Below are 72089 nucleotides of genomic sequence, written 5' to 3' on the forward strand. Positions count from 1 at the left end.
GATCCTGTACTATGAAGACTTGTTCATATGCGCTATGCAACACTTGTTTGAATTTAAAATATTACCTTCTGTGCGGCTGTTTATTAAATCCAAGAGATGGCCAGTCGTCAGCTTCTTCCCCCATGCCACGAGTGTTGGGGTGTTCGGGATAAATCTGAGCATTCTTTTTCCCATTGTTGGGTCCTTCGAGGGAGGTGCTCAGCACAATGAACAAGGCAATCGGACTATAATGCTTTATCACTCTCACTTAGCCATAGAAGTCTACAATTTTAAATTTTGGCGAAGCCCCTAGTATTCAGAAGGCCGAATTCGGGGCGCTATACATGCCTTAAGCCGGACAAAGCCGACTCCTCGCTCTAAGCGGCATAAGTCTTTAGGGACTCGAGACCTCTCGAACAGGGACCAACTCTCGCCTTATCATGACAGTCAGTTTTAGCTTTCTCTACTGAGGTGCTTGCCTAGATGAACCGGGGCACAATCGCAGTAGTTCTCCTAGTGCTACTGATGAAGCTATGTACCTAGGGTAGGGTCATGGACCTGTCCCAACTGCCCTACTCAAGGACATCTCTAGAAGAAATCACCTTTCAATCGACTTGGAGGTGTTCCACTCGACAGACTCGAAGACACTCGACCAAGATCCAACCACTCGACGGCCAGGAGACCTAAAGGCACTCCGCACGCTAACAGTCGGTTATTAAGTAGCTTTTATGGTCATCATAGCACTTTATTAGGGGCGTTACCAGTAAGGCCCGACCTTAATGTATTTAAAACCCTGCACAACTGAGGGCCGGAGGGGTCCAACGAACTCTATATAAGCCACCCCCTCCTCAGTGTAAAGGGTTCGTACCCCTGTAATTCATACACGCATAATCCAGTCGACCGCCTCCGGGCTCCGAGACGTAGGGCTATTACTTCCTCCGAGAAGGGCCTGAACTCGTAAACCTCGTGTGCTTACAACTACTCCATAGCTAAGACCTTGCCTCTACATACCTACCCCTCTACATTACTGTCAGACTTAGAACCACGACAGTTGGCGCCCACCTTGGGGCAGGTGTTTTAGCGATTTGTTGGAGGAGTTGCGATCTTTTCCGATCCAAATCACCATGGTTTCTGCCAGAGTTTTGGTGGAGGGCCGCGAGATCCGTCTCGGCGCACTCACGTTCATCGCCGACGACTCCGCTTGGCTTCAGGAGGCTCCGCTCGACGTGGACGCACTCCCTGTCCGCGGGGCAACGCACTTTCGCGCGTGCGTCCGCGGCGTCCTCTTGCGACAACCGTCGACCCATTATCGGTCGGTTCCTGTGTTGTCCTCCCTCCCTGTTTCCCGCCGGCGCAAGCGCTCCGGTCAGTTGAGACTTCAACGATGGGTGAGACACGCGGTGGCACACCAGTCGGCCACCCCTCAAGTCGCGGCGATCGAGCCCGACGAATCCCTCTACGGCCTGTTTGACCTGTCGACTGGCTCCGCAGAGACCGCATCCGAGTGCGACAGCAGTGATCCGACGGCGGAGGTTCTGATGGTCGATGGACCGCCTAGTCCTCCCGGTTTTCCCCGCACCAACGGAGGCGCGGGTGGAGGCGACCCGTTGCGTCCCCATGAGGAATATCTCCCCGAGCCTCTCACGTCGCTACAGAGAGAAGAACTTCGTCGCCGAAACATGGATGCACTGCACACTCCTATCATTGGAGAAACCCCCGAGGCTCGTGCCATGGAGGATGCGCGCCTGGCAAACTTGGCCGAGCGCACTCGACTGGAGAACCTCCAGCGAGCACTCGACGAGCGTGCGCGACAACGGGTTCCAGAATCCAGTCGACGTCAGCTCTTTCCGCCCCCGCAGGTATATCGAACTCCGATTCAGAATTTAGAAGCTGCAGCCCGTATAGCAGAGTCGATTCAGCCTTCCCAGTCGGAGGCCGGCAGAGGCTTGTTGCAGATTAGAGCGTTACTCCGGGCAGCAGGAGACCAGAACTCCGCTGTTTCTCAGTCACGAAACATGATTCATAGCAGATCCATTGCCGCAGACACAGTCCAGTCGGCTCATAGCCCAATATCGCCCCCGAGGCGTGAGGGACATGGGGACTGGCGTAATCAGTACGGGAACCGTGAGCAGTATGATCACCAATTCGATCGTGACGATCGATGTCGAGTGCCCACCCCTCCCCCGAGGAGCGGGTCGTATGTGCCTCGACAGCATGATGACAGGCGCCCTCATAGTGTTGGGCGAAGGATTCTGGTCGACCCCAGGGAACCAGGCTTTGATGCGAGATCCATTCTCATTCAAGGTTTGGTCGACAAGAACAGAGCTCACCGAGAAGGTCACGACAGAGATGCACCTTCCAGCAGTAGAGTACATGTTTCGGGGCCATAGTGCTTTAGTAGAGCCATCAGGGCCGCTGTGATTCCTCCCAACTTCAGGTTGGCGACTGGAGTCAGTAAGTTCACTGGTGAGTCCAAGCCCGATACTTGGCTTGAAGACTACTGAGTGGCCGTCCAGATTGGCGGTGGCAATGATGAAGTGGCCATGAAGCACCTGCCTCTAATGTTGGAGGGCTCGGCCAAAGCGTGGCTGAATCAGTTAGCACCCAGCAGTATTTACACTTGGGAAGATCTTGCCCGAGTGTTTGTCACCACATTTGAAGGAACATGCAAGCGACCGGCAGGGTTGACGAAACTGCGGTCTTGCGTGCAGAAGCCGAATGAAACTTTGAGGGATTACATCCAGAGATGGATCATGTTACATCACACAGTAGAGAATGTGCCTGACCACCAAGCAGTCTGTGCCTTCAAAGAAGGCGTCAAGTACAGAGAACTGAATCTGAAATTCGGTCGAACCGGAGATATGTCTCTGAATCGGATGATGGAGATTGCCACCAAGTACGCTAATGGTGAAGATGAGGATCAACTCAGGAGTGGCAAGCTCAAGTCAGTCTCTCAAGAAACCGGAGGGGGGAATTCCAATCGGAAACAGAAGCGGAAAGCCGAGCCAGCTGCTCCTGGGGAAGCCTTGGCTATAACTCAAGGAAAGTTTAAGGGGAAACCCAAAGGACCTTGGAACCCCAAGAAAGTTAAAGACCAAGACGGAAATGATGTGTTGGATTTGCCATGTCACATCCACACCAAGAAAGATGAAGAGGGTAAGTTCATTTACCCGAAACATACCACTCGACAGTGTCGGCTCTTGATCCAGCAGTTCCAGGGCAAGCAGCCCAAAGATAAGGAAAATGAGACGGACAAAGTTGAGGACCAGGAAGACAGTGATGATGGATACCCCCAGGTCAATTCCACCTTGATGATTTTTGCTGATGTTGAAAGCAAAAGTCGACTGAAAGTTATCAACCGTGAGGTGAATATGGTTGCTCCGGCAACACCCAGTTATCTGAAGTGGTCTTAGACTGCCATCACATTCGACCACTCCGATCACCCAACGCACATTGCCACCCCTGGGAGGCAAGCTGTGGTGGTCGACCCAGTTGTTGAAGGCACTCGACTGACCAAAGTCTTGATGGATGGTGGCAGTGGTTTGAACATACTATATGCTGAGACGTTGAAAGGGATGGGCATTCTGATGTCCAGACTCAGTACCAGCAACATGAGTTTCCATGGAGTCATTCCTGGAAAGAAGGCTGAGTCACTCGGCCAGATTGCTCTTGATGTGGTTTTCGGTGATTCCAAGAATTACCGCAAAGAAAAGTTGACATTCGAAGTTGTAGATTTCTAGAGTGCTTATCACGCTATTTTGGGCAGGCCGGCTTATGCACGCTTCATGGCTTGACCATGTTATGTGTATCTCAAATTGAAGATGCCTGGTCCCAAAGGTGTGATCACTATTACGGGCAATCGAAAGAAAGCAGAAGAGTGTTTTCAGAAAGGTTCAAAGATCGCTGATGCTCAGATGGCTGTGGTGGAGCTGCAGGAATACCAGAAGACTGCAGACCCGAGTGATTTGTTGCGAGCCAAGAAGCCCGCTACAGAATCAGCTTTTCAGTCGTCTGGCAAAACGAAGCTGGCTCACATTCACCCGACCGATCCCAGTGCTGCTCCGACTCATATCTCAACAACACTCGACTCCAAATAGGAAGAAGCGCTCATCCAGTTCCTCCGTGAGAACTGGGACATTTTCGCATGGAAGCCTTCTGACATGCCGGGTGTTCCTAGGGGGCTGGCTGAGCACCGCCTACGAGTCGACTCAAAAGTAAAACCTGTCAAAGAACATCTCTGACGGTCCGCCGTCCAGAAGAGAAAGGCTATTGGTGAGGAGGTGGCTCGGCTCTTAGCAGCAGAGTTCATCCGAGAGATCTACCACTCCGAGTGGCTCGCCAACGTTGTCATGGTCCCGAAGAAGGACAAGTCACTTCGCATGTGCATTGACTTTAAACATATCAATCGGGCCTGCCGGAAAGATCATTTTCCTCTCCCCCGCATCGACCAGATAGTCGACTCGACTGCGGGATGTGAGCGACTGTCTTTTTTAGACGCCTATTCCGGGTACCATCAGATCCGTCTGTATGGACCTGATGAGATCAAAACAACTTTCATCACTCCATTCGGGTGCTTCTGTTATGTTACCATGCCGTTCGGCCTCAAGAATGCCGGAGCCACATTCATGAGGATGATTCAGAAGTGTTGGCTCACTCAAATCAGTTGGAATGTGGAAGCATACATGGATGATATTGTGGTCAAGTCACGGAAGGGTTCCGACCTGCTGATTGACCTTGCTGAAACCTTTGTCAACCTCAGGAGGTATGATATCAAGCTTAATCCATCAAAGTGCACATTCGGAGTTCCTGGCGGAAAGCTACTCGGTTTTCTCGTTTCCGAACGGGGAATCGACGCCAATCCAGAAAAAGTCGGTACTATACTCCGAATGTAAAGTCCTGTGCGAGTGCACGACGTCCAGAAGCTTACTGGTTGCTTGGCCGCTTTAAGTCGATTCATCTCTCGTCTCGGTGAAAAGGCATTGCCTCTTTACCGATTGATGAAGAAGTCCGACAAGTTCGAGTGGACTCCTGAAGCTGATGCAGCGTTTGCAGAGCTCAAAGCTCTGCTCTCCACCCAGCCGGTGCTTGCTGCCCCAATCAGCAAAGAGCCTTTGCTGCTTTACATCGCAGCCACGGGACAAGTCGTCAGTACGGTACTTATGGTCGAGCGGGAAGAAGAAGGAAAAGCCTTCAAAGTTCAGCGCCCAGTGTATTATATTTCTGAAGTTTTGACCCCATCGAAGCAAAGATATCCTCATTATCAGAAGCTTGTATATGGGATTTATATGACCACAAAGAAGGTTGCTCACTACTTCTCTGATCATTCCATTACAGTCGTCAGCGACGCTCCATTGTCAGAGATCCTGCATAACAGAGATGCAACTGATCGAGTGGCAAAATGGGCGATTGAACTCCTTCCTCTAGATATCAAGTTTGAGGCAAAGAAAGCTATCAAGTCCCGGGCAATAGGAGATTTCGTCGCCGAGTGGATTGAACAGCAACTGCCGACTCAGGTTCACTCGGAGCATTAGACCATGTTCTTCGACGGTTCCAAAATGCTGAATGGTTCCGGTGCCGGGGTGGTATTGGTCTCCCCCCGAGGAGATAAGCTCAGATATGTTCTTCAAATCCACTTTGATTCCTCCAATAATGAGACAGAATATGAAGCACTTTTATATGGGCTGCGCATGGCCATTTCACTCGGTGTCCGTCGCCTCATGGTCTATGGCGACTCAAATTTGGTGGTTAATCAGGTGATGAAGGAGTGGGACGTCAGAAGTCCAGCCATGACTGGTTATTGCAATGCAGTGAGAAAGCTGGAGAAGAAATTCGAGGGGTTAGAACTTCATCACATACCCCGACTGAAAAATCAAGCAGCTGATGATTTGGCAAAAATAGGTTCCAAAAGAGAAGCCATTCCCAGCAATGTGTTTTTGGAACACATCCACACACCATCAGTTCAGGAGGATCCCTTCACTGAAGAAGCCCCGCAGCCAAAAAGTGCCACGGATCCGACTGAAGTTGAAGTTCCAGCTGTGGTCTTCCTGATCATGGAAGTCTTGGTCATCACTCCTGACTGGACAATACCGTACATCGCGTACATCCTAAGGAAAGAACTCCCAGAGGACGAGGAAGAGGCTCGACCGATCGTCCGTCGATCCAAGGCCTTTACAGTCATAAAGGGACAGTTGTATAGAGAAAGCGCGACTGGAGTCAGTCAGAAGTGTATAACACGAGAAGAAGGTCAGATGATCCTTGATGATATCCACTCGGGGACCTGTGGTCATCATGCGTCCTCTCGGACCATTGTGGCTAAAGCATACCGAGCGGGATTCTACTGGCCAAGAGCGAATGAAATGGCGAAAGAGATAGTCGACAAGTGTGAAGGATGTCAGTTTTACTCCAATATGTCGCACAAGCCCGCGTCAGCCCTGAAAACCATTCCAGTCGTCTGGCCCTTCGCCGTTTGGGGACTGGACGTGGTTGGACCACTAAGAACAGGCAGGAGCGGCTTCACTCATGTGCTAGTAGCAGTTGACAAGTTCACCAAATGGATTGAAGCTAAGCCTATCAAGAATCTTGATGCTTGCACTGCTATCAGTTTCATCAGAGAGTTGATATTCAGATATGTAGTTCCGCACAACATCATCACTGACAATGGGTCAAACTTTGATTCCGACAAATTCAGAGCCATTTGCGCCTCTCAGGGCACACGAGTCGACTACGCTTCGGTCGCTCACCCCCAGTCAAATGGACAGCCGGAAAGAGCAAACGGCTTAATTCTCAAATGACCGAAACCTCGATTGATGCACGATCTCAAGCACGCAGCAGGCGCATGGGTCGACGAGCTTCCATCAGTTCTTTGGGGATTGAGGACAACCCCGAACCAATCGACCGGGAGAACCCCATTCTTTCTGGTCTACGGAGCCGAAGCAGTTTTGCCGAGTGACCTGCTTCACAACGCACCCCGAGTCGAGCTCTACTCTGAAGATGAAGCGGAACAAGCCCGGCAGGACGCAGTCGACCTCTTGGAAGAAGAAAGAGAAATGGCCATGATGCAATCGACCATCTATCAGCAAGACTTGCGTCGATTCCATGCCAGAAATGTGAAGAGTCGAGCCTTCCAAGAAGGAGACTTGGTCCTCCGAGTGGATCAACAGAAACCACACAAACTCGCTCCTACTTGGGAAGGTCCCTTCATAGTCACCAGAGTCCTCCACAATGGAGCGTATCACCTTTATAATGTTGATCGCCAGATTGATGAGCCACGAGCCTGGAATGCGGAGCTGCTCCGCCCCTTTTATACTTGAATTCTCACTCGGATGAGATGTAATAAGAAAAACTCCTGTAGTTTATTTATCAAAGACAAGAGCGTTATAATTTTCCAAGCGATTGTTGTTGTTTTTGTTTGCGGAAGAAATCCCCCAGCGGGTGGCTTAGCTGCGAATCCGTTTCGCCTAAGTTTGTAAAAATAATTTCCTACCGAGTGTTGAGCCAGCCTCCCACTCGGGGGCTTAGCTGCGAACCCGTTTCGCCTAAGTATTTGAAAATCCTACCGAGTGGTGAGCGACCCTCCCACTCAGAGGCTTAGCTGCAGTCCAGTACTCGCCTAAGTATTTGAAAATCCTACCGAGTGGTGAGCCAGCCTCCCACTCGGGGGCTTAGCTGCAATCCAGTACTCGCCTAAGTATTTGAAAATCCTACCAAGTGGTGAGCGACCCTCCCACTCGGAGGCTTAGCTGCAGTCCAGTACTCGCCTAAGTATTTGAAAATCCTACCGAGTGGTGAGCCAGCCTCCCACTCGGGGGCTTAGCTGCAGTCCAGTACTCGCCTAAGTATTTGAAAATCCTACCGAGTGGAGAGCGACCCTCCCACTCGGGGGCTTAGCTGCAGTCCAGTACTCGCCCTAAGTATTTGAAAATCCTACCGAGTGGTGAGCCACCCTCCCACTCGGGGGCTTAGCTGCAGTCCAGTACTCGCCTAAGTATTTGAAAATCCTACCGAGTGGTGAGCGACCCTCCCACTCGGGGGCTTAGCTACAGTCCAGTACTCGCCTAAGTATTTGAAAATCCTACCGAGTGGTGAGCCACCCTCCCACTCGGGGGCTTAGCTGCAGTCCAGTACTCGCCTAAGTATTTGAAAATCCTACCGAGTGATGAGCCAGCCTCCCACTCGGGGGCTTAGCTGCAGTCCAGTACTCGCCTAAGTACGAAACACATCTCAATCCACAAGGACGACGAGGTGCAGGTCGACTGCTACCTTCTCCTTGGGAGCTTCGCCACAAATACAACGTGCGCTCCATCCCACTCCGCAAGGACGAAGAGGTGCAGGTTGACTGCCACCTTCTCCTTGGGAGCTTCGCCACAAATACAACGTGCGCTCCATCCCACTCCGCAAGGACGACGAGGTGCGGGTCGACTGCCACCTTCTCCTTGGGAGCTTCGCCACAAATACAACGTGCGCTCCATCCCACTCCGCAAGGACGACGAGGTGCGGGTCGACTGCCACCTTCTCCTTGGGAGCTTCGCCACAAATACAACATGCGCTCCATCGCCGACCCGCAAGGACGACGAGGTGCAGGTCGACTGCTACCTTCTCCTTCGGAGCTGCGCCATAAATACAAAAGTTGTCTCGAGTGAAGAACGAGTTCCACTCGACGAAGGATTCATGAAGATATTCAACGATAAACCAAGTACAGATAAATTCTAAAAGTTCCGGACCACAGATCGAAGTGCTCGGGCATTCAGCCCGAAAGAGTTTAACAGTTACAAAAACCACTCGGCATTCCGAGGCAAATTTAAGGTGGGGCATAAAAGTTTGTTCACTCCGCAGGAGGAGGACTGGCAGGCTCGACGAACTCGTCCAGGTCGACGCCGTCGGCGATCCGAGTGGCTGCAGCAATGAAAGTCTCCATAAAAGATCGGAATTCATGCTTCTGGGTGTTGGCGACATTGATTGCTGCCAGCTTATCTTGTCCCACCTCCTTGCAGTGGACACGAACCAAAGAGAGAGCCACATCAGCACCACACCGGGCAGAAGATTTCTTCCACTCCTACACTCGATCAGGGATCTCGTTAAGTCGAGTCATCAGGGACTCAAGATCATTTTGGAGCGTGGCCTCTGGCCAAAGTGCCGTGTCGATCCGTGACGTGGCGACCTTCAGTCAAGCCAAGTAGTCCACAACACCGTCGATGCGGGATTCCAGTCGGAGCAAATTCATGGCAGTTTCATCTTTCACGGGAGAATTGATTGGGTCCAAACCTGGCTCAATCTGCCCAGTCTCCTCCTCGAAGTTCTGGCAAAACTCTGCATTCACGATCCAAGGATAAGTCAATTTTCGTACGCTGAGTCGACAAAAAACATCAGTCGGAACAAAATGTGTACCTTCAAGCTTGATGAACAACTTCTTGGCAAGGCTCCTCAGATAGCTCTCCAGATCGTCCCTCCTGCGAGCGATGCCTTCCATCTTCTCATACAGGTTGAGATTGTCCTTCTTCAAGCGCGTGCACTCCTTGTTGGCTTCGTTCAGAGCAGATTTCATCTTGGTGTTCTCTTCTTCCAATTGGCCGACTGAAGCCAGTTTCTGTTCAGCCAGAGCGGTTCTGTCGTCAGCTTCCTTTTGAGCAGCAGCCAAATCCTGATCCTTCTTCGCCAGAGCTTCTCTCAGTTTTTCTGCAAAGAAATGGTGCTTGATTCAGAAAGAGCAGAAGGGTACTCAAGCCTAAGACAAACCAGTCGACAAGCTCGTCTTACCATTGGCGTCGTCCTTGGCCTTTTGCAGCTCTGTCTTAGCCAATTCCAAGTCAAGGTTCAGTTGGATCTGCTGTTTCTCCAAGTCAGCAAAGCGAGCTCCAAGATCACAAGATTTCTGCAATCAGGGAGGAGAAGTTATTTTACAGCGAAAAACGACAAAGACAATAAATACTAAGACTACGGTCGACTGCCCGCAGTCCATCATAGTCTCGGGGACTACACCCAGTGGGTGCACTTTGCGTGCCCCCACCGGTTATGATCCCACTCGACCGGCCCGCCGGAGTCGAGTGCAGGGAGTAAAAAAAAGAGAGAGAAAGAAGAACTCAGACCATAGAACTCAGACCACAGTCGACTGCTAGCAGTCGACCGCGGTCTCGAGGACTACACCAGTGGGTGCACTTGGCATGCCCCCACCGGTTCTGATCCCACTCGCCCAGACCGAGTAGAAGAGACAAACTACCAGTTCGGTTTACACTCGACGCGGCCAGACCACATCGAGCGAAAGAATCAAAATACAAAGACTACAGTTGACTGCCAGCAGTCCACCGTAGTCTCGGGGACTACACCCAGTGGGTGCACTCAGCGTGCCCCCACTAGTTCAAAAATTCAATCGACGCACCGAGTGGGTGTACAGATGCAAAGATTTTCGGAAAGAGAGTCTTCAGATAGCATATCCTAACAGAACAAGCGGTGACCAACTAACCTGAACGTTACTTTGGAGAGCTGAGCTGGCGTCGTAGGCGGCCTGACTGGCGTCCCGCACCGTCTTCATCTTCTCCATCATAATGCCCGCCTGGCGTATGGCTTCCTTGGCAGCATTCACTTCGTCCTTTGGGACATGATGGGTCGCAAAAACTGAAGGTGGGTCGACAGGGGCCTGAGCAGTCGACGAAGAAGGCAAGGCACTCGACAATGGCATGGCGAAGGTAAAAGAACCCCGATTGGCATCACCAGCGTCCTGAACGACTGGTTCCGCCCTCGACGTCGACTGTGGCACCTTGCTTGCAGGAGTTTGCCTATTTTTCCTCGTCAAAGGCCTCTCGGGCTCTTCATCATCATCATCGGGGAGGTCAATAATGTTAGGAGTTGTTCAAAGTTTAATCGCCAAAATCACATCACCCAATGGTACACATTGCAGTTGAGTCGACCAAATAAAGACAGAATGGCAGAAATCATACCCAGATTGGAAGTGACCGCATCCTCCATTACCTCATCCTCATCCTTGTAAGCTGAGGTCCCGGAAGTAGCAACGCTGCCAGTTCCAAAGTTTGTCTGGTTAAATCAAGAAAAAACAAACAACACGGGGCGTCGAGTGAATACAAAGGGAGACAATCACGCAGAAGCGACGGGGATGTCAATCTTAATCTTCGGCAACGCCTTCCGAGGTTTCGGCTCTGCAACTTTGGGATGCTTTGACGCTTTTTCAGTTGGGGTTGGTGAAGAGGTCCGAGGACGCTTTGAAGACTGACCAGCCTGAGCAATCGCCTTTTCACGGGCGCTCGGTCGTTCTTGGTCAAGCTTGGATCGCCTCTCCCTGCGAGGAGGTGACTCGACTTCTTCTTCATCACTTGAGTCATCACTTTCTTCGTCCCCTTCACCGTCAGAATACCATTCACCACTGTCGCCGCCGCTCGCCTCTCCTTCCAGGTCTTGCTCTTGCTCTCCGTTGGGCATTGAATACATTTCGATAAGAGCCTGAAAGAAAGCAGGAAGAATAAAGTCAGTCGACGCAGTATAGACAGCTGCGCGAGTGAATTCAGATTACAATCAAAGCTTAGAATCGGACCTTCTCTGGTACATGGGACTGGTCGAATGGAGGAACTCTCCTAGCTCCCCTGGGGTTGTCCTTATTTCCGGTCATGCCCGACAGCCACTTCTCCGGTGTGTCGTCATCGACCTCCTCCGGGTGAATCCGAGTGGAGTCGTCAAGACCCGAATACATCCACATCGGATGGTCTCGGGCTTGAAGAGGCTGGATGCGCCGCTGAAGGAAAACCTCCAAGAGATCCATACCGGTGCCCCCGTCATGGATAAGCTGGACCACTCGTTCGACCAGCACCCTAACCTGTGCCTTCTCCTCCGGGAGCACCTTCAAAGAGGAGGGTTTCCTCACTCGGTCCATGGTAAAAGGAGGGAGGCCAGTCGACTTCCCTGGCGTCGGCTGGTCTTTGCAGTAAAACCAGGGCGACTGCCATCCGCGAACCGAGTCGGGAAGAATCATGGCTGGAAAGGAACTTTTCTCTCTCATCTGAACACCAAGACCCCCACACATCTGAATCACTTGTGTTCTCTCGTCACTCGGATTGGCCTTTTTCACTGTCTGAGAACGACAGGTGAAAATGTGCTTGAAAAGACCCCAGTGAGGCCGACAACCCAAGAAACTCTCGCACAAAGACACGAAAGCAGCGAGATACACGATTGTGTTGGGAGTGAAGTGGTGGAGTTGTGCCCCAAAGAAATTCAGAAATCCCCGAAAGAAAGGGTGAGGAGGCAAGGAAAATCCACGGTCGACGTGGGTGGCAAGGAGAACGCGCTCACCCTCCCGAGGTTGCAGCTCGGATTCCTTCCCCGGAAGCCGCGCCGATCCATGGGGGATCAGCCCTCCTTCGGCTAGGTCGTCGAGGTCTTCTTGGCGGATCGCCGAGCGGATCCAGTCGCCCTGGATCCAGCCCTTCGGCAGGCCGGCTCGCGAGGAAGATCCACCCCGACTGGTCGCCTTCCCCTTCGCCTTTGTCGTCACCTTCTTCGCCCGCTCCAGAGCCGCCGTCTTCTCCTTCCCCATCATCGCCGGCGAGACGCGTACGGAGCGGCGGCGCTGGGGAGAGAGCGAGCACGACAAAGAAGCCTGAAGAGGAGAAGAGGAAATGGGAACGCACTGTCCAAGAAACCCCGGCCCGACGCCTTATATGAGGTCGCTTCTGAGTGGCTGACTGGTAGGCCCGGGCGGTCCTGTCAAATCCCATAACAATCGCACGCGCGATACGTGGCGAAAAAGGTGGCGCGGAGATCGAGGCGGCTCTGCCCTATCCCATCCAATTACTGTGGCCTCCCCCGTCCCGCGCGCTTCCCAAAATTCGAATCCCGCTAAATCTACGGGCAGCAGAACAACTTGTCAGACGGAAGATCTCCTCCACGCCGTCACTCGGAGCCTTTCAAGTAAAGAAACTCACTCGACAAAAAACTAAGAATGGATCGAGGCGACTGAAAAGGAAGTTGCTGTCTTCACTCAGGTTCATTGATCCGAAACAAGATATGCTCATGGCATGAGAAATGAGTCGGAGAAGTTCTCAACTCCTTCCCCACTCAAACCTCGATCCATTCGGGGGCTAATGATGAAGCTATGTACCTAGGGTAGGGTCATGGACCTGTCCCAACTGCCCTACTCAAGGACATCTCTAGAAGAAATCACCTTTCAATCGACTTGGAGGTGTTCCACTCGACAGACTCGAAGACACTCGACCAAGAAGTAATCACTCGACCAAGATCCAACCACTCGACGGCCAGGAGACCTAAAGGCACTCCGCACGCTAACGGTCGGTTATTAAGTAGCTTTTATGGTCATCATAGCACTTTATTAGGGGCGTTACCAGTAACGCCCGACCTTAATGTATTTAAAACCCTGCACAACTGAGGGCCGGAGGGGTCCGGTGAACTCTATATAAGCCACCCCCCTCCTCAGTGTAAAGGGTTCGTACCCCTGTAATTCATACACGCATAATTCAGTCGACCGCCTCCGGGCTCCGAGACGTAGGGCTATTACTTCCTCCGAGAAGGGCCTGAACTCGTAAACCTCGTGTGCTTACAACTACTCCATAGCTAAGACCTTGCCTCTACATACCTACCCCTCTACATCACTGTCAGACTTAGAACCACGACAGCTACCTTAGCCGATATAGCGGAACGTAAGGTACCAAAACATGGGAGCCGGGCAAACCCAACTATTGACCCAAGACATGATTCGGAGCTAATTCATATAATGCTATAAGTTCGGGGTGCCGCACTGTCAAAAGTGTTCGGACTTCTCACGTCGTATTATGGGGTATGCTTAAGCCCCTAGCGTATTGGCCGTACCAGAGTGTACGGGTGCTAAATATCATGAATGAACATATATATAAAAAAGAATAAAGAATGCAGTAATAGTCTAGTGCTATGCATTATTTACTCAAAAAGGTGCGTCGAAGCGGAATGATACAAGTAGTGCGATAAGCAAAAAGTAGGACTATTTGACATGTCCCCTCCAAGGGCAGGCTGAGGAATTGTATTTAAAGCAGGTATTTCGCTCGTTATCAGAGACCACCTGGGAATTCCATGATGCGACGTAGCTTTCTGCCTCCTTGGTTGTTGTATCATGTGTCCGGCAATCGTACTACCGGACGGGGTTTCCAAAGAGTAAAGTCCTGAAAGAGAGAAAAAAAATAATAAGGCGGGAAGCCCCTAGTGCGGTTGAGCCGCATTTTGGGGCGTGCCGTAGTCGTGCCCCCCCATCTATGCCCATGGTATTTTCAATGCGTAATTATGTACGTGTGGCACGGATTTCGCCATTTGGTAGGGACTGCGGTGGGGGCCGCATTGCTATGTGAGCTCGGAGCGTGCCAGGCGGTCTTGTTGCAGATTACTCTGGGCGCTCTTGATGGTGTCCGGGCGTTTAATCACCGAACTGGTGGATTGCTTGAAGAGGCTGCTTTGTGCTTCTGTTGCGAGGGCTGCAGTGTGCTCCTCCGTGCGGAGAGAGCGCTCTGTGTTTCCATCGACTGTGATGACCCCCCGAGGTCCTGGCATCTTGAGCTTGAGGTATGCATAATGCGGTACCGCATTGAATCTCGCAAATGCGGTTCGCCCGAGCAGTGCACGATAGCCAATGCGGAACGATACTATATCGAAGAGTAACTCCTCACTTCGGAAGTTATCCGGGGATCCGAAGACCACTTCCAGTGTGACTGAGCCTGTGCAATGGGCCTCTACACCTGGTATGACGCCTTTGAAGGTCGTTTTTGTGGGTTTGATCCTTGAGGGGTCTATACCCATTTTGCGCATTGTGTCCTGATAAAGCAGGTTCAGGCTGTTGCCGCCGTCCATAAGGACTCGAGTGAGGTGAAATCCGTCGATGATTGGGTCTAGAAACAGTGCGGCGAATCCGCCATGACGGATACTAGTGGGATGGTCCCTGCGATCGAAGGTGATCGGACAGGAGGACCACGGGTTGAACTTTGGGGCGACTGGCTCCAACGCATATACGTCCCTTAACGCACGCTTTCGCTTCCTCTTGGGGATGTGGGTTGCGTAAATCATGTTCACCGTCCGCACTTGTGGGGGGAACCTCTTCTGTCCTCCGGTGTTCGGCGGCCGGGGCTCCTCCTCGTCATCGCTATGTGACCCCTAATCTTTGTTTTCGGCATTTAACTTGCCGGCCTGCTTGAACACCCAACATTCCCTGTTGGTGTGGTTGGCTGGCTTGTCGGGGGTGTCGTGTATTTGACACGAGTGATCGAGTATACAGTCCAAACTAGACGGACCCGGGGTGCTTCTTTTGAATGGCTTTTTCCGCTGACCGGGTTTAGAGCCTCTGAATCCGGCATTGACTGCCGTATCCTCGGTATTGTCGTTGTTGATGCGGCGCTTGTGTTTATTGCGACGTGACCTGCCATTGCCATCCTTGGTATCCGAAGTACCATGGTTCTTTGATATATTATTGCTGCGAGCCAGCCAGCTGTCCTCTCCCGCGCAAAAGCGGGTCATGAGTGTCGTGAGGGCTGCCATAGATTTCGGCTTTTCCTGGCCAAGGTGCCGGGCGAGCCACTCATCGCGGATGTTGTGCTTAAAAGCTGCTAGGGCCTCTGCATCTGGACAGTCGATGATTTGATTTTTCTTTGTCAGGAACTGTGTCCAGAATTGCCTGGCCGATTCCTCTGGCTGCTGAATTATGTGGCTCAAGTCATCGGCATCTGGTGGTCGCACATAAGTGCCCTGGAAGTTGTCGAGGAATGCGGCTTCCAGATCTTCCCAACAGCCAATGGATTCTGCTGGCAGGCTGTTGAGCCAATGCCGAGCTGGTCCTTTGAGTTTAATTGGGAGGTATTTGATGGCGTGTAGATCGTCACCGCGGGCCATGTGGATGTGCAGGAGGAAGTCCTCGATCCATACCGCAGGATCTGTTGTGCTGTCGTATGATTCGATGTTTATGGGTTTGAAATCCTCTGGGATTTGGTGATCCATTACTTCATCTGTGAATCATAGGGGGTGTGCGGCGCCTCTGTACTGGGCTATATCGCGACGCAGCTCAAATGAGTCTTGTCCGCTGTGTTTGGCCCGGCCGGATTTACTTTTACTGTATCCGGCGTGACGGTTATCGTCTTGCATAGTGGCGCGCCCTCATGATCCATAGATCGATCTTGCGTGTTTTGCTTTGTCCTCCAATACGTCTCGCAGGTCTAGCATATTTCCCCGTGCCTTGACATTTTTGTTTGAGTGGCGTCGGGGTGCGGGCTGAGCTTTTGGCTGAAGTGCCTCTCTGTCGCGGTCATGAGGTGGCCGATCAGCCACGGCATACGCTGGAGATGTAGGTTTTAATGCTTCCTCCTCCAGTCGGGGTAGCAACCTGCGCTTTGGGTAACTCTTGGAGGGGCATTCGAGTTCATATTCCTCGGCCGCAAGGACTTCAGTCCATCTGTCAGCTAGCAAATCTTGATCAGCTTGAAGTTGCTATTGCTTTTTCTTAAGGCTATTTGTCATGGCTATAATCCGGCGCTCGAAGCGCTCTTGTTCGACGGGATCCTCAGTTACGACAAATTCGTCATTGTCGAGGCTTGCCTCGTCTTCGGGGGGGAGGTGTGTAATTATCATCCTCCTCCTCTCCATCTGCCGCTCTCTCGGGCGGGCTACCTTCTCCATCCTCCTGCTCTAAATCTTGCTGGAGGGGATTGTCGTCATTTTCGGCACTGTCCGGAGTGCTATTATCTCTTGTGCCGGTATCACTGCTTTTGCCTTGGCGGGACTTAGAACGGCGCCGCTGACGTCGACGCTTGGGTTGCTTCTTGGAGGGGTCATCCTCCGATGTCCCATCGCCATTGCCTTCTTTGGGTGTGTCCACCATATATATATATCATATGATGAGGTGGTTGTCCAGTGCCCTGTGGGCGGTGGTTCTTGTTCGTCTCCTGCATCGTCGTCCATACCATCGATGTCTTCGGAGTCGAAGTCGAGCATGTCGGTCAAATTGTCGACAGTGGCTACTAAGTGGGTGGTGGGTGGGCGACGAATTTCGTCATCTGCATCCCAATCCTGCTGGACATAGTTCGGCCAGGACTCTCCTGACAGGGAGAGAGACCTTAATGAGTTCAGTATGTTGCCGAAGGGCGAGTGCTGAAAGATATCCACGGAGGTGAACTCCATGATCGGTGCCCAGTCGGATTCGATAGGCACGGGCGCAGGCGGTTCGGAGTCCGTGGCCGGGGAAGAATCCGGCAATTTGGTGTCACGGCTCCCGTGAAGGGTAAGGTTGATACTCGGCTCGATCGCCGCTGAGAATGCGGCCTCCGTGGCGGGGTCTATCCACCCGTCCATGGATGGCGCAATTGGCTCCGAATTAAGGGTCAGAGCGGTTGCCGGTGCAGTCTCCTGAACACTGTCCGATGGTAGAGCTAAATCATGCTCATCGTGACCGTGCGGCGCACTAGGCAGGGGCTCGAATCCGTCGAAGATCAAGTCTCCGCGGATGTCGCCCGTGTAGTTTAAGCTTTCAAACCTGACCTGGTGGCCAGGGGCGTAACTCTCGATCTGCTCCAGATGGCCAAGCGAATTGGCCCGCAGTGCGAAGCCGCCGAATACAAAGATCTGTCCGGGGAGAAAAGTCTCACCCTGGATCGAAGGAGCCATCAAGCCTAACGATGACGACACAGAGGAACTCTCAATGAAAGCACCAATGTCGGTGTCAAAACCGGCGGATCTCGGGTAGGGGGTCCCGAACTGTGCGTCTAAGGCGGATGGTAACAGGAGGCAGGGGACACGATGTTTTACCCAGGTTCGGGCCCTCTTGATGGAGGTAAAACCCTATGTCCTGCTTGATTGTTCTTGATAATATGAGTAGTACACGAGTTGATCTACCACGAGATCGAAGAGGCTAAACCCTAGAAGCTAGCCTATGGTATGATTGTATGTTGTCCTATGGACTAAAACCCTCCGGTTTATATAGACACCGGAGAGGGCTAGGGTTACACAGAGTCGGTTACAAGGAAGGAGATCTACATATCCGTATTGCCAAGCTTGCCTTCCACGCCAAGGAGAGTCCCATCCGGACACGGGACGAAGTCTTCACTCTTGTATCTTCATAGTCCAACAGTCCGGCCAAAGGATATAATCCGGCTGTCCAGATACCCCCTAATCTAGAACTCCCTCACCAAGCAAGCTTGGCGAATTCTTCAAGTCCCAACATCTTTGTGTGCCCATGTGCTTAAGGCTCGATACTTCAAGGATGACTCGATTCTAACGGCTTCGTGCCCTTCATCTGGATCATACACGTTCAGAAGCGTGCTGCATGGGAGGGACCTGCTTAGGAAGGGCCTTATTTGGAGAATAGGAAACAGAACTAGCATCAATATTCACCATGACCCATGGATTCCAAGTTCGGGCAGTTCGAAAACGTTAGGACAAATTTACATTCTGGACATCACTAAGGTTGCGGACCTTCTAAGAGCAGATGGCTTGGGATGGAACAATGAGCGAGTTGACTCTATGTTTACCACGGGGGATGCTACAGATATCAAGCAGGTTGCAGTGGGGGGTCCGACAACTGATGATTATATGGCCTGGAATCTGACAAAAAATGGGCTATTCACGGTGAAGTCGGCCTACCACTTCAGGATGTATTTGAACAGGGCCAAGACCGGACAGCCGGGGCCCTCAAATTCAGTCCAAACGCATAAAGGGTATATAGCCTTGTTGGAGACAAGTGCGCCAGCAAAAACAAAGATCCATATGTGGCGTATTATCAGAAACGACCTCGCCATTGGGTCGGAGCTCCTTCGTCGTCGTATCAAGCCGGGGATTTTTTTGTGCTGCGTGTGGTCGCGAGGAAACGATGACGCATCGTTTTTGGACCTGCCAGCATTCGGTTCAGTTTTGTAGGGCGTTGTGTTCAGAATTGGGAGTAACGGTGGATATCCCGCCGTGTCAGTTCGACTCTCAGAACGCTATCGCCTCCTGGCTCCTTGGTTGGTTTGCTGGGGCGTCAGACGATGAGAAGGAAATTATGATCCAGTCGGCGTATAGTCTGTGGCTAGCAAGAAATGAAGCAAGGGATGGAAGAAGAATTGCACTGCCACATGAAATTGCCACTGCTGTCAAGATGCATCTTGCGGAATGGAAGGAAACACACCAGAACGATAAACTTGTTCGGGAGCAGAAGATGGTGCATCGATGGGAGCCACATGATGATGGATGGGTCAAAGTGAACTCTGATGGAGCAGTTTCACGCTTTGGTGAGAAGGGCGGTGGCGGGGCTGTATTGAGGGATCATCATGGAGCTTTTCTGGGTGCATCCTGCCAGTTTTTCCCACACAACACCGATCCAGAAGCTGTGAAGGTTCTTGCCTGCAGGAGTGCGGTTCAGTTAGCAAGCGCAATTCAGGCTACGAGATTATATATGGAACTGAACAGCAACATGCTGGTGCAAATGCTCAACCAGCAAACACGGAATTTATCTGCAGTAGGGCCTTGGATAAAGGAGATCAAAGAGATGCTCAACACATTCACCGAGTTCAAAGTCGCTTGGGTTCGGCGCTCTGGGAATATTGCCGCGCATAAATTAGCTAAAGTAGGTGTAGGAGAAGAGAGGTGTGGTATTTGGGTGGACTCACCACCAGACTTTATTTTAGAATGTAATTTCGAACGAGGTTCCAAACTTGATTTGAATAAATAGCGGCAAGTTCCACTAAAAAAAAGGATATTGGCGTAAAAAAAAAGACATTGGCGTCATGGCGTGCCAGTGCAACGAACCACACGCACACGGGCCGTCAGCCCGTCAGACCCGACCAAAACCCTCGACCGGCCGCGTCTACCTCCGCGGCCGCGTGCTTCGACCCGACCTGACCGCGCAAAATCTCGCACACGCACCACCCTTCCCCCGCCGCCGCCACGAACGACATGGCCGCAGCGCTTCTGCTCCGCGGCCTCCGCTCGTCGGCGCGCCGGGCGCGCCCCGCCTTCCCCTCGCCGGCCTCGGCCCCGCCGCCCTTCGCCTCCTCGCTCCTCCACCGCCTCCACTCCTCCGCGGCCGCGTCCGCGGCCAGCCCGCCTTCCTCCGCTCTGGGAGGCGTTACGGACCCGGCTCGCATCCGCAACGTGGCGGTGATTGCCCACGTTGACCACGGGAAGACGACGCTGATGGACCGGCTCCTGCGGCAGTGCGGCGCCGACATCCCCCACGAGCGCGCCATGGACAACATCAGCCTCGAGCGTGAGCGTGGCATCACCATATCCTCCAAGGTAACCCTCTCACAGTCGCATGGATAGTGCGTGGCTACTTAGGCTGCGCGCGAGAATTTCTGCTCGGCATTTTGTCGAGCAAACTGCGCGCGTCAGAGGAGGGGCCATAACACAGACACAGGACTGAGATCTGGTCCAAAGGGCATACTCAGTTTGCTATTTTGTTGGCCTCTGTCACGACACCTTGTGCGCATTTATCTATGAATTCGAATTAGTGGGAGGATGGACCGATGGATGCCACGTCTGGTTCAACAACTGGCTGGCTAGAGCTCAGAGCCTGTGCTCAGTTACCCACTCATTAACTCTCTGGCAGTTCTACATACTCTTTAGGCGTGTTGCAATGAGGGCCGCAAGTAGCAGAACACTAGTCTGCCCCATTTTAATGTCCTAATGAAGCATTGTCGTAACAGGGAAGATGTTGACAAACGTTTTCCAATGTAGATAATGTGGCAACGTATGTGACATTTCTTGTTTCCTTTTGGTTAACTGTTCAGGTCACTTCTGTCTCTTGGAAGGAGAATGAGCTCAACATGGTCGATACCCCTGGCCACGCTGATTTTGGTGGCGAAGTAAGCACTTTTGGTATAATTGTATACTTATAAGACTGAAATGATGATTTTGATGTGGTGTTTGAGATGGCCATTGCCTTTTTATAGGTTGAGCGAGTTGTTGGAATGGTGGAAGGGGCGGTCTTGGTTGTTGATGCTGGGGAGGGACCTTTAGCACAAACCAAATTTGTGCTTTCAAAGGCTTTGAAGTATGGTTTACGCCCAATCCTCCTCCTCAACAAGGTTGATAGGCCTTCAGGTCTGCTCATTACCAGAAATTTTGCCCATTAAACAGTAATCCACGTCTCATGGGTGTAGTGTTTGAGTTTGAACAAAATAACGAAAACAACCCATTTTTTTACGCAGAGCAGAATTATTTGGTTGTTGAGCAACTAAGTTGTACTTGTTTGTTCCATTAAACAAGGATGTTACCGTATGAACATGTCCATAGGTTGAATTGCCATAATACAGACAAAACATAAATAGAGACTAGGTGCATGCAAAGTCAACTTAGAGTGGCGGTAATTTAGTGAAGGTAAGGGAAGAAAACTATAGAAATATGTACAGTAGTCATTAATGAACTGTACAATGAGGCTACTAAACCATCACTTTTCTTATCTTAACTCCACATAACTGGAAATCTAGCAAATTTTGTCTTACAAAGGGCACAGTCGGATCTGGTAAATTTGCTTACAACTAAGGAATCTAGCGTTTCCTTATAGTCCTGTTTATCCTGCTAGCAAAGTAAATTTTCTCCGGAAGGTAAAAAAAATATTCTAATTGCAGATGGTATACATGTGCATTAATTTTTTGGCACGTATATGTTCCTTGTACGTTGTATTTGTTGTAACTCTTCTACGCCAACAGTTTCTGAAGAAACCTGCAACGAAGTTGAGAGCTTGGTCTTCGATCTTTTTGCAAATCTGGGTGCCACAGGTGCATTTCTAGCAATTCAAATTGGTTTGCCTTAGAACTTTCTTTTCTTTTTTAGTGACATTGTTTTGTTTACATATTACAGAAGAACAGCTAGATTTCCCAGTTCTTTATGCATCAGCTAAAGAAGGGTGGGCTTCCTTGAAATTCACTAAGTGTCCGCCTGATAGTGAAAAAAACATGTCTCCTTTGCTTGATTCAATTGTACAACATGTTCGTTCCCCAAAAGCTGACCTTGAGGCTCCGTTCCAAATGTTGGTTAGTATACCGAACAACATCAGAACATGATATTTGTTTGAGATGAGAAAGCATTTTATATTTCTTTGTTATTCCTGAATCCATGCTTTGTAAAGTGTACGATACAATGAGTGGTCATTAAGTGGACTGCATTTACTTTCTATAAGAGTGTTCCACTTGAATTAGCAACTACAACACGATTCCTACCTTAATTGTTTTATACGACGTATAGTGTTAGCTTCGAAGAACTACTATCAATTGTTTGACCTTCTACTTACAAAGCAAAACAACGTGTCCCTAAGTCTGTACTCCCTCTGATCCATATTACTTGTCGCTCAAACGGATGTATCTAGACGTATTTAAGTGTTAGATACATCTGTTTGAGCGATACCGACAAATAATATGGATCGGAGGGAGTACTTTATTTCTTCTGGCTTCACACGACTTGGTGCAGCCATAGTTCTTGGTCCACCACTAATGACTCGTACAGCATTCTTTTCATGGAATTTATTTATTTGAGCTCCTGTAGATGGCAAGATGCTCAGTATGTGTCTTAGCTGTACCATTTCGGAAAGTGGTTATGCATCTTAATTAGACCGGAGTAAAATAGCTCCAAGACAAATTATATAACATCTTGAAAAATATCCAAACTGGATACAGTCTCCACTTAGTTCAATCCAATACACCTGGTTAAGCAAGGCCAGCCATGATGGATAAGCTAATTGTGTTTTGCTAGCACATCTGATACAATCTTGAAACATGTTGATTTTATTCTCAAGTCAGCTATGTATGGGGTGATGCAGGTTAGCCTCGTAAGCTAACCTAGATATGGCTTAGGTACAATCATGAGGCATCCACGCATGCTGCAGCAACCATGATAATGTTGTTGCGCGCATTCACCTACCTTTTTAGTAAAAATTGCAAGAGGATTATCCCCTATTGTTTCTTGCTTTTAAGAATGAATTTGCTGAAGGCATCAATATGAAAGGTGCTTGATATGTACTTCTTTATTCCTTTTCTCTTTGGTCCTTGCTTTGTTCAGCGAGCAAAAAAATCTTGGGTGGTTCAACATTAATAATGGAATGTTGAGTTTTAGTAAAAATTGCAAGAGGATTATCCCCTATTGTTTCTTGCTTTTAAGAATGAATTTGCTGAAGGCATCAATATGAAAGGTGCTTGATATGTACTTCTTTATTCCTTTTCTCTTTGGTCCTTGCTTTGTTCAGCGAGCAAAAAAATCTTGGGTGGTTCAACATTAATAATGGAATGTTGAGTAGTGGTTGAAATGGGGCTTTTAGCTTATTGTCCATGCTTCCATGTTGATAGTTTTTCCCCCTCTTAGTACATCTCCTAAGGTGGTGTATGAATTTAGTCCTCGTTATTGAGGAATGAGTATCAATTTGTTTCACTACCTTTTGCAGTATGACATCAACTTTCAGTCTTTCACTGAGTCATATTTTGGATGTCTACATTTCTTGTGATTTCTTTGGCCCAGTTCATATTTCATGGATAGTTGGCAAGAACCTTTGTCGTCCATGATCATAACAACATGGCTCAAGCTGTTATGTATGCAGTTTCATCTTTCTTTGATATAAAAGTTTGCCACATTAACCATGTTAAAATCACATTTGATTATGTTAGATGTATGGTAGCCGAGCATATTAGTTGGTCTGTAGGTATTAGTTACTACTCTACTGTTGTGTAGTACATGTATATGTTTGGTCCATTGGAATAACTAAAAGTCCATTTCCTTACACATAACACTATGGGAATATGCTGTAAGTTCGAGCCAGGCTAACATCTGTCTGGAAGAGCACTACACTGCCGATGTGTATACCAGCTACCAAGCACTGTCCTAACTTGTAGCTATCCTTGTTGCTTGCATACTCTGAGACATCTGTAAATGGCAAACAATTAAACTATTACAGTATAGAATTGAATGAAATTGCATATGTACTGGTCTGAAAGAAGTAGTCAAATATTTTATTCCAAGTGAGTTGACTATACTGCCGATGTGTATACCAGCTACCAAGCACTGTCCTAACTTGTAGCTATCCTTGTTGCTTGCATACTCTGAGACATCTGTAAATGGCTAACAATTAAACCATTACAGTATATTTTTAATTCTTCAAGTTATCTGTCAGAATTGAATGAAATTGCATATGTACTGGTCTGAAAGAAGTAGTCAAATATTTTATTCCAAGCGAGTTGCATTTTTTTCTTAGCCATTGGTAAGGAATGTCCACAATATAAATCATCATATGGATTTTTCTTGTTTCAACATATCACATTTTATGTTCTACAGACAATTCCTTTATATCCTTACACCAATTACTTTTCTATAATGCTCCTCGAGCGTGGATCCCCCTTATTTCGAAACAGAGGAGTTTAAATATGATGCTCCATCTAGCATTCATCTATGTTTTGAAATGTAAACTCAAATAAGTTTGTAACGGTCCTGTACAGGTTTCCATGATGGAGCGTGATTTTTACCTAGGAAGAATACTCACTGGGCGTGTAACCTCTGGAGTTATCCGTGTTGGCGACAAAGTTCATGGTCTGCGCATCACGGATGAAGGGGTTCAGAAGATTGAGGATGGAAAGGTGTGACTGAACTTCTTGCACCTTTTCTCTTTGATGCCAAACCTATTCTTTACCATCCAATATGTGTTTGCCAATTGGGTTTATTAAAAGCTTTAACAACCTTTGTATGTTACAAAATAAATTTAGGTTGTCAAGCTTATGAAAAAGAAAGGCACAAGCATGGCAGTAATAGAGGCTGCAGGCGCTGGTGATATAATCTCAATGGCTGGATTGTCTGGTCCAGCAATTGGACACACTGTGGCAAATCCGGAGGTAGGGGTAACATGTTTTGATTGGCTACTTGTTGCTGTACAGAACGTATTCTCCTTTTCAATTGTCAGCAATTCTTTGTTTTCATATGTGAATGTAATTGTGTGTAGGTTTTGACTGCTCTGCCTGCAGTTGAGTTGGACCCTCCCACAATTTCTATGACTTTCGGTGTGAATGATTCACCACTGGCTGGCCGTGATGGCACTCATGTAAGTACCAAATAACAGTTCACCACTTTCGGTGTAAATGATCCATCTTGATCCTCTTTCCATCTGAGCAAACCTGAGCGACTCCTATTTGACTAAGTGGAACAAAAAAGGTGTCTACACATGTCAGAACAGGAGTGCTTGGCAACCAGTTCTTATTTTGTATGCCACATGCAGAACAATTATAAATTTCAAGACATGATAAATGATGCTGTGAAATTTATCGTGCCTGTTCATGTATGTTTAATTGTTGTCTTACAATTTCATATAGAGTTCAGAAATCCCTTAATAGCTGTTAATTGTCGTGGAACAATGATAGTGTACCCTACACATTACACAACTATTTTGTTCAGTAGGTAGATTTCATATGCAGGTTTTGAAAATATATCTTTATATTTCAGGTTGGATTTGATTTGTTTGGTGTATTTACACTAAAAATATTCTCTGTTTGACCTTTGATTTTTGGGGGAAAATAGAAGCATAGCATTTGGCCAGGTTGTAACTTTATAACTTGATGTAGTTGACAACCCATTGCTCAATTACAAATCATGAGTAGATGGAAAAGGCTGACCTCCAGTATATGATGGATGACAAATTTGTTCTCGAATCATCAAATTTTCCCAAATCTATTGTCAGTTAGTCTTCTGAATGTGCTTCTAAATTGGTAGGTGAGAGTAAGGAGCTAGTCTCCTACTATCATTAAATATATGGGGGGCTAAATCCAAGGTATGGTGCTAGCCTCCTACTATCCTATGCAATATAAGTTTTTTTTTTTGCAGTATGCACCATGATAGATTAATTGTGAAGTTCCTTTGGCATTTTCTAATGTTTGACATAACAAACTTACACCAACGTATTTATGAATTCTGATTATGCCATTTTACATCATCATATGTGGAATTTTATGAGGACTTGTCATTGCTTAAATGACATAAGATCCAATAGCGCTTCTATAGATTAACTTCACATGTTGCTGGTGCCAACTAAAATGAACTCGTTGGAGCATAATCTGTCAATTTGTTGGGTGATATTTTAGTGTATAATTTGCAAAATCTGAACTTGGCCGACTTGGCTTGATTTTAAAATTTTGCAGGTAACTGGAGCGAAAATTGGGAACCGTTTGATGGCAGAGGCTGAAACAAACTTGGCAATTAATGTTCTTCCTGGACCATTGTCAGAATCTTATGAAGTTCAAGGAAGGGGAGAGCTTCAGTTAGGTCTGAAACTTTGATGAAGTCCCTCATATTCTAGCTGAAATTTTATTCAACTCATTTAAAAGTGCCTCATGCCAATTTTTGATATAATGAGAAATTTAGTCATCAACATCATAGGATGATCTGTCTAACTTACAGGAATCTTAATTGAGAACATGCGGCGTGAGGGATTTGAGCTTTCAGTTTCACCCCCAAGAGTGATGTGAGTTCCAATCAATCACAAACATTATTATGTCTCATTTGCATGCAAACACTTTTTGTGGCAAGCTAACCGTCTCAATTCTTTAGCTAGACATTCATATTTGTCTCTTTTATCAATCATATTCACTCCTTCCTTTCTAATACGTGTATCTCTTTGAGCAATTTGACTGCACTTTGTCCACTATGAGCTTGACCAGTTTCTTTATGGAAATTAGGTATAAAACAGAGCGTGGGGAAAGGCTAGAGCCTATTGAAGAAGTTACTGTCGAGGTAGCAATCAGGAAAGCTATGTTTGAGCTTCTTTATCTTCACATGTTTTAATCTTATATTTTCAATTTATGAATTGGATATTGTAGGTGGACGAGGAGCATATCGGATTTGTGTTGGAAACCCTTAACAACAGGAAGGGGGAATTGTTGGACATGGGCCCTGTTCCTGGGACAACTGGAAGAACTCGGGTCTTCATGACCTGTCCATCTAGGTCAGTAGTGGTCTCTGTTCTGCTGATTACTAGTTGCATCACTTGTTAGCCATTTGTACCTTACTATAGTTATATTTCACCTTTTACTTCTATAATTTTAGCCAATTATGTTCGTTTTCGTATTTGTATATTGCCTGTTTACCTCATGGATATGCCCCCAGTAGAATTTACTGTAAAATCAAATGAACCTAATTTTGGAATCTACCGATTCCTTTGACTTGATGTAATATGCATTTATGGTTTTGGTTCAGATAATATGAAATGAGCTATTATGGATGCAGGGGTTTGGTGGGTGTTAAAGGAGTTTTCAACAGCTTTACACGTGGAACTGGATTTATGCATCGTGCTTTCCAGGGTATGATGCTATTTATAATTCGGTGCTACATAACGGTTGCAGTCTGTAACTCACGCATGTTGTTTTTAGGTGAATAGCAGGCCACATAGTCATGTCATGAATTCATAGACTTGAAGTGCATAGACAATGGTCAAAACCAGAATTCTCGTCTTCCCAGTGTAGAGGCAAATTATGTAGTGATCTGTGCAGACTTTGCTGTTAGTGCTGTTAGTCTTCGATTTTCTTTCAACTGCATAAGTCAAAGGATCGAGTCCGGAATGATGATATACGAGATAGAGTTGGGGTAGCACCAATTGAAGAGAAGCTTGTCCAACATCGTCTGAGATGGTTTGGGCATATTCAGCACAGGCCTCCAGAAGCTTCGGTGCATAGTGGACGGCTAAAGCGTGCGGAGAATGTCAAGAGAGGGCGGGGTAGACCGAATTTGACATGGGAGGAGTCCGTTAAGAGAGACCTGAAGGATGGAGTATCACCATAGAGCTAGCTATGGACAGGGGTGCGTGGAAGCTTGCTATCCATGTGCCAGAGCCATGAGTTGGTTGCGAGATCTTATGGGTTTCACCTCTAGCCTACCCCAACTTGTTTGGGACTAAAGGCTTTGTTGTTGTTGTTGTTGTTGTTGTTGTTGTTGTTGTTTTTTGTTGCATAAGTCAAAGGATCACAGCCCGTTCTGAAAGTATTATTACCACCTTGTGCCGTTTACCTTAGGTAGATGTCAACGATCCTCCAGTTTTCAGGCTATGCATGTGCACACGGTTGCCACAGACCATCAAAATAAAATTTATGCTATGACACAAGAAAATTAGTGCGCTACTGCATCAAAATGCAGCAGTTTATTTGCGTTGCATGCCTAACTAGATTTCAAGAATTCTTGACGTATGATTTCCCAATGAATGCAGCATATGCTAAATACATGTAACTAAGACTTCATTGTTATCTGACCGATGGTTTCCCTATGAATGCAGCATATGCTAAATACAGAGGTCCACTAGGCACTGTTAGAAAAGGAGTTCTGGTAAATCAAATTTCAGCACCTTCATAATCTTATATTCTTATGTTACTCTTATTTGCTTATCTTGTAAATTATATTTTACACTGCAATAAGGTATTAATACTGATATTCATTTGAGCAAAGAAGCAAGCATAACTTAAGTAAATAGAATCAGTACTTTTGAACAATACCTATGTGCTTCTGAACTCTACAAGTGGAGCTTAATTTTTCTCCATGTTCATATATAGGTATCTGTTGGCAGAGGATTTATCACTTCACATGCACTCATGAGTTTAGAAGCTCGTGGTACTCTTTTTGTCTCTCCTGGGATGGAGGTAGCTATCACTTCATTTTGTTATAGTACCTTCTAGGTGCAGGAGATTACCTTAACTCTCTTTCTTCCTTGTTGAAAGACGTATGAAGGCATGATAGTTGGCGAGCATTCACGTGATAGTGATCTTGAGGTAAGTTGATTATTTACTTAGCATGAATCAGTTCCTGTCCGCTAATACATGAAAATAATGTTGTTGGGCAGATCAATCCTGTGAGAACTAAAGAACTTACAAACATCCGAGCTCCTGGAAAGGATGAAAATATCCGCCTGTCTCCACCTCGCTTGGTATGTCCTTTGCTCATGTATCAAGACATCATGAGATATCTGCACTTTGTGTGTGCGTGTGTGTGTGTGTGTGGGATATAGACACAACATACTACAAGACCTAATTGACAACCATCAAGGCCCCGTTGTGGACCTAGAACATCATGGCCACACTTTTCTTTGTTTTTGGAGTTGAGGACGGATAGCTTTAGATATGTGCATTATTTTGATGAAGAAATGTAGCATTCCTTCTTTTGGGCTCATTTAACCAAACACAGTGACTCTTAGCTATTGCATAATCTTAATGGAAGCTGTTGAACCATGCAGATGACTTTGGAAGAGGCAATTGGATATGTTGCTGTAGATGAGCTTATTGAGGCAAGTTTTTTTTTCTTAAGTTCTTCAAACATTTAATAGAGCAAAATTTTCACTCTGAGGATCGAGTGTGGTAAATGGTGATAAACAATTGATTCTTCTAGACTCTGAAGCATTGTTCCAATTCCTGTTTCATTGAAGTTAGAAAAATGGATACTTAGTTGGTTATATTTGATTTTTAATGATTACATGATAACTTATGTCAAAATAAAATGTCGATACTTTAAAATAAACTCTAGAGTCTAAAATCAAATAAAGATCGGTATGCAATGTTATTTCTTCCAGATAAGAGTAAGCCATAATCTTTTGCCATGCAGTTTGGTATTACTGCTTCTATCCAGGTTTATAAGTCGGGCTTGGGTTTATAAATCTTCAATTTCACTAGCGAAACATGGGTTGTATGCTGTAAAAGATTTATCTTCAGATTCATGGTCTCAACATAGCTCTATCTTGATCTGGATACGGTGATAAGTGAGGAAGGATCGGCTCGTGACATCCTTAGTGGTGCTCTACATCGACGCTTGGGTGTAGTGAAAAGTGAGCAGGGATCTTCGCAGTTGACTCGACGAGTGCGAAGGGTAAGGAAGCTAGCTGAGCCAAATAGAATTCGCTTAGGTAGTTGGAATGTAGGGTCCTTGACGAATAAGTTACGGGAGTTAGTTGATGCAGCGGTGAGGGCAGACGTTGATATCCTTTGTGTCCTAGAAACCAAATGGTGTTGATATCCTATGTGTCCAAGAAACCAAATGGTGTTGATATCCTATGTATCCAAGAAACCGAATGGTGTTGATATCCTATGTATCCAAGAAACCCAATGAAAGAGACAAAAGGCGAAGGAGGTGGAGGATATCGGCTTCAAGTTGTGGTACACGGGGACAACTAAATGGAGTAGGCATCTTGATTAACAAAGTATAGTGTGGTAGACGTCAAGAGGCAAGGGGACCGGATCATCCCGATCAAGCTCATCATTGGGAACTTAGTTCTTAGTATTATCAGCGAGTATGCCCCACAAGTAGGCCAAAATGAGAGCACGTGGGAAGGCCTGAAGGACATGGTTAGGAGTGTACCTATTGGCAAAACGCTCTTCATAGGAGGAGACCTCAATGGCCACGTGTCTAACACAGGTTATGAAGGGGTGCATGGGGTTTTTGGTATGGCAACAGGAATGAAAAAGGAGAGGATGTCTTAAGCTTTGCTTTAGTCTTTTGACATGATCGTAGCTAACACCCTCTATGAAAAGAGAGAATCCCATCCAGCGATTTTTAGTACTGGTCAACACTCTAGCCAGATTGATTTCGTCCTCCCGAGAAGAGAAGACAGACGTGCTTGCCTAGATTGTAAGGTGATACCTGGAGAGAGTGTTGTCCCTCAACATAAGCTTGTGGTGGCTGACTTCCACTTTCGGATACACGTCTAGCAGGATAAGCGCGTCAAAATCGCTAGAACAAGGTGGTGGAAGCTCTGGGGGAGGCAACTGGGCTTTCAAGGAAAGGGTTATTAAGGAGGGTTCTTGGGAGGAAGGAGGTGATGCAAACAATATGTAGATGAAGATGGTGAGTTGCGTTCAGAAGGTGGCTTCAGAAAATTTGGGGTGACCAGGGGAAGTAAAAGCGAAGCTAAAGATACCTAGTGGTGGAACGATGATGTCCAGAAGGACCTCTACCGGCGTGAGTGAAGCAAGGGGTCGGGCGTATGAGGACCTCTACCAGCTTTTAAACACGAGGGAAGGGGAAAGGGACATCTATAGGATGGCCAGGATCCGTGAGAGTACTGAGTCATGTCAACCAAGTCAAATCCCTTTGTGTTTTGTATACAAGGCCACTATCCCATTTTTCAGGTACCAAAAAAAAGCCAATTAATAAATAGCATGATTAATTGTGTGAAAACCTTTCGTGTTTCGGACTAACTAAACATGTTGTATGTGGCGCCTCCTCTATGGCTGCATGCAATGTTTGCATTAATAAGCACCATCGGACGAGGCAAAAATCTTATCAATTCATCTCGGGAAGAGATATTGGCATTGTATAGATGCAAATTGTATTTCCTTATAGTGGCCTTGTATTTAAAGCCGGAGGGGAGTAGATGGCAAGAGTACTTTGACAATCTGTCCAATTGTTAGAATTAGAGCTCTGCCATTGAGTTGGACGACTCCTTTGATGATATCAACAAACGTTTTGTTTGATGAATACATGAGTAGAGTCTTGAGGTTAGGGAGGCTTTAAAAAAGATGAACCCTTATTTTCAACCTCATTTTTCGGTCAAAGAAGATGTGTGAAGAATGAAGGCAAGTTATACTAGTACCAATCTTCAAAAATAAGAGGGATGTTCAAAGTTGCATTGATTACCATGGAATTAAGCAGATGAGCCATACAATGAAGTGTGACCAAAAATCTGTTTGGTTTCATGTCTTGGAGGTCAACCATGGAGGCTATTTTCTTGGTACGACAACTTATGGACAGGAAGGACCTTCGTATGGTGTTCATTGACTTGGAAAAAGCCTGCAATAAGATACCGTAGACTGTCATGTGATTGGCCTCATAGAAACACAAAGTCCCAACAAAGCACATTACCCTCATTAAGGAAATGTATGATAATGCTGCGACACTGATGACTTTCCAATTAAAATAGGATTGCGCCAAGGGTCAGCTTGAGCCCTTACCATTTTGCTTTGGTGATGAGTGATGTCATAAGGGGTATACAAGGAGATATCGCATGGTGTATGCTCTTGCGGGTGATAGTCAGACGGCGATAGTCAGACAGGGTTAATATAAAGAATCGAAAGTTTTAGGCTTAGTAGAACTAAAACTGAGTACATAGGTGCAGTTTTAGTACTACGAGGCATGAGGAACAGGTTAAGCCTTGATGGGCGGTCAATGTTGCAAAAGGATGGTGATATCGATGAAGATGTGAGCCATCTAATAAAAGCCGGATGGATGAAATGGCGCCAAGCTTTTGGCGTCCTCTCTGACAAGAGAGTGCCCCAAAAGCTAAAAGGCAAGTTCTATAGGATGGCAATTGTATCGGTGATGTTGTATGGCAGAATGTTGACCAACTAAAAGGTGACATATTCAATAGTTAGATGTAGCAGAGATGTGCATGCTGAGATGGATATGCGGCCACACAAGAAAGGATCGGGTCCGAAATGATGATATACAAGATAAAGTTGGGGTAGCACCAATTGAAGAGAAACTTGTTCAACGTCGTTTGACATGGTTTGGGCATATACAATGCGGGCCTTTAGAAGCGCCGATGCATAGGCGGAAGGATAAAGCGTTATGATAATGTTAAGAGATGTCGGGGTAGAACAAACTTGACATGTTAAGAGAGGTCCGTAAAGAGAGACTTGAAGGACTGGAATATCACCAAAGAACTAGCCATGGACAGTGATATGTGGAAGTTAGCTATCCACGTGCCAGAACCATGACTAGGTTTCGAGATCTTATGGGTTTCAACTCTATCCTACCCGAACTTGTTTGGGACTATAAAACTCTTAAAGGCTTTGTTGTTGTAGATTCGCCGTCCAATGAAGTTTTACATATATATACTTTTTATGGCATATTATATATGTTTTGTATGTAACATATGAAGTCCCAACTCCCAAGGGATATACAAGGAGATATCGCATGGTGTACGCTCTTTGCGGGTGATATATGGTGCTAGTCGATGATATTCGGACGGGGGTCAATAGGAAGTTAGAACTGTCGAGACAAACCTTGGAATCGAAAGGTTTTAGACTTAGTAAAACTAAAACCGAGTACATGAAGTGCAGTTTTAGTACTACTAGGCAGGAGGAGGAGGTTAGCCTTGATGGGCAGGTGGTGCCTCAAACGACACCTTTCAATATTTAGGGTCAATGCTGCAGAAGGATGGAGATATTGATGAAGATGTGAACCATCGAATTAAAGCCGGATGAATGAAGTGGCGCCAAGCTTCTTGCATTCTCTGTGACAAGGGAGTGCCACAAAAGCTAAAAGGCAAGTTCTATAGGACGGCGATTCGACCCGCAATGTTGTATGGTGCTGAGTGTTGGCCGACTACAACTTGTCCAACAGTTAAATGTGGTGGAGATGCGCATGTTGAGATGGATGTGTGGTCACACGAGGAAGGATTGAGTCCGGAATGAGATATATAAAATTTGGGGTAGCACCGATTGATGAGAAGCTTGTCCTCAGATTTGGGCATATTTAGCGCAGACCTCCAGAAGTTCCCGTGCATAGCGGACGGCTAAAGCGTGCTGATAATGTCAAGAGAGGTAGGGGTAGACCATGCTTGACTTGGGAGCAGTCCGTAAAGAGATCTGAAGGATAGGGGTGCGTGGGAGACCTTATGGGTTTCATCTCTAGCCTAGCACAACTTGTTTATGACTAAAAGCTTTGTTGTTGTTGGCATATTACATATGTTTTGTTAGTCAAATTGACAACCTAAAAATCTGTACCTACTTACAAAGTAGGCTGGGAGCATGTTTTAAAAGTAACTTTCTATTGAATCAGGGAACTATACTTTGTGTACCTAAAAAATGTAAGAAAATAGTTTGTATACTATACAATATTGGCGTGTCAGTGTGGGGGCATTGAAATCCAAAATAATTCTGCTAATGTGTTGGGGTGCTGATTAATCCAAACAGAAAATATGGTTTTAGTTGGGATAACAATATACCCATCTGTCTCAAAGAAAATGAGTTATTGCCTAGCTGGTTTTCCATTTGTGCATATTATTATTCCAGTTTCATCTTGGAAGCAAGTTCTTATATTATGCTGCTTTATATTGAGTTGTTGGCATTTGAACCTGATCAGGTTACTCCCAAGGTCATACGGCTTCGGAAGAAATACCTGGACGCCAACAAACGCAAGATGATGAAAAACAAAATCATGCAGTGAAGTTCGAAACTTCCAGTCACATCTATCTAGTACTGCTAAAGCCACTACTAGTATTGCGCTATCCTCCAAAAGGCATGTCCGTTTTTGCATACAAGGTCCATCCAGTTTCTACACACAGCAGTGGGAGGATTGTTTCGTAGGACACTAGCGATGAATAAGCCCAAGGTTGAGCTGCTGTTGTAACAAAACAGAGTGGGTTTGAGTTAGAATTACCTCGTGAAGGTATAGCATTATAGCTTTTCTTTAATAGTGAATTTTGGGAACACAGAAATATTACCCTCGAAGGGTATGGTACTCTTTCGGCAGTTCGAGAAAAACAAACTGAGGTACTCTGGTTGAATTGGCTGCTTTTGTTGACACATTTGGAAACGTCTTGTGAGAAATTAAAGCAAATAAAGTCTCACGCTAACTATAGCATTCACTATGACAATGTTGTTACAATGTTTGTCATTACAATGGATTATGATGTTTCATTTTTGCTACTTCTCAAGTCATACAATGTGTTATATTTAGAGATGACAAAAAAATATCTACAATGTGTTATATTTTAGTTTTGTTTTTAATAACTAGCTATTTTCTTAAAATATGAAGAGATAAATTATGCTCAGAAACCATCTCTTAAATAAGAGAAGACAAAACTATTCTTATGATTTCTCTCTCCTCAATCTCAGCATTTATTTATTTTCTAACACTCGTAAGATAGCACCATTATACATGCCCTAATCACCACATCTATTCAGTTATTCCATCACACCAAGGTATTGTGTATTTGCCCTAAAAAAGTATTGTGTATTTGATTGATGGCACACATGCGCTCTTTTGCCCTCAAAAATAAGTATTGTGTATTTGATTGATGGCATACATGCGCTCGCTCTTCTCCATCATTCACACAACGAAAGCCCGCAACGTCAAATTTCAACAGTTATTTTCCATACCAATTTGAGTGAAAGCAAATCTCACATAAGCTGATCTCACTAAATGTGTACCCTGCCAAGCTCAAGTTTACAGCAAGCCACGCCGACAGGACTACTTTACACTTGTCAATGCACGGTTTTTATGGAAATGTAGATGATGCAATAGAGACCAGGGTTTAAATATACTAAGATGCATAGAAATAAATATCCAGCCAACACAGCACAGCCTCCACAACCTACGCGGTTATTTGCGCGCTTCGGTCTTCCTCTGTTCTTTAGCTGCAAACAACAGGATATGATTCAGTGCACAACTCGTAATATTCTCAAACTAAAGAATGTGACACTGTTTACAAATTTTTAGGTTAATGAAAATACGAACACTTTGTTGTGCATAAGAGACAAAATGATGTTAATGCAAAGTATTCCCTTTATCCGGAATTAGTTGCTGCTCAAAGACGTCTGCGTTTGAGCGGCAGCTAATTCCCGCCGCTCAATTCCGGACGGAGGATGTAGTACATATGGAGAGCCTCCCAAAAGATTCCCTTTCTTTTTCTCTCTGTGCTCCAAACGACTCTCCAAAATATTATATTCGCCTATATTTATTAGTCTATTACCATTTCTAACTACTTTTCAATAGATGTTATGCGAAGGCCACATAGTACTATTTGGCAGGTAGTCGTTTAGAGTTTGGTTGGTGTTACACTATGCCTAGGAAAAATTGATGTCTAGCCTGGGCCTGAGAACTGGGCAGATAACACGGGAAAGGAAGGGCCGGGAAAGTCAGCTCAAAAGCACACAACCCGGAACAAACCGCCTTTCCCCTTTCCCATGCTCCCGCGAGAGGTGAAGAGGGAGAAGGCTTCGTTTCCACGGTCGAAAGCCAGCGAGCCCGGCGGTTCCTCTTCCCTCCGGCGGCGGGAGGAGAGGGGAACCCCGGCGCTTCGTTCTCAGTGTGTAGATAGGTTAGGTTTAGGATTTGGTGGAGCAACGCTCTAGTGACGACGGTGTCTCATCAACATTCGTTTCTTCCGAGGCTCCGTCCCCCTCGCCGACGTCCTACAGGATGGAAGAGGAGCCTTTGGGGTAGATTCCTGCCGCTCTGTTTGGGCGGTGAGGTTTGGTTCTACCTTGCCGGCGTGCGCGGTGGCGGGCATCGTTTGCTCAGGTGTTGTCTACTTCGGCACCGTCAGCGAAGATGGGAGAGATGTGTACAGGAGATATGGCCGACACACAGTGTTGGCCCGTGCGGTAAGACGGGGCTTGGTCTCGGGTTTGTGGTCTGCGGCATGCGGCTTCGGTGGTCTCCTTCGTTGTGGTCGGACGGAGACGACGGAGCCGAGGACCGGCAAGCGTGGGAAGGATCCCCGGCCGACCACTTCTTTGGCTCACAAAGCGGCTTCAACTGCAATGGAGTCTCTCCGGTTCAGGGTTGGATGGCGACTCAGTCCGCTTCCTCGACGGCACTCCGACAACGGTACGGATCGGCGTGGAGTGTTGGCGTTTTTGCATTTTGCCCCCCAGGCTTTACTTGTTTTTCTTGGGGGCCTTTCTGCTGTGTTTCTGGCCCCTTCTACTGAGTGCTGCATGTATGTTGTGTTTACACTCGGGTAATGAACACGCGATTTCTCCTAAAAAAAGAACTGGGTAGACAAGTGTGTGGCTCATGACCTAGCCAGATTATTAAGCATTCTAATACGATGTAATGCCACTGTACAGTTTAGTCCATGTGAAGATAAAAAGTGCAGAAAAGTGACCCCCTAAACTTGGCTTTCAAGGTCAGTTTAGTCCATACTCCATAGTGAGGCAAGTCAGAGAATCTCGTCCACAATGGCATGCTGCCAAGTGCACATACACCACATGTGTGAGGAAACCAACACCTCTTCCAGGCCTAGCTAATTTGCAGAGAAAAAAATGTATGCAATTCCTGTCGAAAGGCTCCCAATTTCGTCACCACCTCCAAAAACCACAATCGCCAAATCCCTAGCTTCCAAAATTCCACTTCATGGAATCCTAGGGCCCAAATCCCTCTCTACATCTCGTGCAAAATAGCAGCGGCGACTTAAGTGCGACAACGGCAGCATGCGAACAGAGCATCATGGCGCTAGCCTCTCCCTCTCTGATACCCATGTGTGCATTGATAGGAGTAATGACAGTAGGTTCTAGGCGAATCACTATTGGAAAGGGAGGTGTGATTGACGGTTGTTCATAGGCGACTCCCTCTTCGGTGGTCTATGACAGCTCTAGCGTGCAGATTTCTTCTTAGCATCATCTTGATTCGGGGGTTATTTGTTGGGTTCTAATGGTCTAATTTTCACACTCGATTGAGCCATATAGGACTGCTGCTACCTTGAGGAAGACGAAGGGGAGAGGGGTGGAATGGTCTGGTCATGGAGACTGCAAAAAATGTCAGGGTAATAAATGCAAAAATTACATGGTGACCAGACGCTTCAGCTTCCTCCCGTGTGCTTTCTGTCCATCATGGCATGCCATGCTACTTTTCAAAAGTGCAGCTCCCTCCCTCTGAACCATCAACGATTACGAGTCGAACGACTAGTCTAGACTAGTCGCAAAGTGAGTGTCGACTGCATTTCTCGTGTAGACTAGCAGACCGAGTCGAGCCGTGGATGGACTAGTCGACGACTAGTCTGGGCTAGTTGACCAAATCGAGTCGAGCGACTCAAAATTTTGGAGGTATAAATGAGCTTGCTGGAAGAGGCCGCCGCCACTCATCGCCGGGACGGCGGATGTCGCAGCCAGGCGCGGCGGCCGGCTGGAGCTCGTGCTCGGGCGGCGGCCGTGGCCATGACCCATAGGCGAGCGCGGCCCTGAGACGAGAGAGAGAGAGAGAGAGAGAGAGAGAGAGAGAGAGAGAGAGAGGAGAGGGAGGAGGCACGGCGATGGTCGGCGAGCTCGCCGGCGGAAGCGGCCGGAGGCGCGGGGCACGCGCACGTACTCCCGTGCGTGTTGGCACTGGCGGCTGAGTTGGGGTCGATTGGGATCTTAGGGTTCCAGTGGCTGGGACGTGAGTTAAGTATAGGCTAGCCACTTGGGCCCAAATGGGCCAGCTGGTGGGGGCATGCTGTGTGGCGCTAGGCTGGGCTGGGCCTGACTAGTGTTGGCTAGCACTGCTGGCCTGTAATGTGCTGTACAGTTTACTACATACTACTCCATACTGCTACTAGGTATTAGTAGTTGAGTACTACAGTACTATGTCGACTAGTCCAGCACTAGTCTAAGACTAGTCTGATTAGTCTATGAGTCTCAACCTCGGAACGACTCGTCGACTCGTAATCCTTGTGAACCATACAGAACTAAGTACCCATTCACAACTCCTATTCCGTCACAAATCCCAAATTGCAGACCCCGTTATAGATAAAGAAGTTGGAACTATTCAAAGGTGTTAAAATGCCTTTTAGCAAAAAATATCAAAGGAACAAATACTTCAGCATGAGAAACTGATGAGACAGGTAGAGGTCAAAGACTATATGTGAATACGATATGTAGGGCAACGATGCTGAACTTAACATGAACAATAGACAAATATCAAGGGGCATACCAGCTTTCTCCTCTTCGCGTTTCTTTGCAGCATCTGCTCTTTGCTGCCTTATTAAAGCAAGACGTTCTGCATTTGCAAGACAATAGTTATGGCAATCTGCAACTTCCACGGATGCTTCAATATTGAATGTATGCAGGGCTTTAAAAAGTTGATGATTATATATGATTGGGCAGTAGCTGTGAGTTCACTGCTGCTGATATCAATACTCTATTCACTCAGTTCATTCACAAAACGCTACTCTCCTTATTGTGGTGTATGTTTCTATGTGAGTCCAATCTTGTAGCAGTCCATGTGAAGAGTACATATATAACCATGGCCAAGAGACACCAAGAGAAGATAAGAGGTAAGCACAACATGGAAAAAATCTCACCCAAATCTTTCTTCGCCTGTTCTGTTTTGCCTTGCTCCTGAAGCTTCATATAGCGCTCATGAGATTTTTGTTTCTCGATCTCCTCTCTAAAAATAAACATGATAGCAGTGTGTCAGCAGAGTTGATGAAACGATTTTTTATAACAATGCAATGGGGCAGATCACAATGGTACGAACTTCGACATAATAGGTGTTGTGTTCTTTCCACTCACACACACACTCTCTCCCTTACAGTTTTACACGGAACTGTTTACCATGAAGACCATCTCTACATAAAGGTGAGTACCAACATAGTGACTAGAGACTAGAACGAATCTGAGATGTGCTACCTACAGACTCATGAGAACCTGCAAACCAGTGGGAATGATGTAACATAGAAGGTAATATGCTGACCACTAATATGTACCACCACATAGGTTTTGTTTATCTACTGATTCATTATATTAGTTTTTTTTTTGCATGCCCACTTGCCCAGAGGCTACAAGTTAATGTTCCTCCATTTCTCAAGGTAGACACAGAAGCAGTGCACGAGCATTTGCAGCGAGATATGGTACACAAACAGAGTGTAAGACAGAAAACATGGAATAACCATCGCATTTCACAAATAGGAAAATAGCACAAGCTGATATAAGACAAGTACCTCTCACGCCTCGAGAGTTCAGTTGTCTTTCCAAGCTGAAACGTGCAAGCTTAGTTAGTTGGAGATATGTGATATTTTGTATCAACATGGAAAGAAGATTTTAAAGCTCATAAAGAGTTCCACTTCACTTTTCATGATTGAAAATAGCTGGGCAACGCCATTTGTATGACAACATAGAAAAGGCAATGGAGGAAAAGACGAGGAAACTTAATACTATCACCAGTGTGGCATGCTATTTTATGATATTTAGCCACCAGTAGTAAAGTCATAGATGCTTCTGGTTGTAACACACTTACATCAGCTTCTTTGGCTTTTATATTCTTTGCTTTCACCAGGTTTGGATTTTCGATTTGAATAACACCTTCAGTTCCTTTATGTTTCTGGAATATTATAAACTGAATCAGATTGGTAAACAATGAATCATGCACATGAACATGTACTTCCAAATGGATAAGTGCATACAACCTTCTCTTCACCGTCGTCTTCGGATTCTTCCTCTTCAGATTCTTCCACTTCTTCCTCTTCCTCTTCTGCTTCAGCTACATTCTATATTAAAAAATATAAATCGATGATCAGAAAGGAGTATATCATGATCACATTTGCATTAAACGTAAACACTTCATCTATATGCACTCAAAAACTCTTGGTATTTTTCCCAAATGATTATGAAATCGGCTGTAACAATTGGAAAAAAAAACTACACAATCAGATTAGCAAATATAGGACCTCAGTGGCTATATGTTAGAATCAGAAGTTTATAATACAAGCACAACAAAGGCATAGGTAACCTAATATTATGTTGATGAAATTAATTCAATTCCGGAAGGTGCAAACCTTCTTAAACGAGCGTGGACGCCCTGAAGTTCCAGAAGCTGCATTTAAAATATCAGATATAAGTCAAAGCTACACACGAAAGAATAGCAAAAGTAAAATTGCCAAATACAAATGACTCAATAGTCACTGAGGTGCAAACAAATATATACGAAGGCACCCAAAAAATGTTTTGTAGAGGTACGCAAACAAATTCAAATGTAGCATCTCTCTTGTATAATGCCTCGAAAACGCTTATTCGTCTGAGACTAGATAAATACATGGTGCTATTGATATCTCACTGCGTTTAAACTTCACAAATAAACTTTTTCTGTGAAGCTCTGATAAGAGTGAAAATGAATGGAAACTCCATTAACAAATCAAGGGAAGAAGCAAATGAAGTTGTCCAGTACTCCAGTCATGTGATGGAGAAAGCATCTAAACCTTAGGGAGGAAATACGCAAAATGTGTAGTCTATGAGCATCCAGAGGCTTGCCCACTGGAGGCCTCCGCCAGTGATCCAGACCAAACAAAAACGTTAACACTAAAGACGCACGGGATAGATCAACGAAGAACCCATCGTCGACAACCCATAGCATCATTGTAAGCAAATCGTTTTATGTTAAGCCGTGCCTCCTAGTAAAACCAAGCATGTTGACGTCACCATGAGCTACCCTTATCCTACCGGAACACCGCAACCAAGCGAAAGAAGAAGAAGAAAAGCCTCCTCGCCGCAACATCAGATCAAGCAGTCGCCTGGACAACGGCGGCAGACAAAGCCCACTAGCTGGCACTGAATTTGACTACGACGGGACCGAACGGAATCGAGGAGGGGTGAGGGCTCGGGTCATTACCGATCTCCTCCGGGGTGGAGAAGTTGCGGCGGCCGGTTGGCTTGCCCTTGAACTTGCCCCTGCCCATGGCGGCGGCGGCGGCGGCGGCGGCGGACGAGGAGAGAGGGGATGAGGCGTGTGGAGGAGAGAGGGGACGGGAAGCGGGGCTCGCCTAGTCTGTACGCTGGATGGGAATCGGGAAACCCTACTGTCACGGCCGCCTTTTTACAGTGGTGGGCTGGGATGGGAATGAGATTCAGTGCAGAAATGGCCAATTGGGGAATTCGGGGGTTGGGGCTTTTGGGGTGGGACCCGGGTGCGACCGCTCCACGGGAGGAAAAAAAGGTTTGTGAAATGAAATAATGAAATAAATACTTAAAAAGTCGGAAATGTTAGGCTGGTTGTAATGGCGAGTATCATATACTGATACTAGTGTATGATACTACCTCCCTAATGCATAGTACTATCATATATTAATATCATGTATTACTCTATTTATTGTCATGCATGACACAAAGTAGTATAGCATTTATTATGATATGGTATCATGATATGATACTCCACCCTCTCTTTCTTCATTTAATGACATGACACCTCATCAAAATTGCCTAGTTGACATGCATGATACTAACTATGATATTACCACTATGACCAGCCTTAAAAATTCGATGGCGGATTTTTAGGCATGCCGGATTGAACGTTTTCCATGACAGTTTATATTGACGTGAGGGTGACCAATTTAGTTTGCAAGTATAGTTATTTCCTAGAAGATAAATTTCGAAAACAAAGTCTTTCTCTTGTTTTGGTCTTTGCGGGCTATTTGGGTGACCAGAAAGAGCCTTGCCATGACATTTTCTCTGATCCTTGTTCGACACTACATATCAAATTGTCTACGGATGGAACAACAATGTAACACGCCTCACTGAAACTCGCATCGTAATAGGGATGGCACCATGAAATGACGTACGTGCAATAGTTCGGCGGACGCAGCTCCTCTGACGTGTCGTTGGCCCACTGACATGTGGACCCGGGCCCACATGTCAGTGGCCCAACGGCAGGGCACCGTACGTCAGAGGATCCCTCTCCTAGTTCGACGTGAGCAATGACTTTCAAGGGTGGCGGTGTCTCGGTCTAGGGCCTCTTACCATGTCAGATTCCTGGTCTGGTGGGCCAGGCTGAGGTTCCATAGGTCGGTTACATCTTGGGCCACATTAGGCGACCCATGGAGGATTATACGAAGACTCCAGAAGAGTTGATATATAAGCCAGAGATACCGAGGTCGTGGAGGACTCTACCTCCACCGACATAGCCAACTAGGAACAATAACCATAAAACCGCCGCTATGCTATATAAGTTGGGGGTCGGGCTCGTCGATAGACACATTACAATCCCTTGGTATTCACCTATACTTTGTACACACCCCAATCGCAATATACACGAGTAGGAGTAGGTATAATCTCCATCGTGAGAGCCTGAACCTAGTTAAAACCTTACTTCCTATTACCATCCAACCCAAATCACCTGGCTAAGATACCCTACCAAGGGATCTGTTGGATCTAGCTCCGACCATAGGCTGGCATTCGTTGGGTTCAAAGCCTCTGTAAAAAAACGTTTTTGTTTTTCACATGCCGAAGGGGAGTGCGACCCAGGGTACAAGCTATATTGGTCGACATTCGCTCTGGGAGTCTCGAACGCATGCAAAGCGCGAAGTACGAGTGCTGGTAAGACCACACGTTCTCATACTGTGTGTTGTCTTTCGTGCTAACACAACGATTTGGTGCAGATTTGATCGATTTCGTTTAGTTTGTTTCTTAATCTTTTTCAACCATCCTTATCTCGTGAAATCCTACGGCCTAACCCTCTTATATACCGCTCCAAGGCCTTCCTTCTCACACATAACAAAACAAAATCTCTCTGACCCTTTGTCAAGTTTGTGTGCAGAGAAGCCATGGTGCGTTCATGGGACGATTAGTAAACTTCTTCTCGGGAAGAGGAGAACCATGAGCTTGAAGGCCACAATCCACCACTTGGGATGAAGAGAGAGAGAGAGGGAGAGAGAGAGAGACCATGTATAGGATCGAAAGTATGCCTAGAGGGGGGTGATTAGACTACTTGACCAAATAAAAATCTAGCCTTTTCCCAATTTTAATTCTTGGCAGATTTTAGCAACTTAGCACAAGTCAAGCAATCAACCCACACATGCAATTCTAAGAGTATAGCAGCGAAAAGTAAAACAATTGCATATGAAGGTAAAGGGAGAAGTTTGGAGGGAGCAAACGCAATGTAGACACGGAGATTTTTGGCGTGGTTCCGATAGGTGATGCTATCGTACATCCACGTTGACGGAGACTTCAACCCACGAAGGGTAACGGTTGCGCGAGTCCACGGAGGGCTCCACCCACAAAGGGTCCACGAAGAAGCAGCCTTGTCTATCCCACCATGGTCGTCGCCCACGAAGGACTTACCTCACTAGGGTAGATCTTCACGAAGTAGGCGATCTCCTTGCCCTTACAAACTCCTTGATTCAACTCCACAATCTTGACGGGGGCTCCCAAGTGACACCTAACCAATCTAGGAGACACCACTCTCCAAGAGGTAACAAATGGTGTGTTGATGATGAACTCCTTGCTCTTGTGATTCAAATGATAGTCTTCCCAACACTCAACTCTCTCTCTCATAGGATATGATTTGGTGGAAAGATGATTTGAGTGGAAAGCAACTTGGGGAAGGCTAAAGATCAAGATTTATGTTGTTGGAATGGAATATCTTTGTTGGAAATATGCCCTAGAGGCAATAATAAAATGGTTAATATTATATTTCCTTGTTCATGATAATTGTCTATTGTTCATGCTATAATTGTGTTATCCAGAAATCGTAATACATGTGTGAATTACATAGACCACAACACGTCCCTAGTGAGCCTCTAGATGACTAGCTCGTTGATCAAAAGATAGTCATGGTTTCCTGACTATGGATATTAGATGTCATTGATAACAGGATCACATCCTTAGGAGAATGATGTGATGGACAAGACCCAATCCTAAGCATAGCTCAAAGATCGTGTACTTCGTTTGCTAGAGCTTTTCTGAATGTCAAGTATCATTTCCTTAGACCATGAGATTGTGCAACTCCCGGATACCGTAGGAGTGCTTTGGGTGTGCCAAACGTCACAACGTAACTGGGTGACTATAAAGGTGCACTACGGGTATCTCCAAAAGTGTCTGTTGGGTTGGCACGAATCGAGACTGGGATTTGTCACTCCGTATGACGGAGAGGTATCTCTGGGCCCACTCGGTAATGCATCATCATAATGAGCTCAATGTGACGAAGTGGTTGATCACGGGATCATGCATTACGGTATGAGTAAAGTGACTTGCCGGTAACAAGATTGAACGAGGTATTGGGATACCGACGATCGAGTCTCGGGCGAGTAACGTACCGATTGACAAAGGGAATTGTATACGGGATTGATTGAATCCTCGACATCGTGGTTCATCTGATGAGATCATCGTGGAACATGTGGAAGCCAACATGGGTATCCAGATCCCGCTGTTGGTTATTGACCGGAGAGTCATCTCGGTCATGTCTACGTGTCTCCCGAACCCGTAGGGTCTACACACTTAAGGTTCGGTGACGCTAGGGTTGTAGAGATATTAGTATGCGGTAACCCGAAAGTTGTTCGGAATCCCGGATGAGATCCCGGACGTCACGAGGAGTTCCGGAATGGTCCGGAGGTGAAGAATTATATATAGGAAGTCCAGTTTCGGCCATCGGGAAAGTTTCGGGTGTCACCGGTATTGTACCGGAACCACCGGAAGGGTCCCGGGGGTCCACCGGGTGGGGCCACCTATCCCGGAGGGCCCCATGGGCTGAAGTGGGGAAGGGAACCAGCCCCTGGTGGGCTGGTGCGCCCCCCTTGGGCATCCCCCTGCGCCTAGGGTTGGAAACCCTAGGGGTGGGGGGCGCCCCACTTGGCTTGGGGGACAAGCCACCCCCCCTTGGCCGCCCTCCCCCCCTTGAGATCCAATCTCTAGGGCCAGCGCCCCCCTAGGGGCCCTATATATAATGGGGGGGAGGTAGGGTAGCCGCACCCTAGCCCCTGGCGCCTCCCTCTCCCTCCCGTGACACCTCTCCCTCTCGCTGAGCTTGGCAAAGCCCTGCCGAGAACACCGTTGCTTCCACCACCACGCCGTCGTGCTGCTGGATCTCCATCAACCTCTCCTTCCCCTTGCTGGATCAAGAAGGAGGATACGTCTTCCCAACCGTACGTGTGTTGAACGCGGAGGTGCCGTCCGTTCGGCACTCGGTCATCGGTGATTTGGATCACGACGAGTACGACTCCATCAACCCCGTTCTCTTGAACGCTTCCGCGCGCGATCTACAAGGGTATGTAGATGCACTCCCCTTTCCCTCGTTGCTAGATAACTCCATAGATTGATCTTGGTGATGCGTAGAAAATTTTAAATTCTGCTACGTTCCCCAACAGTGGCATCATGAGCTAGGTCTATGCGTAGTTTCTATGCATGAGTAGAACACAAAGCAGTTGTGGGCGTCGATATTGTCAATTTACTTGTCGTTACTAGTCTTATCTTGATTCGGCGGCATCGTGGGATGAAGCGGCCCGGACCAACCTTACACGTACGCTTACGTGAGACTGGTTCCACCGACTGACATGCACTAGTTGCATAAGGTGGCTAGCGGGTGTCTGTCTCTCCCACTTTAGTCGGATTGGATTCGATGAAAAGGGTCCTTATGAAGGGTAAATAGAAATTGGCATATCACGTTGTGGTTTTGGCGTAGGTAAGAAACGTTCTTGCTAGAAACCTATAGCAGCCATGTAAAAACTTGCAACAACAATTAGAGGACGTCTAACTTGTTTTTGCAGCATGTGCCGTGTGATGTGATATGGCCAAAAGGATGTGATGAATGATATATGTGATGTATGAGATTGATCATGTTCTTGTAATAGGAATCACGACTTGCATGTCGATGAGTATGACAACCGGCAGGAGCCATAGGAGTTGTCTTAATTTATTTATGACCTGCGTGTCAACATAAACGTCATGTAATTACTTTACTTTATTGCTAAACCGTTAGCCATAGTAGTAGAAGTAATAGATGACGAGACAACTTCATGAAGACACGATGATGGAGATCATGATGATGGAGATCATGGTGTCATGCCGGTGACGATCATGATCATGGGGCCCCGAAGATGGAGATCAAAAGGAGCAAATGATATTGGCCATATCATGTCACTATTTGATTGCATGTGATGTTTATCATGTTTCTACATCTTATTTGCTTAGAACGATGGTAGCTTAAATAAGATGATCCCTCACATAATTTCAAGAAAGTGTTCCCCCTAACTATGCACCGTTGTGAAGGTTCGTTGTTTCGAAGCACCACGTGATGATCGGGTGTGATAGATTCTAACGTTCGAATACAACAGGTGTAAGCCAGATTTACACACGCAATACACTTAGGTTGACTTGATGAGCCTAGCATGTACAGACATGGCCTCGGAACACGGAAGACCGAAAGGTCGAGCATGAGTCGTATAGAAGATATGATAAACATGAAGATGTTAACCGATATTGACTAGTCCGTCTCACGTGATGATCGGACACGGCCTAGTTGACTCGGATCATGTTTCACTTAGATGACTAGAGGGATGTCTATCTGAGTGGGAGTTCATTGAATAATTTGATTAGATGAACTTAATTATCATGAACTTAGTCTAAAATCTTTACAATGTGTCTTGTAGATCAAATGGCCCACGCTAATGTTGCCCTCAACTTCAACGCGTTCCTAGAGAAAACCAAACTGAAAGATGATGGCAGCAACTATACGGTCTGGGTCCAGAACCTGAGGATCATCCTCATAGCTGCCAAGAAAGATTATGTCCTAGAAGCACCGCTAGGTGACGCACCCATCCCAGAGAACCAAGACGTTATGAACGCTTGGCAGTCACGTGCTGATGATTACTCCCTCGTTCAGTGCGGCATGCTTTACAGCTTAGAACCGGGGCTCCAAAAGCGTTTTGAGCAACACGGAGCATATGAGATGTTTGAAGAGCTGAAAATGGTTTTCCAAGCTCATGCCCGGGTCGAGAATATGAAGTCTCCGACAAGTTCTTCAATTGTAAGATGGAGGAAAATAGTTCTGTCAGTGAGCACATACTCAAAATGTATGGGTTGCATAACCGCTTGACTCAGCTGGGAGTTAATCTCCCGGATGACGCGGTCATTGACAGAATCCTTCAGTCGCTTCCACCGAGCTACAAGAGCTTTGTGATGAACTTCAATATGCAGGGGATGGAAAAGACCATTCCTGAGGTATATTCAATGCTGAAATCAGCGGAGGTGGAGATCAAAAAGGAACATCAAGTGTTGATGGTGAATAAAACCACTAAGTTTAAGAAAGGCAAGGGTAAGAAGAACTTCAAGAAGGACGGCAAGGGGGTTGCCGCGCCCGGTAAGCAAGCTGCCGGGAAGAAGCCAAAGAATGGACCCAAGCCCGAGACTGAGTGTTTTTATTGCAAGGGAAGTGGTCACTGGAAGCGGAACTGCCCCAAATACTTAGCGGACAAGAAGGCCAGCAACACTAAAGGTATATGTGATATACATGTAATTGATGTGTACCTTACTAGTACTCGTAGTAGCTCCTGGGTATTTGATACCGGTGCGGTTGCTCACATTTGTAACTCAAAGCAGGAGCTGCGGAATAAGCGGAGACTGGCGAAGGACGAGGTGACGATGCGCGTCGGGAATGGTTCCAAGGTTGATGTGATCGCCGTCGGCACACTACCTCTACATTTACCTACGGGACTAGTTTTAAACCTCAATAATTGTTATTTAGTGCCAGCTTTGAGCATGAACATTGTATCAGGATCTCGTTTAATTCGAGATGGCTACTCATTTAAATCCAAGAATAATGGTTGTTCTATTTATATGAGAGATATGTTTTATGGTCATGCTCCGCTGGTGAATGGTTTATTCTTAATGAATCTCGAGCGTAATGTTACACATATTCATAGTGTGAATACCAAAAGATGTAAGGTTGATAATGATAGTCCCACATACTTGTGGCACTGCCGTCTTGGTCACATAGGTGTCAAACGCATGAAGAAGCTCCATGCAGATGGACTTTTGGAGTCTCTTGATTACGAATCATTTGACACGTGCGAACCATGCCTCATGGGTAAAATGACCAAGACTCCGTTCTCAGGAACAATGGAGCGAGCAACCAACTTATTGGAAATCATACATACTGATGTGTGCGGTCCAATGAGTGTTGAGGCTCGCGGTGGCTATCGTTATGTTCTCACCCTCACTGATGACTTGAGTAGATATGGGTATGTCTACTTAATGAAACACAAGTCTGAGACCTTTGAAAAGTTCAAGGAATTTCAGAGTGAGGTTGAGAATCAACGTGACAGGAAAATCAAGTTCTTGCGATCAGATCGTGGGGGAGAATACTTGAGTCACGAATTTGGCACACACTTAAGGAAATGTGGAATAGTTTCACAACTCACGCCGCCTGGAACACCTCAGCGTAATGGTGTGTCCGAACGTCGTAATCGCACTCTATTGGATATGGTGCGATCTATGATGTCTCTTACCGATCTACCGCTGTCATTTTGGGGCTATGCTTTAGAGACTGCCGCATTCACTTTAAATAGGGCTCCGTCAAAATCTGTTGAGACGACACCGTATGAATTATGGTTTGGGAAGAAACCTAAGCTGTCGTTTCTAAAAGTTTGGGGGTGCGATGCTTATGTCAAGAAACTTCAATCTGAAAAGCTCGAACCCAAATCGGAAAAATGCGTCTTCATAGGATACCCTAAAGAAACTATTGGGTATACCTTCTACCTCAAATCCGAAGGCAAGATCTTTGTTGCCAAGAATGGATCCTTTCTAGAGAAAGAGTTTCTCTCGAACGAAGTAAGTGGGAGGAAAGTAGAACTTGATGAAGTATTACCTCTTGAACCGGAAAGTGGCGCAACTCAGGAAAATGTTACTGAGGTGCCTGCACCGACTAGAGAGGAAGTTAATGATGATGATCATGAAACTTCAGATCAAGTTGCTACTGAACTTCGTAGGTCCACAAGGACACGTTCCGCACCAGAGTGGTACGGCAACCCTGTCTTGGAAATCATGTTGTTAGACAATGGTGAACCTTCGAACTATGAAGAAGCAATGGCGGGCCCAAATTCTGACAAATGGCTGGAAGCCATGAAATCCGAGATAGGATCCATGTATGAAAACGAAGTATGGACTTTGACTGACTTGCCCGATGATCGGCGAGCCATAGAAAATAAATGGATCTTTAAGAAGAAGACAGACGTGAATGGTAATGTAACCATCTATAAAGCTCAGCTTGTCGCTGAGGGTTATCAACAAGTTCAAGGGGTTGACTACGATGAGACTTTCTCACTCGTAGCGAAGCTGAAGTCCGTCCGAATCATGTTAGCAATTGCTGCATTCTATGATTATGAGATATGGCAAATGGATGTCAAAACGGCATTCCTTAACGACTTTCTTATGGAAGAATTGTATATGATGTAGCCGGAAGGTTTTGTCGATCCTAAGAATGCTAACAAGGTGTGCAAGCTCCAATGCTCAATCTATGGGCTGGTGCAAGCGTCTCGGAGTTGGAACATTCGTTTTGATGAGATGATCAAAGCGTTTGGGTTTACGCAGACTTATGGAGAAGCCTGCATTTACAAGAAAGTGAGTGGGAGCTCTGTAGCATTTCTCATATTGTATGTGGATGACATACTATTGATGGGAAATGATATAGAATTCTTGGAAAGCATAAAGGCCTACTTGAACAAGTGTTTTTCAATGAAGGATCTTGGAGAAGCTGCTTACATATTAGGCATCAAGATCTATAGAGATAGATCGAGACGCCTCATTGGTCTTTCACAGAGTGTGTACCTTGAGAAGATATTGAAGAAGTTCAATATGGATCAGTCAAAGAAGGGGTTCTTGCCTGTGTTGCAAGGTACGAGATTGAGCACGGCTCAATGCCCGACCACGGCATAAGATAGAGAAAAGATGAGTGTCGTCCCCCATGCCTCGGCCATAGGGTCTATCATGTATGCTATGCTGTGTACCAGACCTGATGTAAACCTTGCCATAAGTTTGGTAGGAAGGTACCAAAGTAATCCCGGCATGGAACACTGGACAGCGGTCAAGAATATCCTGAAGTACCTGAAGAGGACTAAGGATATGTTTCTCGTTTATGGAGGTGACAAAGAGCTCGTCGTAAAGGGTTACGTCGATGGTAGCTTCGACACAGATCTGGATGACTCTAAGTCACAAACCGGATACGTGTATATTTTGAATGGTGGGGTAGTAAGCTGGTGCAGTTGCAAGCAAAGCGTTGTGGCGGGATCTACATGTGAAGCGGAGTACATGGCAGCCTCGGAGGCAGCACAAGAAGCAATCTGGGTGAAGGAGTTCATTACCGACCTAGGAGTCATTCCCAATGCGTCGGGCCCGATGACTCTCTTCTGTGACAACACTGGAGCTATTGCCCTTGCCAAGGAGCCCAGGTTTCACAGGAAGACCAGGCATATCAAGCGTCGCTTCAACTCCATTCGTGAAAGTGTTCAAAATGGAGACATAGATATTTGTAAAGTACACATGGACCTGAATGTAGCAGATCCGTTGACTAAACCTCTCCCTAGAGCAAAACATGATCAACACGAGAACTCTATGGGTGTTCGATTCATCACAATGTAACTAGATTATTGACTCTAGTGTAAGTGGGAGACTGTTGGAAATATGCCCTAGAGGCAATAATAAAATGGTTATTATTATATTTCCTTGTTCATGATAATTGTCTATTGTTCATGCTATAATTGTGTTATCCGGAAATCGTAATACATGTGTGAATACATAGACCACAACACGTCCCTAGTGAGCCTCTAGTTGACTAGCTCGTTGATCAAAAGATAGTCATGGTTTCCTGACTATGGACATTAGATGTCATTGATAACGGGATCACATCATTAGGAGAATGATGTGATGGACAAGACCCAATCCTAAGCATAGCTCAAAGATAGTGTAGTTCGTTTGCTAGAGCTTTTCCGAATGTCAAGTATCATTTCCTTAGACCATGAGATTGTGCAACTCCCGGATACCGTAGCAGTGCTTTGGGTGTGCCAAACGTCACAACGTAACTGGGTGACTATAAAGGTGCACTACGGGTATCTCCGAAAGTGTCTGTTGGGTTGGCACGAATCGAGACTGGGATTTGTCACTCCTTATGACGGAGAGGTATCTCTGGGCCCACTCGGTAATTCATCATCATAATGAGCTCAATGTGACCAAGTGGTTGATCACGGGATCATGCATTACGGTACGAGTAAAGTGACTTGCCGGTAACGAGATTGAACAAGGTATTGGGATACCGACGATCGAGTCTCGGGCGAGTAACGTACCGATTGACAAAGGGAATTGTATACGGGATTGATTGAATCCCCGACATCGTGGTTCATCTGATGAGATCATCGTGGAACATGTGGAAGCCAACATGGGTATCCAGATCCCGCTGTTGGTTATTGACCGGAGAGTCGTCTCGGTCATGTCTACGTGTCTCCCGAACCCGTAGGGTCTACACACTTAAGGTTCGGTGACGCTAGGGTTGTAGAGATATTAGTATGCGGTAACCCGAAAGTTGTTCGGAGTCCCGGATGAGATCCCGGACGTCACGAGGAGTTCCGGAATGGTCCGGAGGTGAAGAATTATATATAGGAAGTCAGTTTCGGCCATCGGGAAAGTTTCGGGGGTAATCGGTATTGTACCGGGACCACCGGAAGGGTCCCGGGGGTCCACCGGGTGGGGCCACCTATCCCGGAGGGCCCCATGGGCTGAAGTGGGAGGGGAACCAGCCCCTGGTGGGCTGGTGCGCCCCCCTTGGGCCTCCCCTGCGCCTAGGGTTGGAAACCCTAGGGGTGGGGGCGCCCCCCCACTTGGCTTGAGGGGAAGCCACCCCTTGGTCGCCGCCCCCTTGGAGATCCATCTCCCTAGGGCCGGCGACCCCCCCCAAGGCCCCTATATAAAGAGGGGGGAGGGAGGGCAGCCGCACCCCCTTGCTCTTGGCGTCTCCCTCTCCCTCCGTAACACCTCTCCTCCCGCTTGTGCTTGGTGAAGCCCTGCCGGGATCCTGCTGCATCCACCACCACGCCGTCGTGCTGCTGGATCAAGAAGGAGGAGACGTCGCTGCTCCGTACGTGTGTTGAACGCGGAGGTGTTGGTCCGTTCGACACTCGGTCATCGGTGATTTGGATCATGACGAGTACGACTCCATCAACCCCGTTCTCTTGAACGCTTCCGCGCGCGATCTACAAGGGTATGTAGATGCACTCCCCTTTCCCTCGTTGCTAGACAACTCCATAGATTGATCTTGGCCATGCATAGAAAATTTTAAATTCTGCTACGTTTCCCAACAATCTTGGCCTCAACACAAGTGTAGGTGGTTTTCTCTCAGAAAATGTATGTTGGAAGTGTAGGCATGTTCTGATGGCTCTCTCCACGAATGAAGAGTGGGTGGAGGGGTATATATAGCCTCCACACAAAATCTAACCGTTACACACAATTTACCAAACTCGGTGGGACCGAATCGTGAAACTCGGTTAAACCGATTTAGTTCATAATGTGGCCGTTAGGATTTTTGGTGGGACCGACATGTCAACTCGGTGAGACCGACTTCGTTAGGGTTAGGGCATAACGTAATCTTGGTGAGACCGATTACACAAACTCGATGGGACCGATTTTGGTAATAGACAAATAGAGAGTTGGTCAGGCAAACTCGGTGGGACCGATTCGCTCATCTCGGTTGTGCCGAAACGTTACGAAAGGGAAACAAAGAGTTTGCATTGCAATCTCGGTGGGACCGATCGCTCATCTCGGTTTGACCGAAACGTTACGAAGGGAAACAGAGAGATTACAATCCCATCTCGGTGAGACCGAGATCCCTATCGTCAAGACTGAAAAGACCAGGGTTTCTAGCAGTGGCTATGTTAACTGAACTCGGTGGCTCCGGATAGACAATTTTGGTGGGGCCGAGTTTGACTTTTGGTTTGGGACATATGTGGATGTGAGGAAGTAGTTGAGGGTTTTTGGAGCATATCACTAAGCACTTTGAGCAAGAATCTCATTAAGCAACACCTCACCCCCTCTTGATAGTATTGGCTTTTCCTATGGACTCAATGTGATCTTGGATCACTTAAAATGAAAAAATGTAGAGTCCTGAGCTTTGAGCTTGAGCCAATCCTTTGTCCTTAGCATTTTGAGGGGTCCACATTTCTCATCCATGCCATGCCAATCATTGAGATTTCCTTAAATGTTTATCTTGAAGTAGCATTAGCTCAATGAGCTATATGTTGTTAGGAATTACCAAAACCACCCAGGGATAGTTGCACTTTCAATCTCCCCCTTTTTGGTAATTGATGACAACATATAGATCAAAGCTTCGACAAAAGATAATAAGATTGAAAAACATCGTCGCTTTGAGAAGTATGTGATAAGCAAGAGCTCCCCCTAAATTTGTGCATTATTTAAAATTTGCTTTTGAATGCAAATGCACAATCGATTAGGATCATGGGTTACTCTTCCATGTCACATACATCTTGGTGGAGCGCTCAAAATGATAGAAGTTAAAAACATGCACTCATCACCAAGCAAGTGAATGATCATATAGGGATATAAGAGATAATATCATCCAACAAGCATTAAGGGTAGCATATGATCAAACACATGATCAACACAAGTATCTCACAAGGACATAAAGTATCTCACACAAGGACGCAATAAAGTAGTTCAACCAAAATAGCAAGAGAGATAAAAAGCAACACTCTCTCTCGAAGCCTATGATCTATACATTTTTCTCCCCATTTGGCAACAAGTTACCAAAAAGTTTGAAATTGCATAGTGCTATACGTCTCTCAGGCTTGATCTCCGGGAGGTGGTGTAGAGAGAACTCCAAGGACGAAGGCTTCTGATGAAGTAGTTGGAGCTGATGGAGTGGGTGCTGGAGGTGGCACTGGAGCTGTAGCTGCTGGTGCTGACACTGAAGCTCTAGTATCTGAGACTGGCACTGCAGCAGACCTTGGACCTCATGGCACTCGCTTGAAAAACTGCATGATCAGCTCATCATTCCACTTGGTGAGCTTCTGGGCAACAAATGTATTGACTCCACATGCTTTGAAGCTATCATATACACCTGGATAGTGATCTTCATTCTCCTTGATGTACTCCTAGTCAACCCATCTCATGTCACACACTATGGGCTTTTTGTCAAGCAGAATTGTCTCATAGAAGTCTTGTTGTTCCTTAGTGTGAAACCTGTAATCCACAGCAGTTCTCCTCCTGACAGCATATGGATCAAACTGTATCCATAATCTTAGTCCTGAATCCTTCCTGATTTTTATGTTTTCTGCAATAGGATGTGCATCATTGTGGTCAGGGATCTTGGGCTTGAGCTTCCTTAGCACTTGGGCTTCTTCATCTTCTTCATCAATAGTCTCAGGCACTGGGGCCTTATTCTTTTCTGCAGCTGAAATGTTTCTAGTGCTTCTCTTTGGAGCAGACTTCTGAGCTGGAGCTTTGGGAGCAGACTTAGGCTTTGATGGAGCAGCCCCTGACTTGATTGCATCTCCCATAAGCTTCTGAGCCTTAGGAGCTGGTGCAGCATCCTCTTCCTCTTCATCTGAACCTCTCATTATGGATGATCTGCCAAGCACTCTGGCAGTGGTCTTCTTGACCCTTTCCTTCCTTTTCTTCCCTTCTCCAACTGCCTCTTCAGTTGGCTTGGAGGTTTCAGCAGTGGATGCTCTGGCCTCAGACATAGGAACTCTCTTTGCTGGTGCCTTATTATGCATCCCTGGCTTAACTGTAGCAGTTGTGTCATACTCCTTTTTAGCACCTTTTTCCTTGAAGTAGCCTCATCCTCAATGGCCACATAATCCTCATCCTCAGATTCTGAGGTTTTCTTCTTCCTGGATCTGGTTGCTGCCTTAGGTAAGTTGCTTGGAGTGCTCCTGCTTCCATCATCAGAAGAGCTGGAAGGACTAGTGCCCTCACTCATGTGAACCTGTTCTTCAGATTTGTTCTGGCTGTCACTTTGATCAGGCATCTTGCAGGCAAACTGTCAACAGACCCTGTCAATAGGTTGTAGATGAGGTAGAGTAGATGAGCATCACAAAGTACAGAGGTTTTGCAAAATAACTGAGTCAAAAAGCTTAGTTTTAGTTCTCTACAGAAGTGATCTCGGAGCTACCGAATTGACAAACTCAGTGATACCGAAGCAATACTTGGAACCTAAACTAGTGAACTCGCTAGGTCCGAGTCACCGTTCGGTGGCACCGAGATTGCTAGGGTTTCATGGAATTTTGAGCTCGTTCACACCGATTTGCACGTTTTGGTCAGACTGAAAAGCGCATGTGCAATGGCCAAGGCCGAATCGGTGAGACCGATTTCTACAGTTCGGTCGGTCCGAGATGAGTTTTGCGGAGAGCTAACCCTAAAATTTTCAAATCAATCTAGACATAAGGGAGTTTTAGCTGGATGGATCAATCTCAATCATGGCAAGAAACATGGCATTGTCCTTGTGCTAGGAAGACAGCACAAGGGGTCGAACACTTACCCTAGAGCGGCGAGTGTTCGCTACAGCGGCAACGGCGGAGCAGATTGCCGTTGACGGTGGCGGAGACCAGCGACGGGAGGTCGCTGGCGGCGAGATGACGATCCGGAGACCCGAAGAGGCAGAGCAGATTACGCGCGGGTGAAGTGTTTCGGAAAATTTTCCAAAATTTGACCCGTCGGTATATATAACCTGAACCTGTCGGTGTGACCGAGTGGAACAACTCGGTGGCACCGAGATGCAGAAGTGCAAGTGGTTATTGCAACTCGGTGTGACCGAAACGTTCTAGTCGGTTACATCGAGATTGAAAACCTAGATCAACTTAGTGATCTCGGTGTGACCGAAATGGATGACTCGGTCATACTAAAATGCACAAAGAGGTTTTGGAAGTTTAAGTCTATGACAAATCGGGGACTCCGAGTGCTCCTCACACAGAGTGGTTCGAATCTGACCTGATTAAACTTTGTGATGTAGCATGAATAGAGTTTGAGACGAGGAAAGCATAGATAGCTAGAGGGAGTTCTTAGGTTCTTGTCCATCCATTTGGCAAAAGAGAAAAAGTCAAACAATCAAAGCAACAAATGGATGTCCTCGAATGAGTAAAATATGCATCCAACATGCTCACACAATAAGATGGCAAATGAAATATGTGACAAAGCATGCACAATCACTCTAGCATCTATCAAGCAATTTGGCGATGACTAGGTCATCTATATATGAGTATATTGACTTAGGAGTCAAATGAGAACATTTGATCATAGGTCATATTCATCGTTTAAGCATAAGTAGGGTTGCCACTTTTACATAAAGCATTGTTGTGTTCACACCATTAGAGTTGCTTTAGCTCAATTGATTGGAGTAAAGCCCCCCATAGATGTGATATCCCCCCTAAGAGGGATGAACTAACCTTGGGTTTTGTCGATGATGACTTCATGTAGGTGTTGAAGATGTAGATGCTCAATGTTGATGTAGATCTTTTGTAGCAATCCTTTGGAGTGAGTTGCACTTTCAATACCTACAGGGGTTAGTCCCACAAGGAACAAACAAGGATATCCATAGACATAGAGTGATGTTCACATAGGATGATGTCCATGAAAGCATTAGGTTACCTTGTCCCTTGTCTTACCAACAAGAGGGTTTGTGACTCCTTGAACTAGTGCAATATATGGAAGTTGTTTGCACTTGTCCTTGCCAAAATGATATGAGTGAAGTATGTTGGCGGAGTCACCCTCAAGAACTCTCTAGTTCTTCTTCTTCGGGATCCACACCATCTTGATGGGAATCCTTGGAGTTGTAGTCGTACTTGATGAAGTAGAACCTGATGTAGTCTTGGGAACCCACTTGACCAAGGCCTTAGGTGCTTCTTCAAATGCATCAATATCCTCTTGAAGCATGTCCTTGCCTTTTAGCTTGTGGTCTTGTGGTGGAAGATTATCTTGAGCTTGTGTTCCTTGGAAAGAAGTAGGATCATACTTCTCTTGTTGAGGAACAAACTTCGTCTTGGGGTATTGATCTTCTTCCCACTCAACTCCATTGGCATTGAACTTTCGTTCAAAACCTACACCTTGATTCTTCCGGTGTCTTCCTTGCTTGCGTACAATTTCCTTGAATTGCTTACTCCCGACAAGGCTCTTGTAAACACCTTTCTCTATAATTCCCTTCAATAAGTTGTTTTCTTGCTCAAGTGTAACTTGGCTAAGAGAATCATTAGTGGAATCAAGAGAACTACTAGAAGCAACAATATTGGATTTAGCATGATTGTTGTTACTACTAGAAGAAGAATCTTTCTTACTCTTGTTGCTAGTTTTAACTTGTGGCATGTAAGTAGACAAGAGTAAACGCTTGGCAATGTAAGAAGAACTTTTCTTGCGAAGATCATCATTGATTGCTTTTAAAAACTCATGCTCTTGCTCAAGATTGAGTTTTTCAAAGTGTAGCTTCTCATGAGTCTTTAAAAGTTCTCGATGATCTTCCAAGGTAGTTTCATGAGCTAACTTAAGAGTGTTTAGTTCTTTAGTTAGACGCTCAATCTTCTTCTTATCATCGTCATTCGTTTTATCTTGATTATTATGATTAATAGCAAGTTCATCATAGTTTTCATAACTAGAGTTGTCAACAAGTAAATCATCATCTCCTAGCAAATCATCTTCATCACTATTGAAATCAACATACTCGGGGTGTGTTAACTTTGGACCTTTAGCCATGAAGCATCTTCCAATTCCTTCATTTGGTGAGTCAAATATGTCGTAGGAGTCGGTTGACACAAGTGCTAGACCGGCAACACCTTCATCTTGAGTATATTCGGAGTCAGAGTGATAACTTCTTTCAGAGTGATTGTCGGAGTCGGAGCCGGATACCCATTCACCAAATGAGCTTGATGTCTTCTTTTTGTGTAGCTCTTTGATGATTTGTCCTTTCTCTCCGAATCCTTGCTTCTCCGAGAGGGTCTTCGTTCATAACGATTATCTCTACTCCTTCTCTCTCTTGGCGGTGATTCTTCTCTCCTACTTCTTCTTTTGGGAGAATCTTCTCTTCTTTTGTAAGGAGCCATACACTCATTTGAATAGTGTCCGGGTCTTCCACAATTTTAGTAGTTATGCTCACGACTAGAAGATCTTTTGTCATTGTAGGACCTTGACTTGGAACTTCTTTCCTTGCTTCTACTCTTGTAGAACTTGTTGAAGTTCTTCACCATTATGCTCAATTCTTCATTGAAGGTTTGCTTCTCATTTGATGATGTGGGGGAATCACATGAGGCTTTGTAGGCACCACTTGACTTGTTGTGGAGCTCTTCCTTATCCTTGAGTGACATCTCATGAGCAACAATTCTTCCAATGACTTCCGTTGGCTTGAGATCTTTGTAGTTGGGCATCATTTGGATCAATGTGCACACAGTATCATATTTTCCATCCAAGGCTCTTAGGATCTTCTTGATGATGAATATATCGGTCATCTCTTCACTTCCTAAGCCGGCAATCTCATTTGTAATGAGAGCAAGCCTAGAGTACATTTCAGCGACACCTTCACCATCCTTCATTTTGAACTTGTCAAGTTGACTTTGAAGCACATCCAATTTGGATTCCTTGACGGAGTAGATACCTTCGTGCATACCAATCAAAGTATCCCAAATTTCCTTTGCATTCTCAAGACAGCTGATTTTGTTGAATTCTTCGGGGCACAATCTGTTGAAGACAATATCACAAGCTTGAGCATTGTATTGCAGCATCTTCAACTCTTTCACGGTAGCTTCACGATTTAGTTCTCTCCCATCAAAGAATTAACCTTGCAAGCCAATACACACAATAGCCCAAACGGCGGGGTTATGTCCAAGAATATGCATTTTGATCTTATGCTTCCAACTAGCAAAATTAGTACCATCAAAGTAAGGACCTCTACGGTGGTAATTTCCCTCGCTAGACGCCATACTCTCCTAGGTTGTGAAACCAAGGCTATGCCCACCAAAAGCTATGGAAATCAAAGCAAATGGAGACCAAAGCTCTGATACCACTTGTAGGATCAAAAGTATGTCTAGAGGGGGGGGGTGATTAGACTACTTGACCAAATAAAAATCTAGCCTTTTCCCAATTTTAATTCTTGGTAGATTTTAGCAACTTAGCACAAGTCAAGCAATCAACCTACACATGCAATTCTAAGAGTATATCAGCGGAAAGTAAAACAATTGCATATGAAGGTAAATGGAGGAGTTTGGAGGGAGCAAATGCAATGTAGACACGGAGATTTTTGCATGGTTCCGATAGGTGGTGCTATCGTACATCCACATTGATGGAGACTTCAACCCACAAAGGGTAACGGTTGCGCGAGTCCACGGAGGGCTCCACCCACGAATGGTCCACGAAGAAGCAACCTTGTCTATCCCACCATGGCCGTCGCCCATGAAGGACTTGCCTCACTAGGGTAGATCTTCATGAAGTAGGCGATCTCCTTGCCCTTACAAACTCCTTGGTTAAACTCCACAATCTTGACAGAGGCTCCCAAGTGACACGTAACCAATCTAGGAGACACCACTCTCCAAGAGGTAACAAATGGTTTGTTGATGATGAACTCCTTGCTCTTGTGCTTCAAATGATAGTCTCCCCAACACTCAACTCTCTCTCATAGGATAGGATTTGGTGGAAAGATGATTTGAGTGGAAAGCAACTTGGGGAAGGCTAGAGATCAAGATTTATGTGGTTGGAATGGAATATCTTCACCTCAACACAAGTGTAGGTGGCTCTCTCTCAGAAAATGTATGTTGGAAGTGTAGGCATGTTCTGATGGCTCTCTTCGCGAATGAAGAGTGGGTGGAGGGGTATATATAGCCTCCACACAAAATCTAACAGTTACACACAATTTACCAAACTCGGTGGGACCGAGTCGTGAAACTCGGTCAGACCGATTTAGTTCATAATGTGACCGTTAGGATTTTCGGTGGGACCGACATGTCAACTCGGTGAGACCGATTTCGTTAGGGTTAGGGCATAACGTAATCTTGGTGAGATCAACTCGATGGGGCTGATTTTGGTAATAGACAAACAGAGAGTTGGTCAAGCAAACTCGGTGGGACCGATTTGCTCATCTCGGTTGTACCAAAATGTTACGAAAGGGAAACAGAGAGTTTGCATTGCAATCTTGGTGGGACCGATCGCTCATCTCGGTTTGACCGAAACGTTACAAAGGGAAACAGAGAGATTACAATCCCATCTCGGTGAGACCGTGATCCCTATCGGTAAGACCAAAAAGACTAGGGTTTCTGGCAGTGGCTATGTCAACTTAACTCGGTGGCTTCGGATAGACAGTTTCGGTGGGGCCGAGTTTGACTTTTGGTTTGGGACATATGTGGATGTGAGAAAGTAGTTGAGGGTTTGGGGAGCATATGACTAAGCACTTTGAGCAAGAAACTCATTAAGCAACACCTCACCCCCTCTTGATAGTATTGGCTTTTCCTATGGACTCAATGTGATCTTGGATCACTTAAAATGAAAAAATGTAGAGTCCTGAGCTTTGAGCTTGAGCCAATCCTTTGTCCTTAGCATTTTGAGGGGTCCACATTTCTCATCCATGCCATGCCAATAACTGAGCTTTCCTGAAATGTTTATCTTGAAGTAGCATTAGCTCAGTGAGCTATATGTTGTTAGGAATTACCAAAACCACCCAGGGATAGTTGCACTTTCACCATGGCGCATGGAGAGCGATGATTCCTTATCTGAAGAAGAAACATATGGTGTAATATTCGAAGATAAAGATGAAGAAGAGGAGGAGACCAACGAGAAATTGGGTGAGATTTCAATTGAGTCAATAAAATTTATTAGCATCAGTGGTCGTCTCTGTTTTGTCAAGATTCAACCATTGTGGTTAGTTCCTGCATGGGTGGTGATTGTGTCCTGGACTAGGAGGTACTCACCTTGTCTCCTAACCAGGAGGGCCGGGTCGAGGACCCCTATGGTGGTTAATTACTGGGCCTCTTTGGGTAGTCCATGACGTATACAAGGAAGATTCCACAAGACTTGGCGCGCAAGACGATGACTCTTCTAAATCCCAGGCGAGTAGGCCTCCTGTACATTATATAAACCGAGGCATCCTCCCTGCCGAGTTGCACCTTGACGACGGCGAATTGCAAAATGAGGATGGACCAATTCCTAAGGAGATACAATCCTAGGGTCGGCCATGTTGCCCGATCCAAATCTCAGGGGCTACTACATTGACGATTCATTGTGGAAAAATTCAAAGTGTGACACTGTTTCCGAGGAGATTACAATCCTTGGGTCGGTCGGCCGCACCTGACTGAGTCTCAAGGCTATTGCACACCGCGTTTCTATTACCAAAGTATGTTGCCGAACAAGCACTTGATCCTCAGGCTGATTTCGCGAATTGACCTAAGTCTCAGGGCCTACTGTGATCAGCGGTTTTATTCTATCCTTCAGGGCAATACCGGACTTTAGGCTTCCATACACCTTGGGGGTTACTGACTATACATCTCAACAAAGAATAAATTACACCAATCAGAAAAAATCCGCAAAATATCATCCCAAGACCGAGGTGGTACACCACTTTGGAAGCAGTCCGACATGGAGGCCGACAACGAGCAAATGATGGACTTTGGGCCCCCCTACCCAAGATCTGTCGGATTAAACCCCGACATTATGCACTACCAAATTCCAGAGGAGGGGCTTGGGAGCAACATCGTCTTGGCAAGGAATGCGCCAATGCATTAACTTGCACCCCTGCACGTTGGGGAAAGGTAGTAGAAAAAATTCTCCCAACGATCAACCAGGAACACTATGAAGATGCAATAACGGTTTAGATCGAATAGTTAGCAACTCCGAGTTGCAGCAGAAAAAGACGTCGGTGTAGGTCATACTTGAAGTTCCTCGAACGGTTCACAAATGATCCCTCGAATGGAAGACCGAAAGCACGACCTCTCCATAGTTTGCAAGCGTAAGATCTGCACGATCTAGTAGCGCTTTGCCATCTAGAGCTAATCATCGCTGGAGAATTAGAGGGAGGAGATTAAAACCACACTGGGCTTATAACTATGATGATTAGAGAGGATATAGATCTAGCTCTATTGGATCAACTAGAACTAGAAATAGAGAACTCACTACTGCAGGTTGCTCTAACGCGACACTACGATCAGAGACCCTTTGACGTAACTATGTGTGATGCATTAATCACAAACGGTGATGTAAAAAAACCGTCAAAAAAGACGCAAAATGTTTGCGATGAATGATACATCAAACACGATTTAGATTTTAGTTGCATGTGCGATGCTGGGCATACGGTTGATCCATACGAACTATTTGCGATGAGACAAAACAACAGAAACGGGCAGCCAGATCAAGGTGTGTGCGATATACGGCATACAGTTCGATCCAATGAACCATTTTGCGATGATCGAGGTGAACACAAATGATTCAGCGTAACAAGATGTGTGTGATACCGGGCAAATAGGTCGGTAATCAAAATTGTGTGCAATCATTATAGACAGCCCATACGGTCTTTTTTGTGAATTGTGTGCTCGTCAGGGTACACAGTTCAACAAACCAACCTGTGGGCGATAATGTAGAAAATCTCTGTCGAATATGTATTACTAATCGTCTGCGATGAGATTGACAGGATAAACAGAGATAACAAATTAATATGAGCGAACATAAACAGAGATATATACAGTCTGCTTAATTTAGTCCTTCTTGTTGTTGTTGTTGTTGTTGTTGTTGGATGGCCCCGCGACATCGTCTTGGCGAGGATGCTTCTTGCCGCTGACCGTTGGCTTTTCATCGCCGTCGTCGTCGTCATCGTCGTTGCTGTCGTTGTGGTCCTCCTCCTCATGCGATCATTCCTCCTCCTCCTCATCGTTGTCCTCTTCTTCGTCCTCCGACGGCTCCTCATCCATCTGGTTGTCGTCTGACGACTCCGGAGGCGTTGTCCCTTCCACGATCCAGATATAATCAAGGTCCGGGCTCGACGTCGGACTCATGGAAGACGAGCGGGATGATTCCGATGTTGACCTATCATCGGGCGCCAGACTGCTGGCCGAACTGTCATCCTCGTTGTCGCTCAACATGGCTGCAGAGTGTGTGCCAGTGTGTAGCGTGGCCTGCCGGGGACGATGAAGATGGTGGACACTTAAGCGGGGTATGCAGAGAAGAGGAAATACCAATTGAAGCAGGGGAACATATTATCTAACCGCTGATATAATCAACCGCAATTATTTGTATCCAGTCGCTCCAAATTCCCAGGGTTGCGCAGGACTCCTATTGGCTATTTGGCTAGTTTTTTTAGGACAAAAACAAGGAACAAGTTTTGGGATTATGCACCGGCACCGGTAAGAATGGAGTAGGACAGTTGGCAAGCAATACATTGAGCTCTGCTTATTGATAAATCCACTAATAATCAAACTACAAAGAAAAAGAAAAAATGACAAAGGAAAATATCTGCACGAATCTTTGTGTAACATCAATGGCATAGGACCTTGATGTGCATTACTTAGAGCACATCTAGATGTGCTTTAGCAATACTGCCAAACAAAACCCCTAATCATCATTGCAAACATCACATAGAACATGGCTAATGCGACAACCACAGCTACACATGCTAGTTCCTTCTTGTGTCTTGCTTTCATCTGTTGCCTGTGATTGATTCTTTCTTGCTTCATCGTACTGATTGTACATTCCAGATCAGCTAGTTTCTTCTTCAGCTTTACGTTATCTTCTGCGAGCTTGGTGATAACACTCCGAGACTTGCCATGCCATTCTTCATCCAGCCAGTTAACAAAGGCACAGGCCTCATATCCCTGCCAATGTTAAATAGTATTCAGGATGAGCGGTGGCATTAACTAAAGTAAAATGATGAACTTAGCACTAACCTCTGAGGGGCAACTAAGAAACCGCCTGCCAATGTCGAATCCCTCCATGCATATACATCGAGCGGGAGTGTGCCCATGCACACAACTCAACTTTTGGTACTTCTCGGTGGCGCAAAACTCGGAGTCGAACTCGTGTTGCGGGAGTCTGGAGTCATGCTCCAGATCCGGTGGCAGATCACTTTCCTGGGGGGTTCATTCAGGACGGATTCAACAAGGAGCTACTTTGGACATGCTAAAAAAGATCGGGATAGGTTGGAACCTGACAGGACGATTCGGATCCGTAGTACACCTGCCTTCTGATGACCTTAGGCAAGTGCTCGGCGACCGCCGTCATGGCGGTGATACGAGTAGGAGCAGTCTCACCGAAACCATCAGCACCACTCGTCCGCATTCCCCCAATGTCAGCTAATGGGGAAATGGGGAAAGTGTGGGGATAAGCTAACGGCCGGGAACTACTTATGGCACTATATGTTGTATACAACACACTGTTTATACATGTCGTTTGTGTTAGGTATTACAACGTCACACACGATTTTTGCACCAAACCCTATGAGAAGACAACGTAGGTGAGACACGGTTGCCGTTACATAACTGTATGCGATGTACTACCCTGTACGTATAATTGAGTTACACTGATACCGTGTAAACAGCCGCTCTGCGGATATCCGTAAAAAAAACCAGCCGCTCTGCATATAGAGATGGTGGCAACGACCTAGGCAACGGCTACCAGAGAAGAGGTCAATCCTCGATCATGGGCAGTGGCGGCGTCATAGGAGGTCAATCCTCGGTCTGCGGCGGGAGATAGGAGGAGCTCAACCATCAAGGTCAGCAGCGGCGTGATTCGAGCACATCCATCGCGGTCGATAGCGGGAAAGTGGAAGTCGAACTTCAGGTGGCAGGCGCACTAAGCTTTGCTCCTCGACCCTACTTTCTGATGTCACTTGAAGCTACGTCGGTATTTTCCCAAAGAGGAAGGGATGATGCAGCACAACAGCGGTAGGTATTTCCCTCGGATCTGAAACCAAGGTTATCGAACCAGTAGGATAACCAAGCAACAAAATGTAAACAACCCCTGCACACAAATAACAACACCTCGCAACACGACGTGTTAAAGGGGTTGTCAATCCCTTTCGGGTAGCGGCGCTAGAAACGGTGCGTGGACGGGAGATAAATTGTAAATATTGATAGATCGAATGCCAAATAAAATAAATTGCAGCAAGATATTTTTGGGTTTTTGGTTTAGTAGATCTGAAAATAAAAGCAAATAAAAGGGTAGATCGCAAAGGCAAATATATGAGAAAGAAGACCCGGGGCCCCATAGGTTTCACTAGTGGCTTCTCTCGAGAAAAATAACAAGCGGTGGGTAAACAAATTACTGTTGGGCAATTGATAGAACCTCAAATAATTATGACAATATCCAGGCAATGATCATTACATAGGCATCACGTCCAAGATTAGTAGACCGACTCATGCCTGCATCTACTACTATTACTCCATACATCGACCACTATCTAGCATGCATCTAGTGTATTAAGTTCATGGAAAAACGGAGTAATGCAATAAGAACGATAACATGATTTAGACGAGATCCGTTTATCTATGGCGGTAGATACAGATCCCATCTTTTTATCCTTAGAAGCAACGATACATACGTGTCGGTCCCCTTTCTGTCACCGGGATCGAGCACCGTAAGATCGAACCCACTACCGGGCACCTCTTCCCATTGCAAGATAAATAGATCAAGTTGGCTAGACAAAACCGAAATATTGGAGAAGAAATACTATGCTATAAGAGATCATGCATAAAAGAGATCAAAGAAACTCAAATACTTTCATGGATATAAAAAGATAGATCTGATCATAAACTCAAAGTTCATCGATCCCCCAAAACACACCGCAAAAGAGTTACATCATATGGATCTCCAAGAGACCATTGTATTGAGGATCAAGATAGAGATGAAGCCATCTAGCTACTAACCACGGACCCGAAGGTCTACAAAGAACTACTCATGCATCATCGGAGAGGCACCAATGGAAGTGATGAACCCCTCCATGATGGTGCCTAGATTGGATCTGGTGGTCCTAGACTCTATGGTGGATGGATGAATATTCCGTCGACTCCCCTTGGGTTTTGGGAATATTGGGGTATTTATAGAGCAAAGAGGCGGTCAGGGAGGCACCCGAGGTGGGCACAACCCACCAGGGCGCGTCTGGGCCTCCCGGCGTGCCCTGGTGGGCTGTCCCCTCCTCGGGACTCCCCCCAGGTGCAACCAGGGCCCAATATCTTCCATCTAGTCCATAAAAAATCTTCGTAAAGTTTCGTGGCACTTGGACTCCGTTTGATATTGATTTTCTGTGATGTAAAAAACATGGAAAAAAACAGCAACTGGCACTTGGCACTATGTCAATAGGTTAGTACCAAAAAATGATATAAAATGACTATAAAATGATTATAAAACGTCCAAGATTGATAATAAAACAGCATGGAACAATCAAAAATTATAGATACGTTGGAGACGTATCAGCATTCCCAAGCTTAACTCCTGCTCGTCCTCGAGTAGGTAAGTGATAAAAACAGAATTTTTGATGTGGAGTGTTGTTCATCATGTCATATCATATTCTTTTCTTTATAGCATGGACATTTGGACTTTTATGTGATTCAAAGCAATAGTCTAGTTTTGACATAATAATTTAGATACTCAAGCATATCAACAAGCAATAATGTCTTTCAAAATATCAACGCTAAAATAAGTTATCCCTATCCCATCATGCTCAAACATTGATCCATTCATGAAACACACTCGAATATTAACTACACCCAATACTTAAGCATGATCATATTGCCTCCTAGTTGGTGCTTTTATAAGAGAAGATGGAGACTCAAAATAAAAATAGAAATTGCATAAAGTAAACATAGGCCCTTCACAAAGGGAAGTAGGGATTTGTAGAGGTGCTAGAGCTCAAAGCGAAACATTTGAGATAAAAACATTTTGAGAGGTGTATCCATCCCACCAACGAAAATGACTTAGAGCTCCCAATACTTTCCATGCATAGATATATCATATGCGGTTCCCAAACAGAAAATAAAGTTTATTCCTTTTTCCACCATAACTTTCACTTACCATGGCTAACCGTATCCACGGGTGCCCTCCATACCAACACTTTCCAAGGAATTTATTATTTGACAACATAAAGTAAATTCATTTATTTTTGCATTTCGGGACTGGGCATCCCTAATACCTTTGCCTTACTCTTGTGCAATGACAAGTGAATAAACATTCATCTTGAGAATAACACATCTAGCATGGAAAATATTAGCCACCCCTCACCGCTCCGCGAGCGAAACAAACACACAAAAGAGAAGTTTATTTTGAAAATTAGAGATGGCACATGCAAATTTGCTTAGAACGGCAAAAGAATACTACATATAGGTAGATATAGTGGACTCATGTGGCAAAACTGGTTTAAAGGATTTTGGATGCATAAGTAGAGGTCATACTTAGTGCAAAATGAAGGCTAGCAAAAGATTGGGAAGCGACCAACCAAGAAACGAATAATCTCATAAGCAAGCATTAAGCATAATTAACACCGAATAATGCACCACAAGTAGGATATAATTTCATTGCATGATTATTGACTTCCGTGCATGCATAGGGAATCACAAACCTTAACACCAATATTCCTACTAAAGCATAATTACTCATCAAGATGACTCACATATCACATCATCATATCTCAAAACTATTACTAAGAATCAAGTTTATTTTGTCCAATGATATTCATGAGATTTTTCTTTCTTTCTTACTTTCTTTCTTTATCCTTCTTGGATATCTATCACTTTGGGACTAATTTTCATGTGTTGCTTTTCATAAGCTCAAACAAATATAAGTGAAGATCGTGAGCATAATAAATTTTCTTTCTCTCAAAATAATTTAAGTGAAGCAAGAGAGAATTTCTTCAAAAATTTACTAACTCTCAAATAAATCTAAGTGAAGCAAGAGAGAATTTATTCAAAATACTAAAACACACCGTGCTCAAAAAGATATAAGTGAGGCACTAGAGCAAGTCCATAGCTCATAAAAATTTAAGTGAAGCATAGAGAGCAATTCTAACCAGTCAAGATATAATTTTGTCTCTCTCAAATAGGTGTGTCCAGCAAGGATTGATGACTTAAAACACACAAAAAACAAGCAAAGACACATATCATACAAGATGCTCCAAGCAAAACACATATCATGTGACGAATAAAAATATAGTCTCGAGTAAAATACCGATAGTTGTTGGAAGAAAGCGGGGATGCCACTCGGGGGCATCCCCAAGCTTAGTTGGTTGCTCATTCTTGGATAATAGCTTGGGATGCCAGGGCATCCCCAAGCTTAGGCTCTTATATCCTTCCTTCATCCATCGTAAGATAACCCAAAACTTGAAAACTTCAATCACACAAAACTCAACAAAGCCTTCGTGAGATCCGTTAGTATAAGAATAATAAATCACTACTACAAGTGCTGCATCAAACCAATTCATATTTTGTTTTTTATTATATCTAATGTATTCAAACTTTTCTATGGCAAAAACTCATCAAAGAAAACCATAGAGCCATCGAAATAAGCACACAACACAAAGAAAACAGAATCTGTCAAAACAGAACAGTCTGTAGCAATCTGACTATTTTGAATACTTTTGTAACTCAAAAAACTCTGAAAAATTAGGACGACCTGAGAAATTTGTATATTGATCTACTGCAAGTGGAATGGGTATTTTATCTCTCTCTGGCAAAAATGAAAATTAATTCCGTGAGCGTAAAACTTTATGTTTTTTCAGCAAGATCAAACAACTATCATCCAAGAAGATCCTAAAGGCTTTACTTGGCACAAACACTAATTAAAACACAAAAAACACAATCATAACAGTAGCATAATTGTCCTAACACTCAAAAACAGGAAGCAAAAAAGCAAAAACTAAATTTTATTCATTGGGTTGCCTCCGAACAAGCGCTATAGTTTTACGCCCTTAACTAGGCATAAAGCAAGGGTCTAAGTTTTGTCATCCAAAGTGTTGGCAACTTTTGTAAGGGTTTTCTCAAACCCGGGAGGCTCTTTACGCTTCCCTAACTTCCCGAAAAGAAACCATCTTAAAACCCGGTAGAGGGACAGTATGTAGCGTGCGGAGGCGCTTTTAATAAGCAAAATTGCTGATGATCCATGCCCAAAGGGTTCCTTTCCAGAGGTGTTCGGATTATGGAAACGGGAGTGGTTCTACATCACAGCTCCACGAAGTGCCAAGTGGGTGGCTGCCCCCACCTTTCGCTCGGGCCCTCCACCACAACTGATGTCATGGATCAGCAGGGGACTGGGCTGGGGTCCAGCCAAGGACGTGCCCGTATTGCAGAGCCGCATCCGAGATCTCTTCGAGGGAGATTTCAGTTTGGTTATGGTAATGCAAGTCATGCTGGTTCGTCAAGTCCAACCTTGCAAACGCCGGCCCCTCCGCCTATGTGAATTCAACCCAGAAGGACCGTGCGCCATTCAGAATTTCCTCGGCCTGACGCACGAGGAGATGTACAAATCGTTCTTCAGACCTCAAATAGAATATCCGGACACTACCGAGGACGTGGGCCTGAGCAGCAACTGCACCGCGGCCCAAGTAAGTAATCCCATGGCCGAACACACTGTCCTTTTTATTTATCATGACATCATTCTGAAGAATCGCTCATTGACCAGGATTGGATAACAAAGGCGAAGATGATCCGGTGTTCGGCCCCCCTTCCTGAAGGCTTGGACAATCCGGTGCTGGAAAAGATGCTTGAGCTAGCACCTTGCCTGGTGCCCACAAAGGAAGATGAAGGGGGGAATAAAGAGGGTGAAAGCGGGCCTCCACCGCTACCTATTCCAACCGAGGGAATGAGTGCCTCCGTGAAGGAGGATAACCCAGGGGAAGAATCTGACATTCGCTCGCCCCGGGGAAGGAAGAGGACTACCTCCGAAGATCCGAAAACCAAGGTTTCCAAGAGGGAGAGGAAATCTCCACCAGAGGGCCCCACCTCGGAGGGTGCTTTAGCCGTACAAGGCCTGCGCGGGGATCAGCCCTCTAACGAGCTGTAAGTAATCAAAAAGTACCTGATAGTGAGGATATCCTACCTTACTTCCGAGGAAAATAACCGAAGTATTTATCTTGCAGTTCGGATCTTAGCCCTTCTCAGCTGAGCTCGTCTTCAGGGGATCTTCTTTCGGAGATGATGGAGAGCGAAACGCCTCCCCCGGACTCCCCAGCTCAAGAAGCGGGCGACCTTGAATTGTCGTCACGGAGAGTTTCTCCTGATCCGGTAAGGCCAGAAGGTAATCCTATGGACACCCGAAATCCCCCGTATCCGGCCCTTGAAGAGATCAATCAAAAGAGTCCGGCACCATCTGGTATGCGGTCGGATGTACGAAGGGATCTGCTGGAGAGGGCGGTTATCTCAGAAGAGCACCATACCTTGATGGGTACGGTGATTGAAAGGATTTCGTCCGCCGAAAGCGGGCTGCATGAAGCCTTTATGAGTCTACTGACGGGTTTTGAGGTACATGGAATGATGCATATTTTTTTGAAAGTACCGCACATTTTTAGATGTGCCCTGTGTAGATAGTAGCCCCTGAGACTCTGGTTGTCGCTGAAAACGGCGGCAAACAGAGGATCATAGTCCCAGTCATAACCAGACTGCCTTTACGTGCAGGTGGTGGAGGCGCCGGTGGCTAGGCGGACTGATAGGGTTGCCGAACTAAAGCAGCAACTGGATGTGGCCGATGCCGACATCGTGCTTGTTAACAAGCGGCTTGACGAGGCGCAGGGTAGGTGAATTTTCTGGTGAAGTCTCATAGTAAGAGCAGCATGATGCCAGTATCTTTAATATGTTGTGACTGGAGATGGGGCTACCGCCATGGAGACCCTTCGGGCGGAGCTTGCCCTGGCCAAGGAGCAAGCGAGGAGTAGTAATGCGGCTGCTTTAAAGGCGGCCGAAGAGTTAAGAGCCGAAAAGGCCGCACATTGCAAGAGCAAAGAGAAAATGACCGAGATGGCTGTAAAGTTAAAAGACACTGCCGACTGTTGTCAGCTTCTTGAAGAGGAAAACCTGGCGAAGGCGAGGGACCTGGAAAAGGCCGCCACGGTGACCAAAGACACCCGCTCTGCCATGAGAGCGAAGAAGGAGGAGCTGCGTCAAGCCGGGGATATCGCGGCTGGGAAACCCTTCCTGTTGCGGAGAAAGTTTGGAGATCCTCAGTATGCCCCTCTGGACCGGCTGTGGAGTTCGGCGGACGCATATATGGACTTGGCGGCGAGTGCTGTCGATGCGGCCGAATACTTCCAAGATCAAACAGATCATGAAGTGGACAAGCTATTCTGGTCACAATTTAATGTTCCAAAGCGCCTGCTTCCATTGGCTGATTGGCTTGCCGAATGGGCCGAACTGAATAGATTGTCCGGACTTGCCATGAGGTCTGTTGTGGATCACCTGTGGCCGGAAAGGCCAAAGCCGAACAACTAATTTAGTTTAGTGCAGCAGTTCCTTGGTACGGTGCCGCGCATTAATGCGATGAAGAGGTCGGCGTGCATAGAAGGCTCGCAGATGGCCCTTGCCCGTGTCAAAACATACTAGGCGGAGATGGATGCCACCGCTGTCGCGGCGCAGGGTTCGGCCATAGGCCGAGTGTCTGCCGAGCACTATTTTGAAGAAGTTCTTGAAGGCGCTCGTTTAATAGAGGCCCAGTGCTCGAAGAATATTATGTTTGAATGACATGTATTCCCATTGTAAACACAATGTTTTTATCAAGGCTGTATTTATACTTTTGCCCGAAAGTATTATGATGCCTCCTGTGCGGCTGTTTACGTATATA

The 72089-nt window shown here is 46.0% G+C and overlaps 2 protein-coding genes across 2 annotated transcripts; one reads left to right on the forward strand and one right to left on the reverse strand.

The window, feature by feature from the left end:
• The first annotated feature begins 19767 nt into the window (after positions 1-19767).
• On the forward strand, positions 19768-34562 carry LOC125544814 (50S ribosomal subunit assembly factor BipA). Its single transcript, XM_048708581.1, has 19 exons — positions 19768-20211; positions 20706-20780; positions 20868-21018; positions 21627-21695; positions 21778-21950; positions 24396-24533; positions 24660-24785; positions 24893-24991; positions 26082-26205; positions 26341-26404; positions 26619-26673; positions 26760-26884; positions 27166-27239; positions 28205-28254; positions 28479-28565; positions 28644-28694; positions 28766-28849; positions 29156-29206; positions 33997-34562. Exons 1-19 carry the CDS (start codon positions 19870-19872, stop codon positions 34078-34080), a joined length of 2022 nt encoding a protein of 673 aa, XP_048564538.1. The 5' UTR covers positions 19768-19869; the 3' UTR covers positions 34081-34562.
• Positions 34563-34988: 426 nt separating this feature from the next.
• On the reverse strand, positions 34989-41479 carry LOC125544815 (28 kDa heat- and acid-stable phosphoprotein). Its single transcript, XM_048708582.1, has 8 exons — positions 41224-41479; positions 40394-40431; positions 40025-40105; positions 39856-39939; positions 39560-39594; positions 38921-39006; positions 38551-38616; positions 34989-35273 (listed from the first exon to the last, which is right to left on the reverse strand). The coding sequence occupies exons 1-8, from the start codon at positions 41288-41290 to the stop codon at positions 35239-35241; spliced, it is 492 nt and encodes a 163-aa protein (XP_048564539.1). The 5' UTR covers positions 41291-41479; the 3' UTR covers positions 34989-35238.
• Between the last annotated feature and the right edge of the window lie 30610 nt (positions 41480-72089).

Source organism: Triticum urartu, chromosome 3 (assembly GCF_003073215.2).
Source record: "Triticum urartu cultivar G1812 chromosome 3, Tu2.1, whole genome shotgun sequence".
Lineage (NCBI taxonomy): Eukaryota > Viridiplantae > Streptophyta > Magnoliopsida > Poales > Poaceae > Triticum > Triticum urartu.

Bases quoted from the DNA above. Each gene is read 5' to 3' on its own strand.
- LOC125544815 (XM_048708582.1), bottom strand. From the start codon at position 41,290: ATGGGCAGGGGCAAGTTCAAGGGCAAGCCAACCGGCCGCCGCAACTTC. The intron at 39,007-39,559 runs GTACTTGTCTTA...GTTTATTTTTAG, and splicing joins GAACTCTCGAGGCGTGAGAG to AGAGGAGATCGAGAAACAAA. The intron at 38,617-38,920 runs GTGAGATTTTTT...TTGCAAATGCAG, and splicing joins ACAGGCGAAGAAAGATTTGG to AACGTCTTGCTTTAATAAGG.
- LOC125544814 (XM_048708581.1), top strand. From the start codon at position 19,870: ATGGCCGCAGCGCTTCTGCTCCGCGGCCTCCGCTCGTCGGCGCGCCGG. The intron at 21,696-21,777 runs GTGCATTTCTAG...TACATATTACAG, and splicing joins TGCAAATCTGGGTGCCACAG to AAGAACAGCTAGATTTCCCA. The intron at 24,786-24,892 runs GTAGGGGTAACA...AATTGTGTGTAG, and splicing joins ACACTGTGGCAAATCCGGAG to GTTTTGACTGCTCTGCCTGC.